This window comes from Rattus norvegicus, chromosome 8 (genome assembly GCF_036323735.1).
Source record: "Rattus norvegicus strain BN/NHsdMcwi chromosome 8, GRCr8, whole genome shotgun sequence".
Taxonomy (NCBI): Eukaryota; Metazoa; Chordata; class Mammalia; order Rodentia; family Muridae; genus Rattus; species Rattus norvegicus.
This window is the reverse complement of record NC_086026.1, coordinates 12,781,949-12,851,519: the sequence shown is the minus strand read 5'-3', so window position 1 is coordinate 12,851,519 and position 69,571 is coordinate 12,781,949. Positions and strand designations below refer to the sequence as shown.

General features: G+C 40.8%; 1 protein-coding gene and 1 pseudogene across 1 annotated transcript; one reads left to right on the top strand and one right to left on the bottom strand.

Annotated features, from left to right (window-relative positions):
• The first annotated feature begins 36,529 nt into the window (after positions 1-36,529).
• Positions 36,530-55,451, top strand: Dars1-ps1 (aspartyl-tRNA synthetase 1, pseudogene 1; annotated as a pseudogene).
• Positions 55,452-58,411: 2,960 nt separating this feature from the next.
• Positions 58,412-68,691, bottom strand: Mmp13 (matrix metallopeptidase 13). Its single transcript, NM_133530.1, has 10 exons — positions 68,559-68,691; positions 68,231-68,472; positions 67,173-67,321; positions 66,875-67,000; positions 64,762-64,923; positions 63,391-63,508; positions 62,465-62,598; positions 61,152-61,311; positions 60,534-60,637; positions 58,412-59,685 (listed from the first exon to the last, which is right to left on the bottom strand). Exons 1-10 carry the CDS (start codon positions 68,679-68,681, stop codon positions 59,585-59,587), a joined length of 1,419 nt encoding a protein of 472 aa, NP_598214.1. The 5' UTR covers positions 68,682-68,691; the 3' UTR covers positions 58,412-59,584.
• Between the last annotated feature and the right edge of the window lie 880 nt (positions 68,692-69,571).

Here is a 69,571-nt window from a genome sequence, read left to right as displayed (position 1 = left end):
CTGCCTAAAAGATAATTAGTTCCCAGTTAAAAGGCTGGGTGGGCGTGAAGAAAGAGCTTTTGGTCTTCTTTGGGTCAGTGTTATAAACATATGAGGTCTACCTTTATGGAGGATGGAAGAATAAAAATATCCATTTATTGATGTCAAAGATGCATGATATTAATAGAGGAGATAAAAAGAGAGATAACCTGAGGAAATAATAAAGCAGCAAGCAGGCAGCTGTGAAATGATGTCAAAAAAGCAAGCCAAGATCTCTGACATCTACCAAATACCAATCTTCAGTGGTGTGAACTTGAGACTACATTGTTTTAAGAGTCCTTTTTTTTTGAAAACACACTAAGGTTAGAAACTTGCTCAACAGTTCTACAGAGGATGAAAAGAAATAACTCTGGTACTCAGAATGTTGTGACAGAGGGAGCATAAATAAGTAAGTGTGGGCTACATAAAAATTAGGGCTACTTAACACATGTCAGTGAGAAGAAAGGAGGGAAGGCAATGGAGGAAAAAGAAGGTAAAGAAAAAAAGAAAAATTTGCTTTCTTGTTGCTTAAAGAATAGTTCAAAGGCAAGAGAACGCTAATCACAATTGAGGTCTAGGTAAGTGAGTCATGGTATGCAAAAAATAACTGACTTCTGTGGAACCAGCTACTTCCTAATGTGGGTAATCCTCTCCCAGCACATCCCCTCGGCGCAGGTCTCCTGGGTGGGGCCCAAAGGGGGTATGACCTTAATAGTTTGTCGTGAGGATCAGCACATGATCATCTGGACAATAAAAGAACTTACACCATCCCTCCCCCATTTCCTCTATTTTGTCCCTGCTATCTTCTTGGTCTCTAGGGACGTGCATTCTAGGAACAGGAATGACTCACTTCCTGGAGATCTCTTTGAAGCAACTTGTCTCTACACTGCTTGTGTCCAGCACTGACTTGAAAAACCAAGCAGTTTCAGTCCTCAGGGAAGGAGTGGAGTAGGACACAGTCTTCATCCTCTCATAAGAAGACAAGAAGGTGGAGATCCATATGAGTTCCACCCTGGTCAGCAAGGTCAGGGTGGTGGAGCATTTTGTGCACTTGAGTGGTCAAGGCAAAAGAGCGCACAGACTACTTTGATCCTCATGTGAATAGCACCATTGTTTGAAATGTGTTGGTTTTCTTTGCATTTCAACCTTCTGAATGTATTAGAATAAAATAAATAGCCAGATGCTCTCTATGTGTGGCCACTCTTTGCCTTTTGAGGGATGGCATACATTTGCCATGACTTAGAGTGTTTCTCATCCCATCAACACTCAGCTTGACCATCAACTGTGGTCACAGTTTCCACACTAAAAGTTCTAAGTCTTTTTCTTGTGTTCTCTTCCTGGTAGGTATGTGTGTATATGTGTGCTTTCTGGTAATTGAACAGAGAGCCCCATGCATGTACCCCACACTAAGCCTCTGTGTGCCATCTTATATTTCTCAGTGGTATTAGATTAGATTTTTCTGTACATTTTTAAATTAAAAAAAACTTTGATAGGCACTGATGGTATGTATTTAGTATAAGATTTAAATTCTTGTAATCAGAAGATCAATATAATCGGTATATCCATTGTCTTTAACATCTGTTATTTCTTTGTAATGAAACATTTAAACTTTTATTTATTGACTATTTAAAATGTACAATTAATTGATGCTCTTAGTTGCAGCTGCTCTCTTGTGCTGGAGAACAGTAGAATTTATTCATACTACTTGGGTGCACTATGGTGCCCAATGTCCATTCTTTATCCCCTCCCCTACCATATACACAACAAAAATAAAACAAGCTAAAATATAACAAGATAAAACAAAAATACATAGTAAAATTGGGAAGAATAGAAGGAAAAGAGTTCAAGAGAAGGTACAGGAATCAAAGACCTACTCAGGAATCGTATAAAAACACTAAACTGGAAGTTATAATATATGCATGTAGACTTGTGCTAGCCCTGTGCATGATGCCTCAGTCTCTCTGAGTTCATATGAACTTCGATCATGTTGATTTAGAGGGCTTCACTTTCTTGGTGTCCTCCACAGGGCTTTTCTTTGACAGTAGTATTATGGAGCATTTACTAGAGAAGACTGCTCAGACACCAGTTTCAGCCAATAGAAAGTCTTTAGTAGTAGGCCAGTGACCACAGTAGGTATTTGGGATTCTAGTGTAGCCTTGTTCCTTTCTCAGGATGAGCTTTTAAGCACACACACAAAAAAACCTGTCTGGGTTGACATAGTTCAGTTAACAAGAACAGTTAGCCAAAAGCAGACCCGCAGAAGCTAAAAAGCAAGGTTATTAGATTTAGAGACTTTCCCAGAACTATGGACTTTGGTGGATCAAATCATTGTTTTGCTTTTCGCAGCTCACGCTGTCTGTGTGCTGGTTTACAGCCTGAATGGCACTTCCATTATGCAATGGGTTGTGCTTAGTGGGGCCTACTAAGGTCTGGGGCTCTGCTACAGGTAAAAGTTGCCTTTACCCTAGGCTCCTGAGCTATTCAGTCTCAGTTTCTTGGTCACCAAAGCAATGTTCAGTGAACCTTAAATCAGATCAGGTATTGATTGGTTATCCACACAATCTTTGGGACACAACTGACCTGGCATTTCTTGTAAAGAGGGCACCATTGTACATCAAATGGTCTGTGGCTAGGTTGATGTTTACATTTTTTTGTAGCATGCAGAGAACCATTCTGTACCAGACTCTAGAATACAGAGCTGAAGGATCCATGTAGGCATCCTCCTGACTTCTCAATGTTCAGTGAATTGTATATGTATTGTTTTTAGCAATGAGGCGTTGCCATCAGTCTATAGAGAACAATCATAGTCTTGACAACAGTCTAGGTTATTTGGTGATTTCCATAGGACCCCTTTGGTCAACAACTCAATTAGATGTAACCCAATCCTGGTATGGAAACTTCATTTGGTGACAATAGATGTCAGACAGGGGCTCTGTCTCCCCTATTATTTGGCAACTTCATTTAAATCTCCATACATTTATTTATTTTTAGACAGCTTTGACTATTTTAGGTACCCCTCAAATGGCCCCTAATTTTAGCTGTCTCTCCTCATATTCCATGCCTCATTTACTCCCCTGACTCTTCTAGATTGATCCTCTCATTCCAGCCCTCCTTCATCCTAACTATTTTATTTCCCTTTTCTAAGGAGATCTATCTGTACCACCTAATCTCTTATTCTACTACTAATCTCTATGTGGTCCTATGGATTGTAGTGTGATTATCATTGGCTTAGCAACTGTTTGTGTTATTGTTTTATTTATTTACATTCCAAATGTCCTCCTTCCTGGTTCCCCCTTGACCTCCCAGAGCTGGAGCCACCAACCAAAGAGCATACATGGACTGATCATACATATTCTTTTTTAAAAAATTAAATCGGATATTTTTTATTTACATTTCAGATGGTTTTCCCTTTTCTGGTGTCCTGGCCATAAGCCCCCATCCCATCCCTTTCCTCTTCTTCATGTTCCCCCTCCCCAACCACCTCCCTCTTCCCACCTTTCCCCCTGACACTTCCCTACACTGGGGGGGTTCCAGCCTTGGCAGGATCAAGGGCTTCTCCTCTGCATCTGGTTTTTAATTACTAAGATGAAATACCATGACCAGAAGGAAAATTGAGAAGAAAGTACATTTTGTTTATACTTTCATAGAACTGTTCATCACTGAAAGAAGTCAGGGCAGGGACTTCAACAGGGCAGGAATATGGAGGCAGGAGCTGATGCAAAGGCCATGGATGGGTCCTGCTTACTGACCTCCTCATCATGTCTTGCTCAGCTGTTTTCTTATAGAACCTAAAACCAGCAGCTCAGGGATAACTCCACCCTCAATGGTTGAGCCCTCCCCCATTAATCACTAATTAAGAAAATTCCCTACAGGTTTGCCTATAGCCTAATCATTCATATTTGTGTGTGTGTGTATACATACATACATACATACATACATACATACATACATACATACATACATACCAAAGAACATATCTTATATACAGGTTTTTGGGATAGCCCCCATTTCAGTTGTTTGGGACACAAAAACAAAGCTGCATATCTGCTACATATGTGCGGGGAGGCCTATGTCCAACCGATATACGTTCTTTGGTTGGTGGTTCAGTTTCTGAGAGCTTCAAGGGTCCGGGTTAGTTCATTCTCTTAGTCTTCCTGTGGAATCCCTTTAGGCACTACAATTCTTCCTCCAATTCTTCCATAAGAGTCCCCAAGCTCCATCCACTGTTTGGCTGTGGGTGTCTGTATCTATCTGAGTCAGGTGCTGGGTGGAGCCTCTCAGGGTACAGTCATGCTAGACTCTTATCTGCAAGCATAACAGAACATCATTAATAGTGTTAGGGATTGTTGCTTGCCCATGGGATGTGTCTCAAGTTAGGAAGTTATTGGTTGGCCATTCCCTCAATCTCTGCTCCATCTCAGTTCCTGTGCTTCTTATAGACAGGATAAATTTGGGGTTGAAAGTTTTGTGGGTGGGTTGGTGTCCCTATCACTACATTGGGGTTCCTACCTGGCCACATCCCCAATGCTGTGAGTTACAGCTAAGGACATTGATTCTTGGGTGCCTCCTATGTCCCAAGTCTCTCTCCTCCTGGAGATGCCCCCTACATGTTCACCCCATCAGCTGCAGATTTCCATTCATTCTCATGGCCATCCTGTCTTCCTTCTTGTCCCTTACCACACATGATCCTGACTCCCCATTCCTCTTTCCATCCCCTCTCCCAATCTACAGCACAATCTTATGGAAGCATTTTTTCTTTAGGCTACTGATGTGTCTGAATGAGTTTCATGAGGTCCCATTTATTAATTGTTGATTTTAGTGCCTGGACAAACAGCGCTCTTTTCAGAAAGGCTTTTCCTGTGCCAATAAGTTTGATGCTACTCCCTACTTTCTCTTCTATCAGGTTCAACATTTCTAGTTTTATTTTGAGGTCTTTGATCCATTTAGTATTGAGTTTTGTCCTGGGTGACAAGTGTGGATCTATTTAGATTCTTCTACATGCAAACATCCAGTTTGAACAGCAACATTTGTTGAAGATGCTGCCTTTTTTTTCAATGTATATTTCTGGCTTCTTTATTAAAAAGAAATCAAGTGTCCCATAGGTATGTGGATTTATGTTTGGGTCTTCAAATAGATTACACTGACAAATTGTGTCTTTATTTTGTGCCAATACCATGCTGTTTTATTACTGTAGTTCTGTAATATAACTTGAAATAGAGGATAATGATACATTCTGAAGTTCCTTTATTATTCAGGATTGTTTTGGCTATCTCGTTTTGTGTGTGTGTGTGTGTGTGTGTGTGTGTGTGTGTGTGTGTGTGTCCATATGAAGCTGAAAATTGTCCTTTTCAGATCTATGAAAACTTGTGTCGAAATTTTTTGTGGGGATCGCACTGAATTTGCAGATTGTTTTTATTAGGATCACCTTTGTATCAGTCAAGGTTCTCGAGAGTAACAGAATTTATAGACTGAATCAATTACTTTATAGAAAAGAAGGAGATTTATTAGAATGATTTAGAGGCCACAGTCCGGTTAATCCAACAATGGCAACTTATGTATGGAAGGTCCAGTCTACAAGGCTGGATATTTTAGCTGATTTTCAGTAAACTTCAGAATTCCGAACAAGTATGCTCTGAAGCCAGTAAATGAATGGATGAACCAGTGAGAGGAAGCAGAGGAAGCAGACAAAAAGAGATAGCTTCTCTTTTCCATGTCCTTCATAAAGGCTTTCAGCAGAAAGTGTGGCCCAGATTAGAGGTGTTTCTTCCCACATCAGATGGCTTAGATTATAGGTGATTTCCCACTTCAAAGATCAGGATGATTTAGTCATAAGGGAAATGTAAATTAAAACAACCCTGAGATTCTACCTCACACCAATCAGAATGGCTAAAACCAAAACCTCTGGCAACAGCAGATGCTGGCGAGGATGTGGAGAAAGAAGAATACTGCTCCACTGTTGGTGGGATTGCAAACTGGTACAACCATTCTGGAAATCAGACTGAAGGTTACTCAGAAAATTGGACAATGCACTACCTGAGGACCCAGCTATATCTCTCTTGGGCATATACCCAAAAGATTCTCCAACAGATAACAAAGACACATGCTCTACTATGTTCATAGCAGCCTTATTTATAATAGCCAGAAGCTGGGAAGAACCCGGACGCCCTTCAACAGAGGAATGGATACAGAAAATGTGGTATGTCTACACAATGGAATACTACTCAGCTATCAAAAACAATGACTTTATGAAATTCATAGGCAAATGGATGGAACTGGAAAATATCATCCTGAGTGAGGTAACCCAATCACAGAAAAACACACATGGTATGCACTCATTGATAAGTGGCTATTAGCCCAAATGCTCAAATTACCCTAGATGCACAGAACATGTGAAACTCAAGAAGGATGACCAAAATGCGAATGCTTCACTTCTTCTTTAAAAGGGGAACAAGAATAAACTTAGGAGGGGATGGGGAGGCAAAGTTTAGAACAGAGGCAGAAGGAACACCCATTCAGAGCCTGCCCCACATGTGGCCCATACATATACAGCCACCAAACTAGATAACATGGGTGAAGCAAAGAAATGCAGGCCGACAGGAACCGGATGTAGATCTCTCCTGAGAGACACAGCCAGAATACAGCAAATACATAGGCGAATGCCAGCAACAAACCACTGAACTGAGAACAGGACCTCCCTTGAAGGAATCAGGAAAAGAGCTTGAAGGGGCTTGAGACCCCATATGAATAACAGTACCAACCAACCAGAGCTTCCAGGGACTAAGCCACTACCCAAAGACTATACATGGACTGACCCTGGGCTCCAACCTCATAGGTAGCAATGAATAGCCTAGTAAGGGCACCAGTGGAAGGGGAAGCCCTTCGTCCTGCCAAGACTGAACCCCCAGTGAATGTGATTGTTGGGGGGAGGGCGGCAATGGGAGGAGGATAAGGAGGGGAACACCCATATAGAAGGGGAGGGGGAGGAGTTAGGAGGGTGTTTGCATGGAAACCGGGAAAGGTAATAACAGTTGAAATGTCAATAAGAAATACCCAATTTAATAAAGATGGAGAAAAAAATATTTGCAATATGAAAAAAAATCAGGATGAGAAGTGGCAAATCTATTTACTTCAAATGATTCAGTTAAGCAAAAATCCTTTTTCAGTGTACTCAGTCATTATTGGATTTTAGCTAATTCAGGATATATTCCTGTTGACAACCAAGAATAGCAATCAGAGCCATTATTTACTGTATTAATCTATAGATCCATGAGCATGGGAAATAATTCAATTTTCTGAGGCCCTTTTCAATTTCTTTATTCAATGCTTCTAAAGCTTGTATCATACAAGTTTTTTACTTGTTTTAATTTAGCTACCTCAAAATATTTTATATTATTGGAAGTAATTGTAAAAGGTGTTGCTTCCCTAATTTCTTTTCAACCCATTGGCATTTGTATATAAGAAGGCTTTTGATTATTTGTTAATTTTGTACCTTGATACTTTGCTGAAACTATTATCAGCTGGAAAAGTTTCCCAGTGGAATTTTTAGTGTCATTTATCATAGAATTATCAGATCATCTGCAAATCAAGATTCTTTGACTTCTTTTTTTCCAACTTGAATCCTGGTGATTTCATTTAGTTGTCTTATTGCTTTAGCTAAGACTTCAGGCACTATATTGAATAAGTATGGGAAGAAGAATGGACAATCTTGTCTTGTTCATGATTTTAGTGGATTGTTTTGTGTTTCTCTCCATTTAAGTTGATGTAGGTTATGGAATTGTTGTAAACTGTCTTTATGATATTGAGGTATGTTACTTGTATCTCTCTAGTTCTTTTTTTTTAATTGTGAAGGGTTGTTGGATTTTGCAAAGGCTTTTCTACATCTAATGAGGTGATCATGTGGGTTTTGTCTTTCAGTTTGTTTACATGGTGGGTTACATTTACTGATTTATGTATGTTGAACCATTGCTGCATCTCTGGGTTGAAGCCTGATTGATCATGGTGAATGATCTTTTTGATGTGTTTTTGTATTCATTTTTCAAGGATTTTGTTGAGAATTTTTGCATCTATGATACTAAGGGAAATTGGTTTGTCATTTTCTCTCTTTGTTGGGTCTTTATATGATTAGCTATTATGGTAAATGTGGCCTCTTTTTTTAATTGTTTTTATTATTCTTTTTTTTATTAACTTGAGTATTTCTTATTTACATTTTGAGTGTTATTCCCTTTCCCAGTTTCCGGGCCAACATCCCCCTCCCCCCTCCCCTTCCTTATGGGTGTTCCCCTCCCCATCCTCCCTCCATTGCCGCCCTCCCCCCAAAAATCACGTTCACTCAGGGTTCAGTCTTAGCAGGACCAAGGGCTTCCCCTTCCACTGGTGATCTTACTTTACTTAAAAAAGAATTAGATACTGTTCTTTGTATTTTGCAGAATAATTTGAGGCATATTACCATTAACTCTTCTTTAAAATTCTGGCAGAATTCTCTATTAAATTGTCTGGAAGTACAATTTTTCTTTCTTCTTTTCTTTTTTTTTTTCTTTTTATTCTTTTTTGGGGGGGAGACTTTAGATGACTGCTTCTATTTTACTACTTTTTAATTGCTTTTTAAATTAAACATTGGTAAGTGATATGTATTGAGAAAATGTCCACTTAATTTACACTTTACATTTTGGTGGAGTATAGGTTTTTACTGTATGTTGCTGATTCCTGGGATTTCCTCAGTATTTGTTAATAAGTCTCCCTTTTCATTTCTAATTTTGCTCATTTGGATATTCTCTTTCTTTTAGTTAATTTGCCTAAGGGTTTGTCAATCTTATTCATTCTTCTCAAAGAACCAGCTCTTTGTTTTATTGATTCGTTGTATTCTTTGTTTGCTTGTTTTCATTTTATTGATTTCAGCCCATGAGTTTGATTATTTCTTGCCATCTATTCCTTTTGGGTGTCATTTTAATTTTTTTCTAGAGCTTTTAGTTGTCCTGTTAAGTTGCTAGTATGACTTCTCTCCAGTTTTTTTTATAGTTATATAGACACTTAATGCTATGAACTTGTCTCTTAGAACTGCCTTTATTGTATGCCATAAGTTTGAGTATATTGTGTATTAATTTTTGTAGAATTCTACAAAGTCTTTAATTTCTGTTCTGATTCATTATTCATTCAATAGAAAGTTATTCGGTTTCTGTGATTTTGTATGCTTTCTGTTGTTTCTGTTATTGTTGATATTGTTTTAATCTTGGGTGACTTGATGTTCAAAGGGATGTTCCAGGGTAGAGAGGAAACTACATAGACCAGCATATGACAAAAAAGAAAAAACCCATGAGTGAAGCAATTGCATCCAGGATATTAATTAAGCATAGTTCTTTGTAATGTATTTATATTTAGGTGGTTTTTCTTTTCTCATAAATTAGTCATTTAAAAAAAACCACAAAGGAAATACAAGATCCATCTTGTTTCCAGTTGTGTTTGTTGTCAAGCTGATATTAGCTTCTTTATCAAGTAATCTAGACAGAACCCTTTTCCTAAATTTATTGGGACAATGTCTAGGAAATCCCACCTCAAAGCCAACAGTAATAGCATTTAAAGAACTAACAAAAACCTAAAGGTTTTGATGAGCCACACAGTTTCCTGAGTGGTGAACGCAGTGCGTCAGATCCAGCTGCAGTCAGTGTGGGCATAGTGCTTCCTTCTTCCTTCCTTGTCACCCCTTGGGTTAAATATGAGGGAATGTGGACGAAATCACTCATGGTACGATAATTTGAATGGAGACCAGGATGTGGCTCCGTTGATGGAGCACTTACCTAGCATGCAAGAAGCCTGGGTTCGATCCCCAGTACCAATACACCAGGTGTGGTAGAGCACGCCTGCGGTCAGCACAGGAGGAAGAGGTGGAGCTAGGAGGATCCCCAAGGGTTGCTGGCCAGTTAGTCTCAATGCATCTATGAACTCTAGATTCAGCAAGATAAGGTATAGAGCAACTGAGGACACATCCAATGTTTACAAAAAAATAGTCTGCAACCTTTGGAACACACACACACACATATGCATACACACATACAAATATACACATACGACACAGATGCATACATACACATGCATACAATCAGACACATGTGCACGTGCATGTACATACACCCCCCCACACACACACAGAGTTAGAGAATAGGTCTATTAAATGATCATTTCAGTGACTGAAATCAAAGTCATCTCTGCACAGGACTAAGCCCTTGGAGATGTGAGACGATTGTAGGGAAGATGGAAAAAGGAGTGAACATAAGGAGAGGGCCCAAGCTCTGCAAACACCTAACAATCTCATCTGCAGTAAGTGTTGCTTCACATCAGAGATGCTGCTGATGCTCTTCAGAGTGAGCAATTTCTCTCCTCATGTGATTCAGTGCAGAGAAAGGGGGAAAAGCACAGGGTGAAGGGTCAATTTGGAAATTGCTGGACCTCAGATTCCGACTCTCACTTTCTTTTTAAACTTTGAATATTTTTAAGATTTATTTTCTAACTTAATATTTTTATTGGCTATTTGGGAGTTTCACATAATGCACCCAGATCACCCTTTCTTCCCAGTCCTCCCTGATTTACCCCCCCCCAAAGAAGATTTTTAAAAAGTCCAATTTATGTTGCTCATATAGTCACTGGAGCAGTACAGACAATGGTTATTCATATGGCCTTTGGTGGTAACACAGGCCACAGATACTGCAGCAGGGACCACAGACATCAAACATGGCTGTAGGCAACTGTACAGGTCATGCACATTAACATGGCCACTGGAAGCAGCTCAGGCCTCAGACATAAACATGGGTCAGCCTTTCTCCACCAGTACACACTATTCCTTTCCTTCCCTCCATTCTTCCCACCCCTTCATCACAAATCCATTTATCTATCTATCTATCTATCTATCTATCTATCTATCTATCTATCTATCATCTATCTATCTATCTATCTATCTATCTATCTATCTATCTATCTATCTATCTATCTATCTTTCTGCTACCATAAATCATTGGTCTAGCTCAAAGTCCCCACCCCCACCTTCCTTCTCCTTCCCCTGTGTAATTTCCAGCTCCTGCTTTGCAGGCCTTCTCTTTGCCCTCTTGGTGGCTCCTCTTGTCCTGTTGGTGGCATCTCCAAAACATAGGTGTTTCTGAGTCGCAGTCATACTGCAAACTTGAGAAATCAACAATAATAGCTGTCCAGCAAGGTGACTGTACAGTTTGTTTAAGGTCATGCACCTGGCTCTACCCCTGTCAAGGGTCACATAGTCACTTTCTTATTGTAGCCAGGGCCACAGGGTCTGTCTCCCATGGGATCACCACCCAGGACTGTCCTTCATGACAGACTGCTAATAAAGGTTGAAACTTTTCAATGCCACAAAAGGAAAATGAGGCTGTGCCTTTCTCTTTCTGCAGCTCAGTGGTTGTCTGGGGATTCCATTAAGACCATCCCATCCAGAGAGGCCACATGGGGAGCCACTGAGATGTGAACTACACAGAGAGTGCAAAGAGAGGTCAGGTCAATTCAGGAACCTGGTATTCTAAAAGCAAAACAAACAAAATAAACAAAACAAAACTCTACCCTCAGCTACCAGTTACATACCAGAGATCAGGAACTGTATTTTCCTTGTCTGCTGTGGATCCTTTAATCCTCATCTGTAAACTTATCTAGACCAAAATCCAAACCTGCTATCAAGCCAAGTATTCAAACAGTGAACTTGGTAGTTTTCACTCACATTTCTCACCTCAGTGGTTTGACCCAGTTTTAACCATAACCCAAATCTTGATTCCACTGAAGCCTGGAACTACACACTCAATAAGCATGAACTTAAAGCCGTGAATGAAAAACCCAATAGTAACATTTTAGTCTTAGAAACTTGGACAGCAGTCTTACCAATGGTGGCATTCCAGCCTTCTGAGAGCACCAACTCTGAGGAAAGTCTCCAGGGCATATTCCCAGAGCCTTCTCAAACTTGACTCCACTTTGATGATCATGATTCCACACCCAGGAACAGGATTCCAACTACTTTAAACTCTGCTTCCACAGGGCGTGTTTTTAGCCCTGGGGCCAAAGTCTTAATTCTTTACCAAATAATCAGCATTAATGATCATGGTATCAAAGGGAGGATCTTAAACAACCTTCTTCCTTTCTCAAGGTAAGAGATTGGGAGCTGAGAGTAGACACCATCACTAACAAGTGTGGAATTGGTCACAGAGATTAAACCGTCCTCCAGGTATCCATAATGCAGTAATCCACTTAAGGTTGTAGCCAAGGCCACACACCACCTGTGGAATAACTATATTTAATCCCTGTGATTTCAAAATAATGGATGAAGGCCCAGAGGGTTTTGTATTTTCTTTTCCTTTTTAAAAAATGTATTTAATTGGATATTTTAATTTATATTTTAAATGTTATTCCCTTTCCTGATTTCCCCTCCAGAAACCCACTATCCCATCACTTCTCCCCCTGCTTCTATGAGAGTGCTCCCACAACCACCTACCCACTCCCTCCCACCTCTGCCCTGACATTCCCCTATACTGGAGCATCGAGCCTTGACAGGACCAAGTCCTCCCCTCCCATTGATGCCCAACAAGGCCATCCTCTGCTACATATGCAGATGGAGCCATAAGTCCATCCCTGTGTTCTTTTGGGATGGTGGTTTAGTCCCTGGGAGGTCTAGAAGGTTTGGTTGGTTGATATTGTTCTTCTTATGAGGTTGCAAACCCCTTCAGCTACTTCGGTCCTTTTTCTAACTTCTCCACTGGGGACACCATTCTCAGTTCAATTGTTAGCTGCGAGCTTCCGCCTCTATTTGTCAAGCTCTGGCAAAGACTCTCAGGAGACAGCTATATCAGGATTCTGACAGCCAGCACTTCTTGGCATCTGCAATAGTGTCTGGGTTTGGTGTCAGTAAATGGGATGTGTCCCCAGGTGGAGCAGTCTCTGAATGGCCTTTCCTTCAGTCTCTGCTCTAAACTTTCTCTCCATATTTCATCCTGTATTTTGTTCCCCCATCTAAGAAGTTCTGAAGCATGCACATTTTGTTCGTCCTTTTCTTGAGCTTCAGGTGGTTTGTGAATTGTATCTTGAGTAATCCAAGCTTTTGGACTATTATCTGCTTATCAGTGAGTACATACCATGTAGGTTCTTTTGTGACTGGGCCATCTCACTCAGGATGATATTTTGTAGTTCCATCCATTTGCGTATGAATTTCATAAAGTCGTTGTTTTGGATAGCTGAGTAGTACTCCATTGTGTAGATGTAACACATTTTCTGCAGTCATTCCCCTGTTGAAAGACATCTGGGTTCTTTCCAGCTTCCAACTATTATAAATAAGGCTGCTATGAACATAGTGGAGCATGTATCCTTGTTATATGTTGGAGCATCTTTTGGGTGTGTGCCCAGCAGTGGTATAGCTCAGTCCCCAGGTAGTACTATGTCCAATTTTCTGAAAAGCTGCCAGACTGATTTCCAGAGTGGTTGTACCAGCTTACAATCCCACCAAAAATGGAGGAGTGTTCCTCTTTCTCCACATCCTTACCAGCATCTGTTGTCATTTGAGTTTTTGATCTTAGCCATTCTGACTGGTATGAGGTGGAATCTCAGGGTTGTTTTGATTTGCATTTCCCTGATGACTAAGGATATGGAACATTTCTTTAGATGCTTCTCAGCCATTCAATATTCCTCAGTTAAGAATTCGTTGTTTATCTTGTACCCAATTTTTAATAGGATTATTTGATTCTCTGTAGTCTAACTTCTTGAGTTCTTTGTATATATTTGATATTAGCCCTCTATCAGATGTAGGATGGCTAAAGATCTTTTCCCAATCTGTTGGTTGCTGCTTTGTCCTAATGATAGTGCCCTTTGCCTTACAGAAGCTTTGCAATTTTATGAGGTCCTATTTGTCGATTGTTGATATTAGAGCATAAGTCATTGGTTTTCTGTTCAGGAAATTTTCCCCTGTGCTCATAGGTTCAAGGAACTTCCTCATTTTCTCTTCTATTAGTTTCAATGTATCTGGTTTATGTGGGCATCTTTGATCTACTTGGACTTGAGCTTTGTACAAGGCAATGGTAACAATGGATTGATTTGCATTCTTCTACATGCTGATTGCCAGTTGAAGGAGCACCATTTGTTGAAAATGCTGTCTCTATTCCATTGGATGGCTTTAGCTCCTTTGTCAAAGATCAAGTGACCATAGGTAAGTGGGTTCATTTCTGGGTCTTCAATTCTAGTCCATTGATCAACCTCCTTGTTTCCATACCAGTACCCTACAGTTTTTGCCACTATTGCACTGTAGTATAGCTGGAGTTTAGGGATGGTGATTCCTCCAGAAGTTCTTTTATTGCTGGGAATAGTTTATACTATTCTAGGTTTCTTTGTTGTTCCAAATGAATTTGTAAATTGCTCTTTCTACCTCTGTGAAGAATTGACTTTGGATTTTGATGAGGATTGCAGTGAATCTGGAGATCGCTTTTCGTCTAATGGCCACTTTTTACTATATTAATCCTGCCAATCCATGAGCATGGGAAGTCTTTCCATCTTCTGAGATCTTCAATTTCTTTCTTCAGAGTCTTGAAGTTCTTGTCATACAGAGGTTAGAGTGACACCAAGGTTTTTTAATACTATTTGTGACTATTGTGAAAGGTATCATTTCCCTAATTTCTTTATCAGCCTGTTTATCCTTTGAATAGAGGAAAGTTACTGATTTGTTTGAGTTAATTTTATAACCAGCCACTTTGCTGGTTGTTTATCAGCTGTAAGACTTCTCTGTTGGAACTTTTTAGGTAATTTAGTAAGTATATTATCATATCATCTGCAAATAGCGATATTTTGACTTCTTCTTTTTGAATTTGTATCCCTTTGACCACTTTTTCTTGTCTAATTGATCTGGCTAGGATTTCAAGTACTATATTGAATATGTAGGGAGTCAGCAGCCTTGTCTAGTCCCTGATTTTAATGGGATTGCTTCAAGTTTCTCTCCATTTATTTTGATGTTGGCTACTGGTTTTCTGTACATTGCTTTTACTATGTTTAGGTATGAGCCTTGAATTCCTGATCTTTCCAAGACTTTTACCAAGAAAGGGTATTGAATTTTGACAAATTATTTTCTCAGCATTTAATGAAAGGGTCATGTGGTTTTTCTCTTTGAATTTGTATATAGAGTGGATTACCTTGATAGATTTCCATATATTGAACAATCCCTAAATCCCTGGGATGAAGCCTGCTTGATCATGATGAATGATGGTTGTGAAATGTTCTTGGATTCAGTTTGCAAGAATCCTTTTGAGTATTCCAGCATCAATATTTGTAAGGGAAATTGGTCTGAAGTTCTCTTTCTTTGTGGGGTCTTTGTGTGGCTTAGGTATAAGTGTAATTGTGGTTTCATAGAACAAATTGGGTAGTGCTCCTTCTGTTCCTATTTTGTGAAATAGTTTGGACAGTATTGCTATTAGGTCTTCTATGAAGGTTTGAGAGAATTCTGCAGAAACCAGACAGGTTTACTGTCTGGTCCTATTCTTTTGTTGGATGGAAGACTTTTAACAACTGCTTCTATTACTTTAGAAGTTATGGGACTGTTTAGATGGTTTATCTGATCCTGATTTAACTTTGGAACCTGATATCTGTCTAAAAAATGTCCATTTCATCCCAATTTTCCAGTTTTGTTGATTATAGATTTTGTATTAGGATCTGCTGACTTTTGGGATTTTCTCTATTTCTGTTGTTATGTTTCCCTTTTCATTTCTGATTTTGTTAATTTGGATACTGTATCTGTGCCCTCTGGTTACTCTGGCTAAGAGTTTATCTATCTTGTTCTTTTTCTCAAGGAACCAGCTCCTGGTTTTGGTGATTCTTTGTATAGTTCTTTTTTTTTCCTACTTGGTTGATTTCAGGTGAGTTTATTTCCTTCTGTCTACTTCTTTTGGGTGTATTTGCTTCTTTTTGTTCTAGACCTTTAAGGTGTGCCATCAAGCTGCTAGTGTATGCTCTCTCCAGTTTCTTTTTGAAGACACTCATAGCTCTGAGTTTTCCTCTTAGCACTGCTTTCATTGTGTCCCATAAGTTTGGGTATGTTGTGCCTTCCTTTTCACTAAATTCTAAAAAGTATTTAACTTCTTTTTTCATTTCTTCCTTGACCAAGTTATCACTGAGTGGAGCATTGTACAGCTTCCATGTACATGTGAGCTTTCTGTTGTTTTTGTTGTTATTGAAGGCCAGTCTTAGTCCATGATGATCTGATAGAATACATGGGATTATTCAGTCTTCTTGTATCTGTTGAGGCCTGTTTAGTGCTGTATTATATGGACAATTTTGAAGAAGGTACTATGAGGTGCTGTGAATAAGGTGGTTTTTTGTTTTAGGATGAAAGGTTTTATAGATATTTATTAAATCCATTTTGTTCATAACTGCTGTTAGTTTCACTGTGTCTCTGTCTAGTTTCTGTTTCCATTGTCTGTCCATTGATGAGATCACCCACTATTATTGTGTGAGGTACTGTGTATGCTTTGAGCTTTAGAAAAGTTTCTTTTATGAATGTGAGTGCCAATGCATTTGGAGCATAGATATTCACAATTGAGAGTTCACCTTGGTGGATTTTTCCTTTGACAACTATAAAGTGTCCTTCCCTATCTTTTTTGATAACTTTTGGTTGAAAGTCAATTTTATTGGATATTAGAATGGCTACTCCAGCTTGTTTCTTGGGACCAATTGCTTGGAAAAAATTTTCCCAGCCTTTTACTGTGAGGTAGTGTCTGTTTTTGTCACTGAGGTATGTTTCTTGTATGCAGCAAAATTCTGGGTCCTGGTTACATATACAGTCTGTTAGTCTATGTCTTTTTATTAGGGAATTGAGTCCATTGATACTAAGAGATATTAAGGAATACTTATTTTTGTTTCCTGTTATTTATGTTGTTAGAGGTTGAATTGTGTTTGTGTGGCTATCTTTTTTTGGGTTAGTTGAAAGATTACTTTCTTGCCTTTTCTAGGGTGTAGTTTTCCCCTTGTGTTGGAGTTTTTCATCTATTATCCTTTGTAGAGCTGGATTTGTGGAAAGATAGTATGTAAATTTGGTTTGTTATGGAATGTCTTGGTTTTTCCATCTATGGTAATTGAGTTTTGCTGGATATAGTAGCCTGCGCTGGTATTTGTGTTCTCTTAGTGTCCATATGATATTTGTCCAGGATCTTCTAGTTTTCATATTCTCTGTTGAGAAATCTGGTGTAATTCTGATAGGTCTGCCTTTATATGTTACCTGATCTTTTCCCCCTTATTGCTTTTAATATTCTTTTCTTATTTAGTGCATTTGGTGTTTTGACTATTATGTAATAGAGGAATTTCTTTTCTGGTCCAATCTATTTGGACCTCTGTAGGGTTCTTGAATGTTCATGGGCATCTCTTTCTTTAGGTTAGGGAAGTTTTCTATAATTTTGTTAAGATATTTACTGGCCCTTTAAGTTGGGAGTCTTCATTCTCTTCTATACCTATTATCCTTAGGTTTGATCTCATTATGTCTTGAATTTCCTGGATATTTTGGTTAGGAGCTTTTTTGCTTTTTGCATTTTCTTTGACTATTGTGTCAATGTTTTCTATGGAATCTTCTGCCCCTGAGTTTCTTTCTTCGGTCTCTTGTATTCTGTTGGTGATGTTTGCATCTATGACTCCTGATCTCTTTTCTAGGTTTTCTATCTTCAGGGTTGTCTCCCTTTGTGCTATCTTTATTGTTTCTATTTCCATTTTTAGATCCTGGATGGTTTTGTTCAATTCCTTCACCTGTTTGGTTGTATTTTCCTGTAATTCTTTAAGGGATTTTTGTGTTTCCTCTTTATGGCTTCTACCTGTTTACCTGTTTTGTCCTGTATTTCTTGAAGGGAGTTATTTATGTCCTTCTTAAAGTCCTCTAACATCATCATGAGATGTGATTTTAAATCAGTATCTTGCTTCTCTGGTTTGTTGGGGTATCCAGTATTTGCTTTGGTGGGAAAACTGGTTTCTGGAAGTGATAAGTTTCTGTTGCTTACATTCTTGTGCTTGCCTCTCACCATCTTGTTATCTCTGGTGTTAGCTGGTCTTGCTATCTCTGACAGTGGCTTGACCCTCCTGTAAGTCTATGTGTCACCACTCCTGGGAGACCAGCTCTCTCCCAGTGGGATTTGGGTACCCAGAGCTGTGACACAACATCAGCTCTGGGCACAGACAGAAACCTGGAGGATACTGTCACAGACTGCTCCTCAGTTTCCCTGTCCCGAGAGCTCCAGGTGGGTCCCTTAGAGCAGAAGTGGTGGTCTCACCTGTGCTCTCAGGTGTGTCATCATTCCTGGGAGACCAGCTCTCTCCCAGCAGGTTCCAGGCACAGAGATCTGTGGTATAGGGTGAGCTCCAGGTGCAAATGGAAACCAGAAGCCAGTTTGGTATTTTCACTACTACATTATCAGTGTTCATTCAGTCAGTTATATAATTGGAAAAATGAGACCTCATGCTTCTTCAGCCATTCATTATGTGCATGCTCATGCTCTGTAGGCACAGGGAGAGATGGGTCCTGAAAAGGACTGCACCATGTCCATGTAGGTATCAGCAAGATTCAAGTCTCCTCACACCTCACATTCTCAATGAGTACCTCTATCCCTTCCTTTGGGAATTCTCTGATTGATTAGATAATCTTCCTTATGGCTTGGAAGCCCTTGGGTCTTTCTCCTTGGCTATATATATATATGTTAGTAAATACACTCTTTGAAATTATTCTAAATAAAACAATTCCTATAGAAAAACTATTTGCCCAAACCAACCTACAACTATAATCCATGGACAAATATAATGGTAAACAATAATATGTGCTTCATTGGTCATTTTCCATGTATTCATAAGCTGCCATAGCCAGAGCCAATATTCATTATTAGCAAGGACCAGCAGTTCTGCAGTTAGTTAGATGGTCTTCACAAAAACCAGAAGGCCTTTAGATGCCAATACCCAATACTATTTCCAATGTAGGAGATAGTCTTCTTTTTCCACAACCAAGACAAGGGGGAAAGAACAAAGAGATGTTTTTGTCTTATATTCTCAAACATTTCTTCTTATGGGTGTTAATATAGAATTCCATATACTCAAAACACAGATGAGATAAAAAGTATCTTGAATAAGTTGCAGTGAAGTGGTCCTTAGTTGTATGAACAGATGGAGTATTTATTTAATCACTGCAGCTACATAGTTGAAGGAAAAGCTTTGGTGGGTGCTTCTGAGGGTGCCTCTCATTTAGTTGAATCCTCACCCCATATGACTACCACCCTCAGGATTATTATGTGACAGCTACTGTTTTCTGAGAATTAAGTATCTGTCATGGCGGCTCCCTTAAGGGACATCACATTTATTATTTAGGGTTTTACACAGCTTTAGAGATAAAAAGGCCAGATTCAAATCCCAGTTCTTCCACAGACTTTTGCATGACCTTGGGCAATTTCTCCACCTTTTTACATTGGCTTCCTCTTACATAAGATAGCAACAGGTATAGAAGTATTGTGGCAGTGAGCTAACAGTGCCAATTCAGGCAGCTCCACTAACAAACAAATATAAACATTTGTTACTAGTATTTTCAAGCAGCATTCCAAAAAGTTCCATAGCCTCTGCACTTAAAAGTCTCACAGAAACAGTGTAAGTGAAGCTGAGTTTTACATTTTACAGATGCTTCCTTGTCTGTACTATAGTTTAGGCTGGGCTTCTTCTCTGAAGTCACCCAAAAGCCTCTGTAACAGCTGGGAGTGGTGGTGGTGGTGGTGGTGGTGGTGGTGGTGGAGGTGGTGGTGGTGTGGCTGGAGCTCAGCACACATAAAGCCCCAACTTCAATCCTTAGTACCTTCAAAAGAAACTAAACCAAAGGAGCAAAATCAAGCCTCCTAAGGGCCAAGGTTCCAGTGCCTGAGGCTTTGAATTTCCCTCTGATGGCTCCATAACACTCCAAATTTTGAGAAAACACACAGAAAAGTTTTGATAGGCTGGTGTGTTAATTTCTTGTTGTTGTAACAAAACAACAGAGACCACAAATTTACTAAAGGAGAGGTTTAGTCAGCTCTGGTTCTCAAGGTTGAGAGGTCCAAGAGGGTAGAGCATGCATTTACTTGCCTTCTGAACCTTCTTCCTTGCTGTGTCATGACAAGGTGGCAAGCATTACATGCAGAACAAGTGAGCCAGGGAACACTCACTTAGAACAAAGCATTCTTAGTATAACTCATTAATCCACTAATGGATTAGTCCTTCCCAAGGGCAGATACAGTCCCCTCCCAAAGCTTTACCTCTTAAATGCCTACTACATAGAACTCTCTAGAATTGGCATCCAATACATAGTATTTAGAAGACATGTCCACACTCTGGCAGGAAAGTAATAAAAGAAGAAGAGAATGAGGTCAGGAAATCTAGGTCAGTCTGGCTGAACTATGAACCAATAAGCCTTTCACTAAGAGAAGTAAAACTCTTCGGGTAGAATTGGTTGGATCGCTTCCTGGTTGCTGCCGCCGCAGAGAGCCCGTGGGCAGCACCCCAAGAGCAAACTTGAGCCTCGGGACCACAGGTAAGACCAACTTGTCTGCTGCAAGAGAGCTGCCTGGTGAGATCGGGACACACGGAGGCAGAGTTCATCTAGGACCGGGCACTTCCTGTGTTTGCCGGAGGTCCCAAACCCGCGGATCCCAGCCGGCAGCAGCTCTCTGCTCCCAGACCCCTTGGGAAAGAGGCCTCACCGCCTGGTCAGGTGGGCACTCCTGAGGCTGCAGAGCAGAAGACACCACCAACACTGCCCACCCCTGCCCACATCCCTGGCCCGAGAGGAAACTGTATAAGGCCTCTGGGCTCCCGTGGGGGAGGGCCCAGGAGCGGCAGGACCCCTGCCTGAGACACCGCCAAAACTCGAAGGAAACAGACCGGATAAACAGTTCTCTGCACCCAAATCCCGTGGGAGGGAGAGCTAAACCTTCAGAGAGGCAGACAAGCCTGGGAAACCAGAAGAGACTGCTCTCTGCGCACACATCTCGGACGCCAGAGGAAAACAACAAAGGCCATCTGGAACCCTGGTGCACTGAAGCCCCCGGAAGGGGCGGCACAGGTCTTCCTGGTTGCTGCCACTGCAGAGAGCCCGTGGGTAGCACCCCACGAGCGAACTTGAGCCTCGGGACCACAGGTAAGACCAACTTTTCCCCTGCAAGAAACCTGCCTGGTGAACTCAAGACACAGGCCCACAGGAACAGCTGAAGACCTGTAGAGAGGAAAAACTACACGCCCTAAAACAGAACACTCTGTCCCCATAACTGACTAAAAGAGAGGAAAATAGGTCTACAGCACTCCTGACACACAGGGTTATAGGACAGTCTAGCCACTGTCAGAAATAGCAGAACAAAGTAACACTAGAGATAATCTGATGGCGAGAGGCAAGCGCATGAACACAAGCAACAGAAACCAAGACTACATGGCATCATCGGAGCCCAATTCTCCCACCAAAACAAACATGGAATATCCAAACACACAAGAAAAGCAAGATCTAGTTTCAAAATCATACTTGATCATGATGCTGGAGGACTTCAAGAAAGATGTGAAGAACTCCCTTAGGGAAACACAGGAAAACATTAATAAACAAGTAGAAGCCTACAGAGAGGAATCGCAAAAATCCCTGAAAGAATTCCAGGAAAACACAATCAAACAGTTGAAGGAATTAAAAATGGAAATAGAAGCAATCAAGAAAGAACACATGGAAACAACCCTGGATATAGAAAACCAAAAGAAGAGACAAGGAGCTGTAGATACAAGCTTCATCAACAGAATACAAGAGATGGAAAAGAGAATCTCAGGAGCAGAAGATTCCATAGAAATCATTGACTCAACTGTCAAAGATAATGTAAAGCAGAAAAAGCTACTGGTCCAAAACATACAGGAAATCCAGACTCAATGAGAAGATCAAACCTAAGGATAATAGGTATAGAAGAGAGTGAAGACTCCCAGCTCAAAGGACCAGTAAATATCTTCAACAAAATCATAGAAGAAAACGTCCCTAACCTAAAGAAAGAGATACCCATAGGCATACAAGAAGCCTACAGAATTCCAAATAGATTGGACCAGAAAAGAAACACATCCCGTCACATAATAGTCAAAACACCAAACGCACAAAATAAAGAAAGAATATTAAAAGCAGTAAGGGAAAAAGGTCAAGTAACATATAAAGGCAGACCTATCAGAATCACACCAGACTTCTCGCCAGAAACTATGAAGGCCAGAAGATCCTGGACTGATGTCATACAGACCCTAAGAGAACACAAATGCCAACCCAGGTTACTGTATCCTGCAAAACTCTCAATTAACATAGATGGAGAAACCAAGATATTCCATGACAAAACCAAATTTACACAATATCTTTCTACAAATCCAGCACTACAAAGGATAGTAAATGGTAAAGCCCAACATAAGGAGACGAGCTATACCCTAGAAGAAGCAAGAAACTAATCGTCTTGGCAACAAAACAAAGAGAATGAAAGCACACAAACATAACCTCACATCCAAATATGAATATAACAGGAAGCAATAATCACTATTCCTTAATATCTCTCAACATCAATGGCCTCAACTCCCCAATAAAAAGACATAGATTAACAAACTGGATACGCAACGAGGACCCTGCATTCTGCTGCCTACAGGAAACACACCTCAGAGACAAAGACAGACATTACCTCAGAGTGAAAGGCTGGAAAACAATTTTCCAAGCAAATGGTCAGAAGAAGCAAGCTGGAGTAGCCATTCTAATATCAAATAAAATCAATTTTCAACTAAAATTCATCAAAAAAGATAAGGAAGGACACTTCATATTCATCAAAGGAAAAATCCATCAAGATGAACTCTCAATCCTAAATATCTATGCCCCAAATACAAGGGCACCTACATATGTAAGAGAAACCTTACTAAAGCTCAAAACACACATTGCACCTCACACAATAATAGTGGGAGATTTCAACACCCCACTCTCATCAATGGACAGATCATGGAAACAGAAATTAAACAGAGATGTAGACAGACTAAGAGAAGTCATGAGTCAAATGGACTTAACGGATATTTATAGAACATTCTATCCTAAAGCAAAAGGATATACCTTCTTCTCAGCTCCTCACGGTACTTTCTCCAAAATTGACCATATAATTGGTCAAAAAACGGGCCTCAACAGGTACAGAAAGATAGAAATAATCCCATGCGTGCTATCGGACCACCACGGCCTAAAACTGGTCTTCAATAAGAATCAAGGAAGAATGCCCACATATACTTGGAAATTGAACAATGCTCTACTCAATGATAACCTGGTCAAGGAAGAAATAAAGAAAAAAATTAAAAACTTTTTAGAATTTAATGAAAATGAAGGTACAACATACCCAAACTTATGGGACACAATGAAAGCTGTGCTAAGAGGAAAACTCATAGCACTGAGTGCCTGCAGAAAGAAACAGGAAAGAGCATATGTCAGCAGCTTGACAGCACACCTAAAAGCTCTCGAACAAAAAGAAGCAAATACACCCAGGAGGAGTAGAAGGCAGGAAATAATCAAACTCAGAGCTGAAATCAACCAAGTAGAAACAAAAAGGACCATAGAAAGAATCAACAGAAACAAAAGTTGGTTCTTTGAGAAAATCAACAAGATAGATAAACCCTTAGCCAGACTAACGAGAGGAAACAGAGAGTGCGTCCAAATTAACAAAATCAGAAATGAAAAGGGAGACATAACAACAGATTCAGAGGAAATTCAAAAAATCATCAGATCTTACTATAAAAACCTATATTCAACAAAACTTGAAAATCTTCAGGAAATGGACAATTTCCTAGACAGATACCAGGTACCGAAGTTAAATCAGGAACAGATAAACCAGTTAAACAACCCCATAACTCCTAAGGAAATAGAAGCAGTCATTAAAGGTCTCCCAACCAAAAAGAGCCCAGGTCCAGACGGTTTAGTGCAGAATTCTATCAAACCTTCATAGAAGACCTCATACCAATATTATCCAAACTATTCCACAAAATTGAAACATATGGATCACTACCGAATACCTTCTACGAAGCCACAATTACTCTTATACCTAGACCACACAAAGACACAACAAAGAAAGAGAACTTCAGACCAATTTCCCTTATGAATATCGACGCAAAAATACTCAACAAAATTCTGGCAAACCAAATCCAAGAGCACATCAAAACAATCATCCACCGTGACCAAGTAGGCTTCATCCCAGGCATGCAGGGATGGTATAATATACGGAAAACCATCAACGTGATCCATTATATAAACAAACTGAAAGAACAAAACCACATGATCATTTCATTAGACGCTGAGAAAGCATTTGACAAAATTCAACACCCCTTCATGATAAAAGTCCTGGAAAGAATAGGAATTCAAGGCCCATACCTGAACATAGTAAAAGCCATATACAGCAAACCAGTTGCTAACATTAAACTAAATGGAGAGAAACTTGAAGCAATCCCACTAAAATCAGGGACTAGACAAGGCTGCCCACTCTCTCCCTACTTATTCAATATAGTTCTTGAAGTTCTAGCCAGAGCAATCAGACAACAAAAGGAGGTCAAGGGGATACAGATCAGAAAAGAAGAAGTCAAAATATCACTATTTGGGGCTGGGGATTTAGCTCAGTGGTAGAGCGCTTACCTAGGAAGTGCAAGGCCCTGGGTTCGGTCCCCAGCTCCGAAAAAAAAAGAACCAAAAAAAAAAAATCACTATTTGCAGATGATATGATAGTATATGTAAGTGATCCCAAAAGTTCCACCAGAGGACTACTAAAGCTGATAGACAACTTCAGCAAAGTGGCTGGGTATAAAATTAACTCAAATAAATCAGTTGCCTTCCTCTATACAAAAGAGAAACAAGCCGAGAAAGAAATTAGGGAAACGACACCCTTCATAATAGACCCAAATAATATAAAGTACCTCGGTGTGACTTTAACAAAGCAAGTAAAAGATCTGTACAATAAGAACTTCAAGACACTGAAGAAGGAAATTGAAGAAGAGCTCAGAAGATGGAAAGATCTCCCATGCTCATGGATTGGCAGGATTAATATAGTAAAAATGGCCATTTTACCAAAAGCAATCTTCAGATTCAATGCAATCCCCATCAAAATACCAATCCAATTCTTCAAAGAGTTAGACAGAACAATTTGCAAATTCATCTGGAATGACAAAAAACCCAGGATAGCTAAAGCTATCCTCAACAATAAAAGGACTTCAGGGGGAATCACTATCCCTGAACTCAAGCAGTATTACAGAGCAATAGTGATAAAAACTGCATGGTATTGGTACAGAGACAGACAGATAGACCAATGGAATAGAATTGAAGACCCAGAAATGAACCCACACACCTATGGTCACTTGATTTTTGACAAAGGAGCCAAAACCATCCAATGGAAAAAAGATAGCATTTTCAGCAAATGGTGCTGGTTCAACTGGAGGGCAACATGTAGAAGAATGCAGATCGATCCATGCTTATCACCCTGTACAAAGCTTAAGTCCAAGTGGATCAAGGACCTCCACATCAAACCAGACACACTCAAACTAATAGAAGAAAAACTAGGGAAGCATCTGGAACACATGGGCACTGGAAAAAATTTTCTAAACAAAACACCAATGGCTTACGCTCTAAGATCAAGAATCGACAAATGGGATGTCATAAAACTGCAAAGCTTCTGTAAGGCAAAGGACACTGTGGTTAGGACAAAACGGCAACCAACAGATTGGGAAAATATCTTTACCAATCCTACAACAGATAGAGGCCTTATATCCAAAATATACAAAGAACTCAAGAAGTTAGACCGCAGGGAAACAAATAACCCTATTAAAAATGGGGTTCAGAGCTAAACAAAGAATTCACAGCTGAGGAATGCCAAATGGCTGAGAAACACCTAAAGAAATGTTCAACATCTTTAGTCATATAGGAAATGCAAATCAAAACAACCCTGAGATTTCACCTCACACCAGTGAGAATGGCTATGATCAAAAACTCAGGGGACAGCAGATCCTGGCGAGGATGTGGAGAAAGAGGAACACTCCTCCATTGTTGGTGGGATTGCAAACTGGTACAACCATTCTGGAAATCAGTCTGGAGGATCCTCAGAAAATTGGACATTGAACTGCCTGAGGATCCTGCTATACCTCTCTTGGGCATATACCCAAAAGATGCCCCAACATATAAAAAAGACACGTGCTCCACTATGTTCATTGCAGCCTTATTTATAATAGCCAGAAAATGGAAAGAACCCAGATGCCCTTCAACAGAGGAATGGATACAGAAAATGTGGTACATCTACACAATGGAATATTACTCAGCTATCAAAAACAACGGCTTTATGAAATTCGTAGGCAAATGGTTGGAACTGGAAAACATCATCCTGAGTGAGCTAACCCAATCACAGAAAGACATACATGGTATGCACTCATTGATAAGTGGCTATTAGCCCAAATGCTTGAATTACCCTAGATGCCTAGAACAAATGAAACTCAAGACGGATGATCAAAACGTGAATGCTTCACTCCTTCTTTAAAAGGGGAACAAGAATACCCTTGGCAGGGAAGAGAGAGGCAAAGATTAAAACAGAGACTGAAGGAACACCCATTCAGAGCCTGCCCCACATGTGGCCCATACATATACAGCCACCCAATTAGACAAGATGGATGAAGCAAAGAAGTGCAGACCAACAGGAGCCGGATGTAGATCGCTCCTGAGAGACACAGCCAGAATACAGCAAATATAGAGGCGAATGCCAGCAGCAAACCACTGAACTGAGAATAGGACCCCCGTTGAAGGAATCAGAGAAAGAACTGGAAGAGCTTGAAGGGGCTTGAGACCCCATATGTACAACAATGCTAAGCAACCAGAGCTTCCAGGGACTAAGCCACTACCTAAAGACTATACATGGACTGACCCTGGACTCTGACCTCATAGGTAGCAATGAATATCCTAGTAAGAGCACCAGTGGAAGGAGAAGCCCTGGGTCCTGCTAAGACTGAACCCCCAGTGAACTAGACTGGTGGGGGGAGGGCGGCAATGGGGGGAGGGTCGGGAGGGGAACACCCATAAGGAAGGGGAGGGGGGAGGGGGATGTTTGCCCGGATACCGGGAAAGGGAATAACACTCAAAATGTATATAAGAAATACTCAAGTTAATAAAAAAAAAAGTATTGGTTGGATCAAGTAAATTGCTTTGTTTCAGCCTGTACTGTGCTGTGTTCTGGTGTCCATTCTACAAAGGGGAAATAAGTATTGAGACAAAGTACTGGCATACAACCTCATTGAAAGAACACCCAAAGGCCAAGTTAGGCAGCTTGCCTCCAATTTTTCCCATACTCTCATTATCTCAGCATCCTCCCACCCTATCCCTGTTCTACCACATATCAAGAAGATTTTAAGAAGCACAAGCCACACCTACCAGAGGACCTGAGAGGGACAAAAAGAAAGGAGCAAAACACCCATCCAAAAAAAGACAAACTCAGAAATCAGCGTCTAGACCTATAATCATCCCAAATCTAGATGCCTACAGGTCAATCAACAACAACCAAGGTAAGGTGTCAACACTAGGACCCAGATATCCTACTGCAGCAAACCCTTGAATATTCCAACACAAAGACAGAAGCAAAAGGTACTATGAGGAAAACTCCATCTCAAGGAGATTAACTATATACATGAAAACAAGGCAATAAATTACCACACACCAACAACAAAATAATAGGAATTAACAATCATTGGTAATTTTGGTCATTGATATTTTTCAGTATCAATGGACTCAATTCCATAATAAAAGACAAAGACTTACAGAATGGACATGAAAACAGGATCTTTCTGCTGCATGCAAGAAACACACCTCAACATAAAAGATGGACATTACATTAGACTAAAAGATTGGAAAAAGATTTTATATGTAAATGAACCAAAGAACAACTTGGTGTTGCCATTCTACTGTTTAACAAAATAGACTTTAAACCAAGTTAATCAAAAGAACCAGGAAAGAACACTTTATACTAATCAAAGCAAAAAGTCCACCAAGATGTTTTTTTCAATTCTTAACATCTATGCTGCCAACATGGAAACATTACTAAATTTTATATCACACATCAACCCTCACACATTTATAATGGGAGGGTTAAACATCCTCAAATTCACAGATGGACAGGTTATCCAAACAAAAATTAGACAGAAAAATGCCAGATCTAAAAAGCATTATGAATCAAATGAATCTAACATAATCTACAGAACATATCATCCAAACACAAAAGAATAAACATTTTCAGCATACATCATGGAACCTTCTCCACAACTGATCAAATAATAGGTCACAAAACAAGTCTCAACAAATATAAGAAAGTTGAAATCGCCCCCCTGCATCCTATCAGACCACCACAATTAAAGCTGGATTTTTAACAACAACAATAACAACAACAGCAGCAGCAGCAGCAACAACAACAAAAACAAAAACAACAGAATGCCTACAAACTTATGGAACCGAACTCAATAACCACTGGGCCAGAGAAGAAATAAAGAAAGAAATTAAAGACTTCCTAAAATGCATGAAAATGAAGGCACAACATACTCAAACTTATGGGACACAATGAAAGCAATGCTATGATAAAATTTTATAACACTTAGTGTCTTCGTAAAGAAATTATGGAGATCTTATACTATGACTTAACGGCACACTTGAAAGGTTTAGATGCAAATACACCCAAAAGGAGACAGCAAGAAATAATGAAACTTAGAGCTGAAATCAATGAATTGGAAATAAAGAGAACAATACAAAAATTCAACATAACCAAGAGCTGGATTTATGAGAAAATCAGCAAGATAGATAAATTCTTAGCCAAAATAACTAAAAGACAGAATGGACAAACAAATTAACAACATCAGAAATGAAAAGGGGATATGACAGACACCAAGGAAATCCAAAGACTCATTGTGTCTTACTTCAAAAAACGTGTACTCCACAATATTGGAAAATCTAAACAAAATTTCTTGATGGATATCACTTACCAAAGTTATACCAAGATCAAGTAAACAATTTAAATAGGCCTGTAAATTCTAATGAAATGGAAGTAGTCATTAAAAGTCTCCCAACCAAAAACAGCCCTGGACCAGATGGTCTTAGTGTGGAATTCTTCAAGAGTTTCAAAGAAGAGCTAATGTAAATACTCCATAAGATAAAAACAGAAGGAATACTGCCAAATACCCTGATACCTAAATCACACAAAGGCTCAACAAAGAAAGAGAATTTGAGAACAATCTCTCTTATGAACACTGATGCAAAAATATTAAAAAAATACTTGTAAAACAAATCAAAGAACCCATCAAAAGCATCATTCACCATGATCAAGTAGGCTTCATACCAGAGGTTATCCAACATACAAGAATCCATCAATGTAACCCACCATATAAACAAATGGAAAGAAAAAAAGATCATCTCATTAGATGCTGAAGAAGACTTTGACAAAATCTGACACCACTTCAGGGTAAAAATTTTAGAGATCTGGGATGCAAGGCGCATACCTAAACACAATAAAGGCTATATACACCAAACCAATAGCCAACATCAAATTAAATGGAGAGAAACATAAAGCAATTCCCCTAAAATCAGGGACAAAACAGGTTAGTCCATTCTCTTCCTATCCATTCAGTATAGTTCTTGAAGTTCTAATTAGAGCAAGAAGACAACTAAAGGAGATCAAAGGGATATAAATCAGAAAGAAAGAAGTCTAGGCACTATTTGTGGATATGATATGATATGATATGATATGATATTGTACATAAGTAACCCCCAAAACTTTACCAGGGAACCCTCTACAGCTGATAAACACCTTCAGCAAAGTGGCCTGATACAAAATTAACTCAAAAAAACCCAAAGCTCTCCTATATATAAATAATAAACTAGCTGAGAAAGAAATAAGGGAAACAACACCTTTTACAATAGCCACACATAATATAAAATATCTTGGTAAAACTCTAACCAAGAAAGTAAAAGACCTATATGAAAAGAACTTCAAGTTCTTGAAGAAAGAAGTTGAAGAAGATATCAGAATATGGAAAGATTTCTCATGCTCATGGATTGGTAGGATTAACATAGTGAAAATGGCCATCTTACTGAAAGCAGTCTAAAGAGTCAATGTAATTCTCATCAAAATTCCAACACAATCTTCACAGATCTTGAAAGAACAATACTCAACTTCATATGGAAAACCAAAAAAACCCAGGATGCGGTACCCAAATCCCATAGGGGAGAGAGCTGAACTCTCAGAAGTGCAGACAATCCTGAGAGCTCAGGGGAGACCTCCACTTCTGCTCACATTCCTGGCCCAAGAGGAACCTACTGGGTGCCCTCTGGATACAGGAACCTAGGAATCGTCAGGAGCAGGATCCTTCTGGTTTCTGCCTTTGCCCAGAACAGAACAAGTCCCATAGCTCTCTGTATCCAAATCCTGTGGGGGAAATAGCTGGACTCTCAGAAGTGTGAACATTCCTGGGAGCTCAGAGGAGACAACTACTTCTGTTCACATTCCTGACCCAAGAGGATCCTGCCTAGAGCCCTTTGTGCCCTCTGGGCAAAGGAACCTAGGAGCAATCAGGGACAGGACGCTTCTGGTTCCTGCCTGAGCTGAGAGCTGAAAGCCAGCCACCAGGAGCGACTACACTCCTGAGAGCAGAGGTAGACCAACTTTTCTGCTCCAAGTGACCTGCCTGGTAGACTCAGGACACAGAAAGGCAGAAGTCCTCTGGGACAGGGCACTTATGATTTCTGGCTGTGCCTGGAACTGATCTGAACCAATCCAACAGCTCCCTGCACCCAAATCCCATGGGGGAGAGAGCTGAACACCCAGAAGTTAGGAAAATCCTGAGACCATAGGACCGACTGTCACTTCTTCCCACTTCTGCCAACCCCTAGTCCAAGAGGAAACTGCATAGTGCCTCTGGACACAGGAATATAGGAGCAGTCAGCAGCAGGTCTAGGTCTCCACCTGGAACTGAATTGAACCAACCAGTCATGCAGCTCTCTACAGTCTAATCTCATGGGAGAGAGATCTGGACCCTGAGAAGTGCAGACAGTCCTGAGTACTCAGAGGACACTACCCTCTGCCCACATTCGTGACCCAAGAGGAAATCACCTACTGCCAACTGTGCCCCCTGGGCACAGGGACCTAGAAGCAGTCAGGGGCAGGGCCCTTCCGGTTCCTGCCTGCAACAAGAGCTGAAAGCCAGCTGCCAGGAGCGACTACACACCTGAGGGCAGAAGACTCTATTCCCAGAACCAGCTGAAAGAAAACAGGAAAACAGGTCTACAGGAGTGCTGACACTCAGGCCTAAAGGAGGGTCAAGTCACTGTCAGAAACAGGAAGATAAACTAACACTGGAGAGAACCTGAGTGTGAGACGCAAGCACAGGAACCTAAGCAACAGAAACCAAGACTATTTGGCATCATCAGAGCCCAGTTCTGCCAACAAAGCAAATACTGGATATCCAAACACACCGGAAAAGCAAGATTTAGATTTCAAATCACATTTTATGATGATGATGGAGAACTTTAAGAAAGACATAAATAACTGCCTTAAAGAAATGCAGGAAAACATAAGTAAACAAGTAGAAGCCCTTAAAAAGGAAACACAAAAATCCCTTAAAGAATTACAGAAAAACACAACCAAACACATGAAGAATTTGAACAAAATTGTCCAGGATTTAACAGTGGAAATAGAAATAATAAAGAAAGCACAAAGGGAGACAATCCTGGGAGTAGAAAACCTAGGGAAGAGGTCAGGGGTCATAGATTCAAGCATCACCAAAGAATACAAGAGATAGAAGAGAGAATCTCAGGGGCAGAAGATTCCATATAAAACATTGACACAACCATCAAAGATAATGTAAATTGCAAAAAGCTTCTTGCTGAAAACATACAGGAAATCCAGGACACAATGAGAAGATCAAACCTAAGGATAATAGGTATAGAAAAGAGTGAAGACTCCCAACTTAAAGGGCCAGTAAATATCTTCAACAAAATTATAGACGAAAACTTTCCTAACCTAAAGAAAGATATGCCCATAAACATACAAGAAGCACTACCAAATTCCTTCTATTAAGCCACAATTTCTTTTATATTGAAACCAAACAAAGACCCAACGAAGAAAGAGAACTTCAGACCAATTTCCCTTCTGAATATCGATGCAAAAATACTCAATAAAATTCCTGCAAACAGAATCCAAGAAGACATCAAGACGATCACCTATCATGATCGAGTAGGCTTCATCCCAGGGATTCAGGGATGGTTCAATATACAGAAATCCATCAAGATAATCCATTATATAAACAAACTGAAAGGTAAAAACACCAGGATCATCTCTTTAGATGCTGAGAAAGCATTTAACAAAATTCAACACCCCTTCATGATAAAAGTCCTGGAAAGATCAGGAATTCAAGGCCCATCCCTAAACATAGTAAAAGCAATATACAGCAAACCAGCAGCTAACATCAAACTAAATGTAGAGAAACTTGAAGCAATCCCACTAAAATCATGTACTAGACAAGGCTGCCCACTCTCTTCCTACTTATTCAATATAGTTCTTGAAGTCCTAGCCAGAGCAATCAGACAATGAAAGGGGTCAAAGGGATACTAATTCAAAAAGAAGTCAAAATATCACTATTTGCAGATGATATGATAGTATATTTAAGTGATCCCAAAAGTTCCACCAGAGAACTACTAAAGCTGATAAACAACTTCAGCAAAGTGGCTGGGTATAAAATTAACTCAAATAAATCAGTTGCCTTCCTCTATACAAAAGAGAAACAAGCCGAGAAAGAAATTAGGGAAACGACACCCTTCATAATAGACCCAAATAATATAAAGTACCTCGGTGTGACTTTAACCAAGCAAGTAAAAGATCTGTACAATAAGAACTTCAAGACACTGAGGAAAGAAATTGAAGAAGACATCAGACGATGGAAAGATCTCCCATGCTCATGGATTGACAGGATTAATATAGTAAAAATGGCGATTTTACCAAAGGCGATCTACAGATTCAATGCAATCCCCATGAAAATACCAATCCAATTCTTCAAAGAGTTAGACAGAACAATTTGCAAATTCATCTGGAATAACAAAAAACCCAGGATAGCTAAAACTATCCTCAACAATAAAAGGACTTCAGGGGGAATCATTATCCCTGAACTCAAGCAGTATTACAGAGCAATAGTGGTAAAAACTGCATGGTATTGGAATACCTAAGAAAAAAATCACAGATCATAGGAAGCCTAAGAAGAAAGAAGACCAAAATGTGGATGCTTCATTTATTCCTAGAAGGGAGAACAAAATGCTCATAGGATGAAATACAGGGGCAAAGAGTGGAGCAGAGACTGAAGGAAAGGTCATCCAGAGACTGCATTACTTGGGGATCCATTCCATATGTAGCCACCGAACCCAGTCACTATTACTGATGCCAAGAAGTGCTTGCTGACAGGCACCAGATATGGTTGTCTCCTGAGAGGCTCTGCCAGAGTCCTTCTGATACAGATGAGGATGACTGCAGCTAACCATTGGACTGAACAAGGGGACCCCAATGGAGGAGTCAGAAAAAAGACTGAAGGAGCCAAGAGGTCTGCAACATCATAGGAAGAACAACAGTATCAACCAAGTAAAACCCACCAGAGCTCCCAGGGACTAAACCACCAACCAATGAGTGCACATGGAGGGACCCATGTCTCCAGCCACATATGTGGCAGAGGATGGCATTGTCCTGCATCAAAGGAAAGAAAAGCCCTTAATCCTGTGAAGGCTCATTTCCCCAATTTAAGGGAATGCCAAGGCATTGAGGTTGGAGTGGGTGGGTGGGAATTGGAGTATCCTCATAGAAGCAGGTGGAGGGGGTGTGGGAGAGGGCAGAAAGGGGATACCATTTGAAATGTAAATATATAAAATATCCAAGAAAAATAAAGTTATTTTAAAAAAAAGAACGCAGGCATGTTCTAGCTCCCGCACGCAGCAGAATTTGGTACCTTTGGCCATGTGGCTCTGGCTTTAGGGAAAAGAATAGAAAGGACTACTGGGAAATTGATGCTTGTTAGCTAGAGCTTAGAAATTAGTGGTGATTAAAAAAAGAGCAACATCACTGAGGTGAAATCTTCTGGGAAGTTTTTTTGAGAACACAAGCCGTGTTCCAGAGATAACCAAGTACCTTGTACTACAGCTGATTTGGTAATGTGTAAAAATTACCCAAGCGGTACTGGTTTTGAAGGCATGAAGATGTCATGGAGAGCAGCTGAGGCTGGGCACTGTGAGAGGCCATGGAAGGCCATGGTGAAGGTGCAGCCTCAGTTTCAGTTGATGGCCCAGGACCGAAGGGGTCATGCAAAAAAGTTGAGGCTTCGCACCGTGAGAGGCTATTGGTGAAGCCTAGTTTTAGAGGAAAACTCCAGCAAATTGGAGATGCCAGTACAGCGCCATGATCACCAAGAACAGCAGCAGCAGTGGAACCTAAAGTGCTACAGAGGGCAGAGCTGGAGAAGTGACCCCTTTGAGGAGCCCAGAAGACCATGTATGGATCCCAGACATTGGAAAAGTTGCCTTGGCGACTCCAGGATGTTAGAGATGCCAGAGCCATGGGACACCTGAGGAGCAAAGCTGCTAACAGGGAGTGGGACCAACCCAAGAGAATGAAGCTTGTCACTGTTGAATGCCAGGTCCACCAACAGCGGCCAGCAGGGACGAAAGAAGCTGGAGACCTGACGAGGGGCTTTTCTGCCTTGCTTTGGTCTAGCGTTTCCTCATGATGTTTGGAACGGTAATGAATGTCCTCTGGTGGTGGAAGTATGTGATCTGCTTTTTGACGTTGATTTTATAGAGACTTTGACCTTTGGATTTTTAACATTGTTGAGACTACTCTAGACTATGAAGCCTTTAGAAATTGGATAAATGTATTTTTCATTATGCTGTGGCTAGGTATGATTGCCATAGACTCATGTGTGTCAACAAGCCCACGGGAGCCAGGGAGTGGAATGTAGTCTGAATATGCTTGACCCACAGGGAGTGGTACTGTTAGAAGGTGTGGCCTTGTTGGAGGAAGTGTGTCACTGTGGGAGTGGGCTTTGAAGCACTGCCAGATGTGGAAGTCAGTTTTCACCTGGCTGTAGTCAGATCAAGGTGCAGAACTCACAGCTCCTCCCATGCCATGCCTTCCTGGATGCTGCTATGCTCCTGTCTTGATGATAATGGACTGACCCTCTGAACCTGTGAGGCAGCCCCAATTAAATGTTGTCCTTTGTAAGAGTTGCCTTGGTCATGGTGTCTGTTCACAGCAGTACAAATCCTAACTAAGACAACCCCCCCTCCCTTTATCTGGGGAGAAAGGGAGGACAGGGGGATAGAAGGAAGGGAGATTAAGGTTAAAAAAAAAAAAGAAAATCAACAAGATAGATAACCCCTTGTGAAAACTAACTAAAAGGCAGAGAAAAAATATCCAAATTAACAAAATCAGCAGTGGCCCTCTAGGTGTGTTCTTCATGGTGCGTCTGCAACAGAAGCCCCTGTGAGTACAAATATGTTTTGGAGAGATAGGAAATAGGAGAGAGAGAGAGAGAGAGAGAGAGAGAGAGAGAGAGAGAGAGAGAGAGAGAGAGAGAGAGAGAACATAGGAGAGAGGGGGAGAAGCACAATGGTTTGAGCACTATAAAGAGAGGCAGAACTGGAGATGAGAGGATGGAGAGGAATAACCTGACGTTGATAGCCTGGTCTGCCACCTGAGGTCATGGTGAAATCCCAGCCTATGTTGCCCCTGAAGGCCTTGTCTGGGTCTGTGCCCACACAGCAGCAGTGGTACGCTTTTATGCCTGTAGTTCATATTACCACCAAAGGCCATATCCCTGGCCTGGGCTGCCATCAGGGACCATGTTGATATCCAAGGGCTGTAGAGAACTGGCCCTGCAGCACTCAGAAGAACAGGCCCTGCATCTCATCTGGGTTGGACAACAGACCTGGTATTGATGGTGAGGGCAGAGGTGAGCCAGCTGACTCTGCCCCTTGCAAACTGAGGCATAGAGTGAGCTAGCTGGGTCAGCATTAGAAAATTTGCCCTGGTGGTATAGGTGTGACAGAGCTGGAGGGCTGAGCAACTCAGCTACCACTCAAGCCCAGGTCAAGGAGTCTGAGGTGGCCCACTCCAATATCTGTCACATTTGTAAACTGCTGGAGCACATGAGGAAGCCAGTCCTACAGTTCCAAAGCTGCACAATCTCCATGACCCAGAGCAACAACAGGACATCTGAGAGGAACCCTGGTGAGGATCCAGTGTTGATGGTGGAGAAGAAGCTAGAGGCCTCAAACCAGACTCATTGCAATGAATATTTGCAAATAAAGAAGTAGATACAAGGAGTCTGGGGGCTTGAAACAAGGACTGGGAGGGCCAAGCTGCGGGAGGGAGATGCCTTGTCCTACAGGGAAGCCTATGAGGGAAGGCGGTATCCACTCCCTCAATCTAGTGTCCTGATGCCCAGCGCCAACGCCAGCCGTAAGGGTCAGGCGAAGCCGCGGGAGATGGTGGATGCAGCAGAAGATTATGCTAAAGAGAGATATAGGATATCCTCTATGATACAATCACAAGAAAAACCAGATAGAGTGTTGGTTCGCGTTTAGGACCTGACAGTACCAAAAGCTGAGGAGGTTGTTTGGGTCCGTGCAAGAGTCCATACAAGCAGAGCAAATGGCAAGCGGTGCTTCTTAGTCCTGAGGCAGCAGCAGTTTAATGTCCAGGCTCTTGCGGCTGTGGGAGACCATGCAAGAAAGCAGATGATGACATTTTCTGCCAACATCAACAAAGAAAGTATTGTTGACATAGAAGGCATTGTGAGAAAAGTAAATCAGAATATTGGAAGCTGTACATAGCAGGATGTTGAGTTGCACGTCCCGAAGATTTACGTGATTAGCTTGGCTGAACCTCACCTGCCTTGCAGCTGGATGATAGCATTTAGCCTGAAGTGGAAGGAGAAGAGGACGGAAGAGCATTAACCAAGATACAAGATTAGACAACAGAGTCATTGACCTTAGGACATCAACTAGTCAGGCCAACTTCCGTCTCCAGTCCGGCATCTGCCGTCTCTTCCGAGAAACATTAATTAACAAAGGTTTTGTGGAAATCCAAACTCCTAAAATTATTTCAGCTGCCAGTGAAGGAGGAGCCAATGTTTTTACTGTGTCCTATTTTAAAAATAATGCCTACCTCGCTCAGTCTCCACAACTATATAAGCAGATGTGCATTTGTGCTGATTTTGAGAAGGTTTTCTGCATTGGGCCAGTTTTCAGAGTTGAAGACTCCAATACCCATAGATATCTGACTGAATTCATTTGTTTGAATATTGAAATGGCCTTTAATTATCATTACCATAAAATTGTAGAAGAGATTGCTGACACTTTGGTGCAAATATTCAAAGAACTCCAAGAAAGGTTTCAGACTGAAATTCAAACTGTAAGTAAACAGTTCCCATGTGAGCCATTCAAATTTTTGGAGCTAACTTTAAGACTGGAGGATTGTGAGGCTTTGCTCTGCTTAGAGAAGCTGCAGTTGAAATGGATGATGTGGAAGATCTCAGTACACCACATGAAAAACTGTTGGCTGCCCCACATGTGGCCCATACATATATAGCCACCAAACTAGATAAGATGAATGAAACAAAGAAGTACAGGCTGACAGGAACCGGATGTAGATCTCTCCTGAGAGACACAGCCAGAATACAGCAAATACATAGGCAAATGCCAGCAGCAAACCACTGAACTGAGAACAGGACCCCCATTGAAGGTGTCTTAGAAAGGACCGAAAGAGCTTGAAGGGGCTCAAGACCCCATATGAACAACAATGCCAACCAACCAGAGCTTCCAGGACTAAGCCACTACCCAAAGACTATACATGGACTGACCCTGGGCTCCAACCTCATAAGTAGTAATGAATAGACTAGTAAGGGTACCATTAGTAAGGGGAAGCCCTTGGTCTTGCCAAGACTGAACCCCCAGTGAACGTGATTGTTAGGGGGAGGGAGGTAATGGGAGGAGGATGGGGAGGGGAACACCCATTTAGAAGGGGAGGGGGAAGGGTTAGGGGGATGTTGGCCTGGAAACTGGGAAAGGTAATAACAAATGAAGTATAAATAAGAAATACCCAATTTAATAAAGTTGGAGAAAAAAAAAGTGTGGCTTTAAGGCGTGAGTCGCTTCCGGTCACGAGGGAACATTGACGTCTGACATACAATCCTATAAACAGCATTGTCACCCTTTCCAACCGAATGCCTCCACCAGCATGTAAGCTTTTATTTTCTCCACTTCAATTCCATGGTGTAAAGCTCTCTCTGTAAGCAACTGAGGATGATGTATTCTTTGTGCTCTAGACAATATTTCTTCTCCTCTCATGAACATATCATAAGAGTTGGATTTCTTGGGTCAGGCATGCTATAGAAAGGTCTTACAGTCAATAGATATTTATCAAGAACATAAAAGTCTGTATCATACTTTTCCTTCACCAAACGACCCAACAGTTTTTCTTTTGCTTTTCTTCTTTATCTTTTTTTCATCTTTATTAAATTGGGGGTATTTCTTATTTGCATATCAAATGTTATTCCCTTTCCCAGTATCCAGGCCAACATCCCCTAACCCCTCCACCTCCCCTTCTAGATGGGTGTTCCCCTACCCATCCTCCCTCCATTACCGCCCTCCCCCCAACAATCACGTTCATTGGGGGTTCAGTCTTGGCAGGACCCCTTCCACTGGTGCTCTTACTAGTCTATTCATTGCTACGTATGCAGTTGGAGTCCAGGGTCAGTCCATGTATAGTCTTTGGGTAGTGGCTTAGTCCCTGGAAGCTCTGGTTGGTTGGCATTGTTGTTCATATGGGGTTTCAAGCCCCTTCAAGCTCTTTTAGTCCTTTCTAAGATTCCTTCAACAGGGATCCCGTTCTCAGTTCACTGGTTTAATTATGGCATTCGCCTATGTATTTGCTGTATTCTGGCTGTGTCTCTCAGGAGAGATCTACATCCGGTTCCTGTCAGCCTGCATTTCTTTGCTTCATCCATCTTGTCTAATTGGGTGGCTGTATATGTATGGGCCACATGTGGGGCAGGCTCTGAAAGGGTGTTCCTTCTTCCTCTGTTCTAAACTTTGCCTCCCTATTCCCTCCCAAGGGTATTCTTGTTCCCCTTTTAAAGAAGAAGTGAAGCATTTGCATTTTGGTCATCCTTCTTGAGTTTCACCTGTTCTGTGCATCTAGGGTAATTTGAGCATTTGGGCTAATAGCCACTTATCAATGAGTGCATACCATGTGTGTTTTTCTGTGATTGGGTTACCTCACTCAGGATGACATTTTCCAGTTCCATCCATTTGCCTATGAATTTCATAAAGTCATTGTTTTTGATAGCTGAGTAGTATTCCATTGTGTAGACGTACCATATTTTCTGTATCCATTCCTCTGTTGAAGGGCATCAGGGTTCTTTACACCTTCTGGCTATTATAAATAAGGCTGCTATGAACATAGTGGAGCATGTGTCTTTGTTACATGTTGGAGCATCTTTTGGGTATATACCCAAGAGAGGTATAGCTGGGTCCTCAGGTAGTTCAATGTCCAATTTTCTGAGGAACCGCCAGAATGATTTCCAGAATGGCTGTACCAGTCTGCAATCCCACCAAAAATGGAGGAGTGTTCCTCTTTCTTCACATCCTTGCCAGCATCTATTGTCACCTGAGTTTTTTATCTTAGCCATTCTTACTGGTATGAGGTGAAATCTCAGGGTTGTTTTGATTTGCATTTCCCTTATGACTAAAGATGTTGAACATTTCATTAGGTGCTTCTCAGCCATTCGGCATTCCTCAGCTGTGAATTCTTTGTTTAGCTCTGAACCCCATTTTTTAATAGGGTTATTTTTCTCCCTGCCGTCTAACTTCATGAGTTCTTTGTATATTTTGGATATAAGCCCTCTATCATTTGTGAGATTGGTAAAGATCTTTTCCCAATCTGTTGGTTGCCGTTTTGTCCTAACAACAGTGTCCTTTGCCTTACAATAGCTTTGCAGTTTTATGAGATCCCATTTGTTGATTCTTGATCTTAGAGCATAAGCCATTGGTGTTTTGTTCAGGAAATTTTTTCCAGTGCCCATGTGTTCGAGATGCTTCCCCACTTTTTCTTCTATTAGTTCAAGTGTATCTGGTTTGATTTGGAGGTCCTTGATCCACTTGAACTTAAGCTTTGTACAGGGTGATAAGCATGGATCGATCTGCACTCTTCTACATAAAGCCACACTTTTTATTCTCTCTAGTAACCTGCTATTGATTAGGCTATACCTGAGGTACTTAAGATATGCAGTAGAATTAAGTATTACTAAAAGTGCCACAATTATTTTTTAAGTAGCTCAGTAAAAATTAATTTAAGTCAAAATGTTTTAGAACTTCAGATATGCTTTAAATAGGAAATACTTGAACATTTTAATGAGAATTTCTATGGTTGAAATTCATAGTCTATCACTATAGGAAATGTTAAGGAAAATTTAAACAGTTTAGGATTATATAATTTTTTTCCTTTCTATATTGTGGTGACCACCATACAAATATCATAAATTTTCAATATTTGAACTTTTAACTCTTGACATTGAGAAAAATGGAGAAATTACCAAGATTTTAACATTTATAAAACTGGTATGTCTTAAAAGTTACTTTCAGAAATCATGTGAAGTATCTGAAAACACTGGCTAGAAACAGTAATACTGAAACCTTGTTATTAATTCTGAGCCTGAAATTCAATAAAACTTAAAGCTAAAAAAAAAGAAAGATGTATATACAAAAGGGCATACTGTGTGACATACTGGGACCCTTTACTGCTTCCATGATGAGATCGTTTTAAAAAAATTTTTAGTATTTATTTTCTTTACAGGGGTTGCAAAAGCAGAGGGGTGGATACAAAGGGATGGGAAGATGAGTGGGTTGCAGTACATGATTGTAGGGAGCCATATTGGATTTGGCCCTAGCCGCTTTTTGACTGCATGGCTCAAAGTGGCTTAGGTGACTCTGGGCTGTTTGGCCACCGATATTCACCCCTAAGATGACTGCCATAAGTCTTACGATTGTTGGACAGAGGCCTCTCCCATGAATTTACGGCACAGGAAGATAACATTCAAGGGATGCCTTAGCTCGAGCAGATACCAGTTATCTCTTCAGTCAACACCTGGTGTCTCCACTACCTGACCTCATCACCTGACCTCTTTGCCTCCAGCTATCACTGCCTATATCCTCATCTCCCCCTCCTCTGTGTTTCACAAAGGACACTCCCCCTACCTGAAAGCCTTAAAAGCTGTAACGTTCACCCCAATAAACGAGACCTGGACAACAGAATCTTGCTTGGTCTCCTTCTTTTCACCCCCATTTGGCCCACAGGTAGAAAGCCTCTTCGGGACCCTGAATAACTGGGTCCCCGCTGGTGGGGACACCTGATGTGAGATTCACAAAGAATATATAAAGAGTTTTTATACAGGGCTATAAGAATGAATCAATTTGCATTCTTCTACATGTGGCCTGCCAGTTGAACAAGCACCATTTGTTGAAAATGCTATCTTTTTTCCACTGAATGGTTTTAGCTCATTTTTCAATGATCAAATGACCATAGGTATGTGGGTCTATTTCTGGGTCTTTAATTTTATTCCATTGATCTACCTGCCTGTCTCTGTACCAATACTGTACAGGTTTTTATCATGATTGCTCTGTAATACAGCTTGAAGTCAGGGATGGTGATTCCCCAGAAGTTCTTTATTTGTAGAGAATAGTTTTCACTATACTGGGATTTTTGTTATTCCAAATGAATTTGCAAATTGCACTTTCTAACTCTATGAAGAATTGAGTTGGAATTTTGATGAGGATTGTACTGAATCTGTAGATTCCTTTTGGTAGGATGGCCATTTTTACTATATTAATCCTGCCAACGCATGAGCATGGGAGATCTTTTCTTTTCTTTTTTTTTTATTTCTCAGCCTGTTTATCCTTTTAGTAGAGGATAAAACCAGATACACTCAAACTAATAGAAGAAAAAGTGAGGAAGAGCCTCAAACACATGGGCACTAAGAAAAATTTCCTGAACAGAACACCAAAAAGGCTTATGTCCTAAGATGAAGAATTGACAAGTGGGACTTCATAAAATTGCAAAGCTTCTTTAAGGCAAAGGACATTGTCATTAGGACAAAATGGCAACAAACAGATTGGGAAAAGATCTTTACCAATCCTACGTCTGATAGAGGGTTAATACCCAATATATACAAAGAACTCAAGAAGTTAGACTCCAGAGAGCCAAATAACCCTATTAAAAATGGGATACAGTGCTGAACAAAGAATTTACAACTGAGGAATATTAAATGGCTGAGAAGTACCTAAAGAAATGTTTCACATCCTTAGTCATCAGGGAAATGCAAACCAAAACAACCCTGAGAATCTACCTCACACCAGTCAGAATGGCTAATATCAAAAACTCAGGTGACAACAGATTCTGGTGAAGATGTGGAGAAAGAAGAACCCTCCTCCATTGTTGGTGGGATTGCCAATTGATACAACCATTTTGGAAATCAGTCTGGCAGTTCCTCAGAAAACTGGACATAGTACCACCTGAGGACCCAGCTATACCACTCCTGGGTATATACCCAGAAGATGCTCCAACATATAACAAAGACACATGCTCCACTGTGTTCATAGCAGCCTTATTTATAATAGCTAGAAGCTGGAAAGAACCCAGATGTCCTTTAACAGATGAATGGATACAGAAAATGTGGTACATTTACACAATGGAGTACTACTCAGCTATTAAAAACAATGTCTTCGGGGGTTGGGGATTTAGCTCAGCGGTAGAGCGCTTGCCTAGCAAGCGCAAGGCCCTGGGTTCGGTCCCCAGCTCCGAAAAAAAGAAAAGAAAAGAAAAAAAAACAATGACTTCATGAAATTCATAGGCAAATGGATGGAAGTAGAAAACATCTTCCTGAGTGAGGTAAGGCAATCACAAAAACAAACAAACAAAAAACCAAAAAAAAAAAAAATACCCCAACGAAACAAATAAACAAAAAAACCCACACATGGTATGCACTCACTGATAAGTGGCTATTAGCCCAAAATCTCGGATACAATCCACAGAAAAGAGGGACGTCCAAAGTGAGGATGTTTCAGTCCTTCTTAAAAGGGGGAACAAAAATATTCACAGGAGGAAATACAGAGACAAAGTTTGGAGCAGAGACTGAAGGAAAGGTCATCCAGAGACTGTCCCATCTGGGGATCCAGCTCATATACATACAACCACCAAATTCAGACAATATTACTGCTGCCAAGAAGTGCATGTTGACAGGAGTCTGATATAGCTGTCTCCTGAGAGTCTCTGCTAAAGCTTGACAAATACAGAGTCAGATGCTCACAGCCAATCATTAACCTGAGAATGGGGTCCCCAATGGAGAAGTTAGAGAAAGGATTGAGGGAGCTGAAGGAGTTTGCAACCCCATAAGAACAATAATACCAACCAACCAGACCTCTCAGGGACAAAACCACCATCCATAGAGTACACATGGACAGACCCATGACTCGATGCATATGTAACAGAGAATGGCCTTGGTGGGCATCAATGGGAGGAGAAACCCTTGGTCCTGCCAAGGTTCGATGCCCCAGTATAAGAGAATGTCGGGTCTTCCTGGTGGCTGCCGCTGCAGAGAGCCCGTGGGGAGCACCCCACGAGCGAACCTGAGCCTCGGGACCACAGGTAAGACCAAATTTTCTGCTGCAAGAAAGCTGCCTGGTGAGCTTGGGACACAGGAAAGCAGAATTTCTCTAGGACCGGGCACGTTCTGTGTTTACCGGAAGTCCCACACCCTCGGATCCCGGCCCGCAGCAGCTCTCTGCTCCCAGACCCGGTGAGAGAGAGACCCAACCGCCTGGTCAGGTGGGCACTCCTGAGGCTGCAGAGCGGAAGAGACCACCAACTCTGCTCACCCCTGCCCACATCCCTGGCCCAAGAGGAAACTGTATAAGGCCTCTGGGCTCCCGTGGGGGAGGGCCCAGGAGCGGCAGGACCCCTGTCCCTGAGACACCGTCGGAACCTGAAAGAAACAGACCGGATAAACAGTTCTCTGCACCCAAATCCCGTGGGAGGGAGAGCTAAACCTTCAGAGAGGCAGACAAGCCTGGGAAACCAGAAGTGACTGCTCCCTGCACACACATCTCGGACGCCAGAGGAAAAAGCCAAAGACCATCTGGAACCCTGGTGCACTGAAGCTCCCGGAAGGGGCGGCACAGGTCTTCCTGGTTGCTGCCGCTGCAGAGAGCCCGTGGGCAGCACCCCACGAGCGAACCTGAGCCTCGGGACCACAGGTAAGACCAAATTTTCTGCTGCAAGAAAGCTGCCTGGTGAGCTTGGGACACAGGAAAGCAGAATTTCTCTAGGACCGGGCACGTTCTGTGTTTACCGGAAGTCCCACACCCGCGGATCCCGGCCCGCAGCAGCTCTCTGCTCCCAGACCCGGTGAGAGAGAGACCCAACCGCCTGGTCAGGTGGGCACTCCTGAGGCTGCAGAGCGGAAGAGACCACCAACTCTGCTCACCCCTGCCCACATCCCTGGCCCAAGAGGAAACTGTATAAGGCCTCTGGCTCCCGTGGGGAAGGGCCCAGGAGCGGCAGGACCCCTGTGCCTGAGACACCGCCGGAACCTGAAAGAAACAGACCGGATAAACAGTTCTCTGCACCCAAATCCCCTGGGAGGGAGAGCTAAACCTTCAGAGAGGCAGACAAGCCTGGGAAACCAGAAGTGACTGCTCCCTGCACACACATCTCGGACGCCAGAGGAAAAAGCCAAAGACCATCTGGAACCCTGGTGCACTGAAGCTCCCGGAAGGGGCGGCACAGGTCTTCCTGGTTGCTGCCGCTGCAGAGAGCCCGTGGGCAGCACCCCACGAGCGAACCTGAGCCTCGGGACCACAGGTAAGACCAAATTTTCTGCTGCAAGAAAGCTGCCTGGTGAACTCAAGACACAGGCCCACAGGAACAGCTGAAGACCTGTAGAGAGGAAAAACTACACGCCAGAAAGCAGAACACTCTGTCCCCATAACTGACTGAAAGAGAGGAAAACAGGTCTACAGCACTCCTGTCACACAGGCTTATAGGACAGTCTAGCCACTGTCAGAAATAGCAGAACAAAGTAACACTAGAGATAATCTGATGGCGAGAGGCAAGCGCAGGAACCCAAGCAACAGAAACCAAGACTACATGCCATCATCGGAGCCCAATTCTCCCACCAAAACAAACATGGAATATCCAAACACACCAGAAAAGCAAGATCTAGTTACAAAATCATATTTGATCATGATGCTGGAGGACTTCAAGAAAGACATCAACACACTTAGGGAAGCACAGGAAAACATTAATAAACAAGTAAAAGCCTACAGAGAGGAATCGCAAAAATCCCTGAAAGAATTCCAGGAAAACACAATCAAACAGTTGAAGGAATTAAAAATGGAAATAGAAGCAATCAAGAAAGAACACCTGGAAACAACCCTGGATATAGAAAACCAAAAGAAGAGACAAGGAGCTGTAGATACAAGCCTCACCAACAGAATTCAAGAGATGGAAGAGAGAATCTCAGGAGCAGAAGATTCCATAGAAATCATTGACTCAACTGTCAAAGATAATGTAAAGCGGAAAAAGCTACTGGTCCAAAACATACAGGAAATCCAGGACTCAATGAGAAGATCAAACCTAAGGATAATAGGTATAGAAGAGAGTGAAGACTCCCAGCTCAAAGGACCAGTAAATATCTTCAACAAAATCATAGAAGAAAACTTCCCTAACCTAAAAAAAGAGATACCCATAGGCATACAAGAAGCCTACAGAACTCCAAATAGATTGGACCAGAAAAGAAACACCTCCCGTCACATAATTGTCAAAACACCAAACGCACAAAATAAAGAAAGAATATTAAAAGCAGTAAGGGAAAAAGGTCAAGTAACATATAAAGGGAGACCTATCAGAATCACACCAGACTTCTCGCCAGAAACTATGAAGGCCAGAAGATCCTGGACTGATGTCATACAGACCCTAAGAGAACACAAATGCCAGCCCAGGTTACTGTATCCAGCAAAACTCTCAATTAACATTGATGGAGAAACCAAGATATTCCATGACAAAACCAAATTTACACAATATCTTTCTACAAATCCAGCACTACAAAGGATAATAAATGGTAAAGCCCAACATAAGGAGGCAAGCTATACCCTAGAAGAAGCAAGAAACTAATCGTCTTGGCAACAAAACAAAGAGAATGAAAGCACACAAACATAACCTCACATCCAAATATGAATATAAAGGGAAGCAATAATCACTATTCCTTAATATCTCTCAATATCAATGGCCTCAACTCCCCAATAAAAAGACATAGATTAACAAACTGGATACGCAATGAGGACCCTGCATTCTGCTGCCTACAGGAAACACACCTCAGAGACAAAGACAGACACTACCTCAGAGTGAAAGGCTGGAAAACAACTTTCCAAGCAAATGGTCAGAAGAAGCAAGCTGGAGTAGCCATTCTAATATCAAATAAAATCAATTTCCAACTAAAAGTCATCAAAAAAGATAAGGAAGGACACTTCATATTCATCAAAGGAAAAATCCACCAAGATGAACTCTCAATCCTAAATATCTATGCCCCAAATACAAGGGCACCTACATACGTAAAAGAAACCTTACTAAAGCTCAAAACACACATTGCACCTCACACAATAATAGTGGGAGATTTCAACACCCCACTCTCATCAATGGACAGATCATGGAAACAGAAATTAAACAGTGATGTCGACAGACTAAGAGAAGTCATGAGCCAAATGGACTTAACGGATATTTATAGAACATTCTATCCTAAAGCAAAAGGATATACCTTCTTCTCAGCTCCTCATGGTACTTTCTCCAAAATTGACCATATAATTGGTCAAAAAACGGGCCTCAACAGGTACAGAAAGATAGAGATAATCCCATGCATGCTATCGGACCACCACGGCCTAAAACTGGTCTTCAATAACAATAAGGGAAGAATGCCCACATATACGTGGAAATTGAACAATGCTCTACTCAATGATAACCTGGTCAAGGAAGAAATAAAGAAAGAAATTAAAAACTTTTTAGAATTTAATGAAAATGAAGATACAACATACCCAAACTTATGGGACACAATGAAAGCTGTGCTAAGAGGAAAACTCATAGCGCTGAGTGCCTGCAGAAAGAAACAGGAAAGAGCATATGTCAGCAGCTTGACAGCACACCTAAAAGCTCTAGAACAAAAAGAAGCAAATACACCCAGGAGGAGTAGAAGGCAGGAAATAATCAAACTCAGAGCTGAAATCAACCAAGTAGAAACAAAAAGGACCATAGAAAGAATCAACAGAACCAAAAGTTGGTTCTTTGAGAAAATCAACAAGATAGATAAACCCTTAGCCAGACTAACGAGAGGACACAGAGAGTGCGTCCAAATTAACAAAATTAGAAATGAAAAGGGAGACATAACTACAGATTCAGAGGAAATTCAAAAAATCATCAGATCTTACTATAAAAACCTATATTCAACAAAATTTGAAAATCTTCAGGAAATGGACAATTTCCTAGACAGATACCAGGTATCGAAGTTAAATCAGGAACAGATAAACCAGTTAAACAACCCCATAACTCCTAAGGAAATAGAAGCAGTCATTAAAGGTCTTCCAACCAAAAAGAGCCCAGGTCCAGACGGGTTTAGTGCAGAATTCTATCAAACCTTCATAGAAGACCTCATACCAATATTATCCAAACTATTCCACAAAATTGAAACAGATGGAGCACTACCGAATTCCTTCTATGAAGCCACAATTACTCTTATACCTAAACCACACAAAGACACAACAAAGAAAGAGAACTTCAGACCAATTTCCCTTATGAATATCGACGCAAAAATACTCAATAAAATTCTGGCAAACCGAATTCAAGAGCACATCAAAACAATCATCCACCATGATCAAGTAGGCTTCATCCCAGGCATGCAGGGATGGTTTAATATACGGAAAACCATCAACGTGATCCATCATATAAACAAACTGAAAGAACAAAACCACATGATCATTTCATTAGATGCTGAGAAAGCATTTGACAAAATTCAACACCCCTTCATGATAAAAGTCCTGGAAAGAATAGGAATTCAAGGCCCATACCTAAACATAGTAAAAGCCATATACAGCAAACCAGTTGCTAACATTAAACTAAATGGAGAGAAACTTGAAGCAATCCCACTAAAATCAGGGACTAGACAAGGCTGCCCACTCTCTCCCTACTTATTCAATATAGTTCTTGAAGTTCTAGCCAGAGCAATCAGACAACAAAAGGAGATCAAGGGGATACAGATCGGAAAAGAAGAAGTCAAAATATCACTATTTGCAGATGACATGATAGTATATTTAAGTGATCCCAAAAGTTCCACCAGAGAACTACTAAAGCTGATAAACAACTTCAGCAAAGTGGCTGGGTATAAAATTAACTCAAATAAATCAGTTGCCTTCCTCTATACAAAAGAGAAACAAGCCGAGAAAGAAATTAGGGAAACGACACCCTTCATAATAGACCCAAATAATATAAAGTACCTCGGTGTGACTTTAACCAAGCAAGTAAAAGATCTGTACAATAAGAACTTCAAGACACTGAGGAAAGAAATTGAAGAAGACCTCAGAAGATGGAAAGATCTCCCATGCTCATGGATTGGCAGGATTAATATAGTAAAAATGGCCATTTTACCAAAAGCAATCTACAGATTCAATGCAATCCCCATCAAAATACCAATCCAATTCTTCAAAGAGTTAGACAGAACAATTTGCAAATTCATCTGGAATAACAAAAAAACCAGGATAGCTAAAGCTATCCTCAACAATAAAAGGACTTCAGGGGGAATCACTATCCCTGAACTCAAGCAGTATTACAGAGCAATAGTGATAAAAACTGCATGGTATTGGTACAGAGACAGACAGATAGACCAATGGAATAGAATTGAAGACCCAGAAATGAACCCACACACCTATGGTCACTTGATTTTTGACAAAGGAGCCAAAACCATCCAATGGAAAAAAGATAGCATTTTCAGCAAATGGTGCTGGTTCAACTGGAGGGCAACATGTAGAAGAATGCAGATCGATCCATGCTTATCACCCTGTACAAAGCTTAAGTCCAAGTGGATCAAGGACCTCCACATCAAACCAGACACACTCAAACTAATAGAAGAAAAACTAGGGAAGCATCTGGAACACATGGGCACTGGAAAAAATTTCCTGAACAAAACACCAATGGCTTATGCTCTAAGATCAAGAATCGACAAATGGGATCTCATAAAACTGCAAAGCTTCTGTAAGGCAAAGGACACGGTGGTTAGGACAAAACGGCAACCAACAGATTGGGAAAAGATCTTTACCAATCCTACAACAGATAGAGGCCTTATATCCAAAATATACAAAGAACTCAAGAAGTTAGACCGCAGGGAAACAAATAACCCTATTAAAAATGGGGTTCCGAGCTAAACAAAGAATTCACAGCTGAGGAATGCCAAATGGCTGAGAAACACCTAAAGAAATGTTCAACATCTTTAGTCATAAGGGAAATGCAAATCAAAACAACCCTGAGATTTCACCTCACACCAGTGAGAATGGCTAAGATCAAAAACTCAGGTGACAGCAGATGCTGGCGAGGATGTGGAGAAAGAGGAACACTCCTCCATTGTTGGTGGGATTGCAGACTGGTAAAACCATTCTGGAAATCAGTCTGGAGGTTCCTCAGAAAATTGGACATTGAACTGCCTGAGGATCCAGCTATACCTCTCTTGGGCATATAGCCAAAAGATGCCTCAACATATAAAAGAGACACGTGCTCCACTATGTTAATCGCAGCCTTATTTATAATAGCCAGAAAATGGAAAGAACCGAGATGCCCTTCCACAGAGGAATGGATACAGAAAATGTGGTACATCTACACAATGGAATATTACTCAGCTATCAAAAACAACGAGTCTATGAAATTCGTAGGCAAATGGTTGGAACTGGAAAATATCATCCTGAGTGAGCTAACCCAATCACAGAAAGACATACATGGTATGCACTCATTGATAAGTGGCTATTAGCCCAAATGCTTGAATTACCCTAGATCCCTAGAACAAACGAAACTCAAGACGGATGATCAAAATGTGAATGCTTCACTCCTTCTTTAATTGAGGAAAAAGAATACCCTTGGCTGGGAAGGGAGAGGCAAAGATTAAAACAGAGACTGAAGGAACACCCATTCAGAGCCTGCCCCACAGGTGGCCCATACATATACAGCCACCCAATTGGACAAGATGGATGAAGCAAAGAAGTGCAGACCGACAGGAGCCGGATGTAGATCGCTCCTGAGAGACACAGCCAGAATACAGCAAATACAGAGGCGAATGCCAGCAGCAAACCACTGAGCTGAGAATAGGTCCCCCGTTGAAGGAATCAGAGAAAGAACTGGAAGAGCTTGAAGGGGCTCGAGACCCCAAAAGTACAACAATGCCAAGCAACCAGAGCTTCCAGGGACTAAGCCACTACCTAAAGACTATACATGGACTGACCCTGGACTCTGACCCCATAGGTAGCAATGAATATCCTAGTAAGAGCACCAGTGGAAGGGGAAGCCCTGGGTCCTGCTAAGACTGAACCCCCAGTGAACTAGACTATGGGGGGAGGGCGGCAATGGGGGGAGGGTTGGGCGGGGAACACCCATAAGGAAGGGGAGGGGGGAGGGGGATTTTGCCCGGAAACCGGGAAAGGGAATAACACTTGAAATGTATATAAGAAATACTCAAGTTAATAAAAAAAAAAAAAAAAAAAAAGAGAATGTCAAGGCGGCAAGGCAGGAAGAGGTGGGTGTGTGGGTAGGGGAACACTGTCACATAAGCAGGGGAAGTGGGGGATGGGAAAAGAGATAACATTTGAAATGTAAATAAAAATTACCCAATAAAAAAGAAATAAAATACAGTTTTTTTTTAAAAAAAGAAGATAAAGTGGAGAATACCCTTGAACATATTGGCACAGGAGACAACTTCCTGAACACTGATAGCATTAGCACTAAGAAAAACAATCAGTTGGACTTCATGAAATTGAAAAGCTTTTGCAAGTCAATAGGACAACCTGCAGAATGGGAAAGATTTTCACTAACTCCACATTTGACAGAGGACTGGTATACAAGATAGATAAAGAACTCAAAAAACTAGACATCAGCAAACCAAATTACTCAATTATAAATAGTTTATAGATATGAACAGAGAATTGTGGTATGCATCTTGCGGGCCAGCTCTAGTTCCATGTTATCTACTGCTTCCCTGTCTCTGTGTCCAGATGTGGCTTTGCACTTGGCTGGAAGAATGAAGCAGAGTTCAGAACACGTGAGGTTTTACAGGATCCTGGAAGTGAGTGCTGGGGGGGTGGGGTGAGAGTGTGGGGAAGAAGTCCTTCTCCAAGAATCTTAGTGTTGCAATTCTGTTAAGCAAAGGCCTTCTTCAACAATCTTCAATGAAACAGCTCTCTGAGATGATCTTATCTTGTATGTATCCCTTTATTCTGGGTGGGTTTGAATGTATATACTTTATTTGGGGAGAACCAGGGGTATATATGGACCTTGGTGAGTAGGAAGGCATTTTCAGGGTAAGCAAAAATCATTCCATAGAGTTTTAAAGCTCTGTGGATGCCTCATTTGCCTGGGGAGGCATTCCAGGAATCTCACTCAGGTGCTTGCTGGACAAGTTCTTATCTGCAGAAAGGAAGCTGAACCTGTAATCTCACAGAGGCTACGTGACATTTTGCAAGCAGAATGTATAGGTGTTTTGGGATCCTCAGAAAAGATCAAAGAAAGAAGTCCCTCATTTCTGCTGAACTAAGAAGGCTATCTGGACAATGATAGACTTTGACCGTAATTAGCAGAGCCCATTCTCAATAGAAACATCTCAAATGGCTGAGAAACACTTAAATATTCAACAACCTTAGCAGCTTTTATATATAACAATCAGAAACTGGGAACAACCTAGATGCCTCTCAACTGAAGAATTGATAATGAAAATGTGGTATGTTTACACAATAGTATATTACTCAGCTAAAAACAATGACATTATGAAATTTTAAGACAATGGATGGAACTAGGAAAAAAAATCCTGAGTGATTAACCCAGATCCAAACATGATGTGTACTCACATATAAATGCAGATTGACTCTTTAGTAAAATCATGATGCAATCTACAGGTCCAGAGAGGCTAAGTAACAAAGAGGACTCAAGAGATAGGCAGGGAATGCATGGATATTCCTGGGACGGGGAAATAGAATACATTTTGCAAGTGGACAGGGACATGTAGGAATAGGAACAGCATGTATGTACTGGAATTTGACCTATTCAGCTTCTACATAGAAAATAAATATTGTTTCTTAAAGAATCTATTTTGGCTGGGCAAAATAGTGCACATCTTTAATCTGAGCACTTGAAACACAGAGACAGTGATCTCTAAATTCAAAGCTAGCGTAGTCTACAGACAGAGTAGCCTGCTCTACTAAATGAGAACATGTCCAAAACAAACACACAAATGAGCAAAAGCATATAATTTTGAGGGATAAATTTGATGATTTAGGCCAAGGAAGACATTATGAGAAAGTTACCAAGTTGGCTACATACAGGCTATAAGCTCAGGAAACTGACTCTTCAGAGGTCATTGATAGGTGCAATTGCTAACCAAGTAAGCATTTGTAAATCAAAGGTATACATTTCAGAACGCCAGGCCCTCCACATCAGGAAGACTAAGTCATGTGGGGAAAAACCTTGTTGACATTGAATGTCCTCTTCCTATCCCAAATTTCTCATTTCCTTTCTTTCTTTGGAAAACAAGGTTTATTATCATGACTGGTCACTTGGTTCTTCTGTCCCCTTGTTGCAAGAGCCATCTGGTCTGGTCTTACTGTGTAACCCACTGGTTAGATCAAATACAAGTCAGTCATGACTTACAAGTCCCAGCTGTAAAGGCACTCATGCCACTGGCTTTGGTGGCGTTGTATGACACGCCATCCTGACTTTTATGTAAGTGACAGAGGTGAGTACAGACTAAGAAACCTAGGGGGAAAACTGTTATTCAACTCATAAAAGCTTCTGAACCTCATAGGATGTCAGTACCATAAAGTCAGGAGTACTTGGTCAACGGTTGGGCCAAGTTCTTCAGAATTTTTCAAAAGGCCTTTCTGGTGCCCCCTGGTGGTGCTGTGAATCCAGCAGCCATGGGATGGATCCTTAAAGGGAAGCTATTTTCTTCCTGTGAACAGGCTTCTTTCTCTGTGTTCTGATGCCCATGTGTGTGTGAAAGTGTATGGAGGCCTAAGGTTCATATGAAGTGTCTTCTTCAGTCACTTCCCACTGTATTCATTGAGGCAGGAGCTCTCAGTTGTATGTGGAGCTCTTTGTTTCACTTAGGTGCCCTGGGGATCTCCTACCTTTCCTTTCCAAATTAGAATTACAGGAGGCTGCCACACCCACCCAACATCTACATGAGAATCCACACTTTGATATTCTCTTGCACAGCAAGTGATTTGTCCACTGAGCATCTCCTCAGCCCATTGATACTATTTTTAACTCAATATGAAAGCTCTCCTAGAATAACCTTGGCTTTCAACCTGACTGGATTGATAAACAACTAAAATGGCAATAAAGTATAATTCTGAGGATATCTTTGATGTTATTTCTGGAACATTAGGACAAATATCAAGGGTACTGCATGTAAAGATCTGTCCTGAAGGTAAGCATCACCCTGGGACAAGCTGGGAGTCTGGGGGAGCAGAAATGAAAGCAGAAATTGCTCATGTGGACACCCACACTCAATTTTTTTGACGGTGGTGGAACTGCAGTGACCCTTCCTGAGGAACTGTGAGACTCAGCAGACTGGAGGGGGACTTCACCTGAGAAGGACATCCTCAGTGTTCCCACACAGGTAAGTTCTATGTCGCAAAGGAATGGCTGACGATTACCTACTAACTGTCACACAACCCAAATCAGGGTGTCCATTTACTGACTCAATTACCAAGGACAAGATACCACATGCTGCTGTGTTGAATGGACTAATATTGGTTTCTTCTTATAAAAGGGAAAGCGAGAGGTAAAGGGATCCCACTCATCTATATCTGGCATTGTGATTTACTTGAAAGATAGGAGAAAGAATTCCCAATTAGCCAAAATCATCTTTTAAACACTCCTTTAATGCACTTTTGGGCTTCCAGAGACCAATTTGCAGCTGACTCCAGTCTGTTTATCCTGAATCTTTACTCATTTGGACATTACTGCCTCAGGTACTTTGTTCATGCTGTGCCTTCTTTATCCACTTCCTGGGCCACTCAATGCCTCCATGTGTGCCATGGTTGCCTGAGGCTTGTCACAGTCACAGTGCACTCTATCTCATCAGTGTGAGTCACTTCAAAGAGAAGAGGAATCCAAGAAAGTAGCAAGGTTTTACCCTCATTTCCCCCTGCGCTTCTATGTAAGTTTCTGGTGACAGGCACTCCGTTGTGCTTTGTTACAATAGCAACCCTTAGGAACCTGGCATCTCGGTGAGCTGTCAGAAGTGAAGAGCATACTGATGGCAAAACTAGGGGAGAGATGAACAGTGTTTTCCAGCTACCCAGTCATCATTGCTCTCCTAAAGGGAGACTACTGAATTCAGTTTTATCTCAGTTTTATCTTGGTAGCAGTAGAAACACTAGGAACGAATCAAATTTCTTTCCTTAGTGAATAGTGTTTAACAGATACTTATTAAATATTTAGAAATGTGTGAATCTTGGAAAGTGAAAGGGCCTAAACTTTCTAAATCTATAGAATTCCTGAGCTAGTGGGATGATTCTGTGAGTAGAAGAGCTTTCTGTGCAAGCTTGATGAGTTCAGTCCCTGGAACCTACAATTGAAGGAGAGACTTGGCTCCCAAAAGTTATCCCCTGATCACCACAGGTGTACCATAAGGTACACACACACACACACACACACACACACACACACACACACACACACCCCTAAGATGATTTATTTTCTGGAGTCCTTTGCCTGTCTCTAACTCTTCTCCATGTCCTCCACATTCCTCCAGTTTACTCGAGCTGTCAATTCGCTCCTTTACAGATGAGGAAAGCAAGGTCCACACAGATTTAATGACACAAAGGCACATGAAAATCTCAAGTCAGAGTATGTGTGGACATTGAGCATCCTGACTCCAGCCTATCCCTTATTAGCAGGTACTCTCATAGGGAGGATGCTAAGCAATGTTCAGGAGCTGTCTGGGGGAAGCTGGACCCAAAGGAAGGGCTCATCAGTGCCAGACTTGTAGCTGAAGTTGAATAACCCACTCTAATCCCCCAGCAGCAACATTGTGAGTTTCTTGCTATCCACCCCAGTGCTCTGGGTTCTCAAATGAAAGACACGAAAATACAGCCTCAAATTTAATATGCCCTAAGCAGCTGAATGGAGGGGCTACCCCCAAACCTCCATGCTGCTAACACACTCTCTCCTCCAATATTCCTGAATTATTATTTACTAAAACCTATATTCCATCCTGCTTACCATAGTGTAGGGAGCCGTATTGGATTTGGGCCTGGCCGCTTTGTAACTGTGTGGCCACAGTTAAGATTACCACCATAAAGTCATGAGACTGTTGGACAAAAGCCTCTCCCATGTATTTACAGCACAGGAAGAAAAGACCAAGTAGTAAACACCCGGCGTCTCCACTGCATGACCTCTGCTGAGCCCGGCTGATGCACGTGGAACCCACACACCTGGACCACACCTGGGTGGTGGTCAATTTACTTCTGCCTTTTGCTTCCTCAGCCTTTATCCTTGAGATTTAGGCTGGTCTTCTCGGATTTCTCCCTAATTGATTCAGGTCTCGGAAGTCACGAGCCAGGTAGTCATGAGCCGGGGTTTCCCACTGTGCTTCCCAGATATTATTTTATACCTGGAGGAGACTGTCCTCCTCTCCTCCTCCTCTCTCTCTCTCTCTCTCTCTCTCTCTCTCTCTCTCTCTCTCTCTCTCTCTCTTCCTCTCCTGGCTTGACACGATAACCTGTGTGTGTGTGTGTGTGTGTGTGTGTGTGTGTGTGTGTGTGTGTGTGGTGTGTCTTTAATCCCACAGGCTTTCGCCCGATTCTCGGTACCGTGTCGGTGCAGGCGCCGACACCCTCGTCTGCAATCCTTATGGTCATGACCCCTAACCCATATGTTGGCTGTCTCTATGTCCTGTACTTCTCAGGCCCGATCTTTTTTCTTCCCCAGCATGGTGGTTCTCCATCTTCCTCAGTCCCCTCGCCTGTGAATCCTAAAGTCCCACCTCCGTCTCCCTGTCCAACTATTGGCTGCCAGCAACTTTATCTGCTAATCAGAACAAGCTGGGGGCAGGAACTCTAAACATCTTACATGAGGAATTCTTGTGCAGTTTTGGGAACTTACGAGAGCAAGCATTAATTCAAATCTACAAAATTTCCCTTTTCATCCATTAAAAAGGATTTCATCCTTTTCTCTCCGGCAGACAATGAACATTTATATAAAATATAAGTTATGATATACACTAATAACATCCAGTTCATCAATTTTTGTCAATGTAGGCATATTACTGTAACCTCTATCCTAACTTAAAGAGTTCTACAGTCCTATGTTTGAATTATGCTTTGATTTTAACCTGCATTACCATTTGAAAAACCATCCTTTCAAATCTAGATAATCTACCTTAGTGCTAAACAACTTAAGTTTGATTATGAGACTATAACTAGTCTTCAACCCTGTCAAAGATCTGAGAATGAATTAAATATTACCTGAATATATAGGAAGCATAAAAACATAGCTTCCAAAATTTGACCAATTTACAGAGAAGCTGACTACCTGGACAAACCCCCCATTCCTCAAAACGTTGGAGCACCTATGTTCAGCCTTCTGTCCCAGAACCATCTGACAAACCTTAAGTAAAGTAGGAACTATGAAGTATCAGCTTACTCTGTCTTGGCAGAGCTGAGCTGTCAACTATACTGCATTGTATGTCCTTTCCTGGACAGTATCTTTCGTCTGTAGATGAGTTAGGGCAATTCTTGCCACAACTGGAGGAATTTCATATGGAGGTTATGATGTTCAATATCTTACTTGAACCACGAAGAAGGTACTGTCAGGAGCAGACATGTCTCTTAGTCAAAATTTCAATTAATAATGAAATGACTTTAAATGTCATATTCTATGAATTTCTGATGCTTTCAAAGACTGTTAAATCTTGACTACTCTTAGCTATTTCTGTTTGAATACTATTGAAAGTACTTTATTATAATGAAATCAGAATACAATATAACGATGAGTTTAATATCTACCCCTTAACTTGCATTACTTTGCACGGAGCCATATTGGATTTGGGCCTAGCCGCTTTTTGACTGCATGGTTCAAAGTGACTCTGGGCTGTTTGGCCACAGAGACTCACCCCGAAGATGACTGCCATAAATCTTAAGATTGTTGGACAAAGCCTCTCCCATGAATTTACAGCACAGGAGTATAACATTCAAGGGATGCCTCAGCTCGAGCAGATACCAGTTATCTCCTCAGTCAACACCCAGTGTCTCCACCACCTGACCTCATCGCCTGACTTCTTTGCCTCCAGCTATCACTGCCTATACCCTCATCTCCCCCTCCTTCATGTTTCACAAACGTCACTCCCCCTACCTGAAAGCTTTAAAAGCTGCAATGTTCATCCCAATAAATGAGACCTTGACAACAGAACTTTTGCTTGGTCTCCTTCTTCTCTTCACCCCCATTTTGGCCCACAGGTAGAAAGCCTCTTCGGGACCCTGAATAACTGGGTCCCCGCTGGCGGGGACATTACTTAATCATCCTAAACAGTTTATAATAGCAGCTATTAGAAGGACTGGGTCTGAGCCTTGTATGTAATAATTCAGGAGTATTGAAGGGGAGGCGTTAGCAATGTGGAAGTTTAGCAGTGGCCTAGCAATTGAGCTGATAAAGGCATATTAAATATAAGGATGGGTGTATGTGTCTTTTATTTGAGAATCCAGAGCATTGTGGTGGCTAACAAGGAACCCATACAGCTGCTGTAGGGCAATTAACCAGATTAACCTATACAGTAACACATATCCACCAAACTCTGGCAGAATTTATATCAACATTGCCTGGTAATTCTAATATTTAAATTTAGAAGGAAGGAAAGAGGGAGAGAAGGAGCACAGAGACTACATTTCATAAGAAATTTAGATAATTTTTTGTTTTAAGAAAATTTGAAATTATGACAAAAAAATCAAATACACCAAATAGCAATATCTGCTGAAAACACTTGTTTTTATTAGAAACAACATAAGCACAGTGTAACACATTATTAAAAAACACACTTCTTTTTCCTTGTCCCAGTTTAATAAACACCATCTCTTGACAAAATAGTTGTTCACACATCAGTAAGCACCAAGTGTCAGTCACTAAGGAAAGCAGGGAAGGGGCTAATGAACATGGAGGAGCATGAAAGGGTGGTCTCAAAAGGGTGACTGTCCAGTTCGCACAGTCTTTATTCTTGCTGTCTGTGTCTTAACAGATCTACTTACTATGTCTGCCTTAGCTCCTGTCACACAAGTCACTAGAAAAGAATCTATGGGTCATTAAAATAAGTGGGTAGGTAAACAGGGTTGAAACACTTGTTTTATTTGCAAATAGTCAAATAATTTATGAAAAACTATGCTATTGCTTAGGTACCTTATAACAATTTTGATTTTCCACATTGTGGCCTTTTAAACACCTAAAATATTTAATAAAAAGAGAATTTCTCCATCTCTGTGTCCTCTATCAGTGTGCACAGTCTCGAGTAATGACCCAACATAAAAATTAAGCCAAATGTAAAGCCAGCCACACTGTCCTCAGAACAGTGGTTATCCCCTTCCTTTAGTGCCTGACATCTTCTTAGTGTTTGTGAGAAAATAGGTTTAAATCTGAATATTCACAGTGAAAAGCTGAAATCTTGCCTTGGAAAGCTATCTGTTAATGTGTGTTTTACAGGAATTTCCCTTTATCTGTGTTCATCTATGATTCTCCATAGATGAACTCCCCACAGTTTTCATGCTTGTAAGTTTATGCTTTTTTGTAAAGACAATTCAGTTATATAAATATAATTTATTTTATGCCTGTTAGGTTTTTTAATAAATATATTAATAATTATGATCACTCTTCAGCAGATAAACCACATGTTTGCTGTGGGTTATTATCAATTTGTTTCTCCATAGCACCCAAGAATCAGGTGATCCTTGGGGCTCTCAATTTCAGTACTTTACAATTCTTCAATGTGGTTCCAGCCACGCATAGTCATGTAGATACTGCATGCTCAAAGATAACTTACTGAAGCTTGTTCACAGAACTAAGCTCTCCCCTGATATCTCCACTCCCCACAGTATACACCTAAGAGTAACCCAAATACTCTTTGGGAGATAAATAACAATTTTGAAAGATGTTTAACACCACAATAAGGAATTTGTTGGCATGACTCTCACAATGCGATTACTCCAGATACTGTATTCAAACTGTATGGGCCCATTGAAAAAGTAGATATAGCCTAGGAAGAGAGAGAACAAAAGAAAAATCTCAAACCTTAAAAATGTTAGGATTTACTCCAGCTAAGATTAGAGATCTAATCTGTGATGGTCCTTTGCTAAATATACAGTTTGTTACTGTTGTGTCTGGCATTCACCAGTGCTCCACTAGGGCCTCCCTCACACATGCTAGGCTGTTTCTTCATTAAATTTATACCTCTCAATCTTTATTTGTTAAAAGGCTACCAGAGTTTTAATGCATTACTTGTAGTTTAAAGGATATATGACAATAAAAAAAATCAAGAAAAAGAACCCAGCAATCTTATGAGGAGGGGACATGAGAGGGGTTGAAGGAGGACAAAAAAAGCAGGGGGAATTATGTAATTATACTTTAATTAGAGGTATTTTTAAAATATATATTCTCACAGATTGCATAAATTATGCACTAGAATTAATTGTCTTGCTACAAGTTCTAGTTTTGAACATTGATATTCAGAGATCATTCCCATTGTCACAATTGAAGCAAAAATAACTGTACAGCTATGATGATTATGGATCTTTATAAATTGCTCCTCACTCCAGCCCTAACTTGAATTTTGACATAACCCCTTGCCTCTTGGCCCCTTTACTATAATTTAAGGCCATCTTTAGGTTCAACATCTGTTGTTCACACACTTGGCAGTAATTAAATAAAATTCTCATTGATTCTAATCAGGTTATTTTGTTTGCTATCTAAGTAAACACACAGAAACAATTAATACCTTAGTGACCATGCATATTAAGTCACTGAATTCTGTATTAAAATTCTTTATATGTGAAAAACTTCTGAGGGGCCCAGAAGCCCTTTTGCAAAACCAGTGCAACTACTTACCATTTTTCTCATAGACAGCATCTACTTTGTCGCCAATTCCAGGGAATTCTTCTTCTATGAGGCGGGGATAGTCTTTGTCCATAGTCTGGTTAGCATCATCATAACTATTTAATAAGGAAAAGAAAATTGTATTTATCAAACATACAGGAGAGGGGATAACAAGAATAAGAAGTTGGGGAAATGGTTAGAAGGAACAAAATTGCCAAAGTTGAAAGATGACTTTGCCTTATAAAGAGAGGGAAGAATGATTAGTGGGAGAAAATAAATGTTATGGATGATGTATATGTGCGTGAGATGTGTGTGTGCATAAGATGTGTTTTCGGGAGCTCATGTGGCAGTCTCTGGAGGAGCTGACATAGAACAGGAATGGTGTACATCCAAAATAAAACATGAGGGTATGGGAGGGGAGCAGAAGGCAGGCGGGAATGGATAAACAAAAGACAATGTCACATACAGAATAAGTGAAACCCAGGGCTTTGTGTGCTAACTTCAAACTATAAACATATCAATAAAACCTCCCCTGTGACTGGAAACAAAGTAGGAGAAATAGTTGAGAGCAGCGGGAGCTGCAGGTGCCGATTCATCCCCATACACATGGTTGGGAGAGGGATGCCTCACCTCCACACGTGGTTCCCTGAGAAGAAGAGGGTCTTCCCCGTGTCCTCAAAGTGAACCGCAGCACTGAGCCTTTTCACCTCTTTTGGAAATCCCAGGTCAGATATTTTTCTGGGATAACCCTCCATAATGTCATACCCATTCAGGGCCCAGAATTTTCTCCCTAGAATCAGTGAAAGAGAGGTTTGCATTATCAAGGAGCATATGTCAAGGCCTGGGCACGTAAGCATTTACTGAAATGGAAAACTACGTAAGAAGTAATTTACTCAATGTGTCTGAAATAAAGAAAAAGAAGCATCCTTCCAACAAAGATAGGATTTAAGGCCAGGAGTTCCTGTTTATCAATATAGCCAGCCAAACATCACAACCAGTTTGTCAATTTATTGAAACTAAACGAAAAATTCATTAAAATTTCTAAATAAAGACTAACTAGGATCAGTGAATTAGATTCAAAATTCAACTTTTATATCAGTTAAAAAAATTTACTCTTTTTTCTTTGGAAAGCAACTTCATTCAAATATAAGAGTCGAACAATAGCAATGCCATTAGCAGAATGTTATGTGAGACATTGTGGTCATTAACCCAGAGTAGCATTTTATCCCCTACTCACACCCATGATTATAGAGTAGGGGTTGGAGAGATGGCTTGTGTTTGCTGTGGAAATGCGATTCTGAGCACACAGGTCAGAAGCCAGGCACTTAACGCTCCAGCTCTTAGGGTCAGGTATATGAACAAAAGAACCCTAAGAAATCATGGGATAGTCAGCCTAGCTGGAGAATAAAAGAAAGAGACAGAAAATAAAAGTATATCTAGTATATAGTTCTGCCTCAAATGTGTGTAAATGTGATGAAGGACTAGAAAAGTAGATCAAGAAATGAGCTTATTAATAGAAAGGAGAATCTTGTTAATTTTTTCCTCACATTTTCAAAATGCAAACTGTGTTTCTGTGGCATGCTATTTTTTTTAAGAATGATTAAAAGAAAAACCAGAAATGAATGTGACAGAGCAAAGAATAGGCATGATAACAATGACCTTTCCCCCTTTCCTTTGTATTGCTGAGGATTAAATCCAGGGGCTCAATGTGCGAGACACTGAGTCATGCTTCCATCCCATGATATAGACCATCTACATACCAAACTAAGAACATTTGGTAGAACGGGTACAGGTGCTTTATGGCTTTTCTGTGTTATACTGTTTTTTTTAATTTAGATATTATTTTGGTAATGGTCATGTTACTAAGTTTCTGGCACTGTCAAGTTTATCCCCCAATTACATCACATTGACCATTTGGAAAGCCTCCCTAATGGCAGCCTTACCTCTAAAGATGAACATGAGGTCTCGGGATGGATGCTCGTATGCAGCATCCACATGGTTGGGAAGTTCTGGCCAAAAGGACTTGGTCAAAAACAGTTCAGGCTCAACCTGCTGAGGGTGCAGACGCCAGAAGAATCTAAAGCAAATGGGAAAACAGTTTGTCGAATTCAGTGAGGTAATTCTATCCTGCTGATGACCGATGTTCACATCAATGCAGATAAGGTGCTACAACTATGCCTGGCACCCACAAAAGGGAAAAGAATAAGTTGTAGCATCCGTAGCAGCAGTCTTCTCATTTGAAATGTCACCGAGCCTTAGGTTGGCTCGAAGCTTTGGGCCGAAACCATGCTTTATTCAACTTTGTAAATATTTAGAGTGGCAAGCAACTTTGACATTCACTATTGGGTTCTAAGAATGGATCTTCCATGATCTCAAGAACCATGCAAACTGAGGCAAGAACAAACACCTTAGAGCAGGTACTCAGAGTCATCACAGTGGTACTGGAGGTGCAATCAGGACACACAGGGAAACATGTGTGTGAAGAGTTCAGCACACAAGCAAGGTGCCACAAATTCGAGGTTAATGTTTCACTTTTCATTACCTATAGTTTCTATCATAAATCACTCCCTCTTTGAAAATTTCAGCATAGGCATTTGAATCAGTCCCTCCATCTCGAAAGCTATTGGTAAATTTTCTAATGCAGCAATTGCTTTCAATAGTTTTCATGGTTTCCAATCATATTAGATTTCTATTTTTCCTTTATCCTAAGATTTTTCTGCCAGTTATTTGATCCAAAATATGTAAGTAAAATATCCTTGGGTCTACTGTTTCTGTGTTACCCTTGGGAAGTTTTACAGGTGCTTTGGTCCTTTGCAGACAGAATTTTAGCAGATTTTATGCAGTTTTGAAAAAGGAATCTTAAGAATACCTGTCTTTAAAGATCATGGTTTCTCCTCGGAGACTAGTAATGGCATCAAGGGATAGGGCTGGGTCACACTTCTCTGGTGTTTTGGGGTGCTTAGGGTTGGGGTCTTCATCTCCTGGACCTGCAGTGACAAAGCAGATGTGAGAACTTTCCAAGTGTCCTGAGCCACAGATGGGTCTGCTCCTTCAGGGAAGAGCAGGACAGGGCTCCTTCCAGGAAGGGCAGTAGTTCTTAAGTTCATATTCTAATATCCAGCAGGCCTGTTTCTTTTCTGCAGGATGCCACAGGCTAGCAGGGTGCTACCCTTCTGTTTTCACTGCTGCGGACCTCTTCAGAGTTCTTCTGAACTATAAATGAACATTCTTTGAAGCTGATGATAAAAATCAAAGGTAAACAAACCCTGAAACCATTTCTGCCACACAGTCACAGCCTACTGTGTGCCTTCAAGAAGCATGCTTCTCTAAGTCCAGTTCTCCAGGTGCATCACCACACGGATCCTTCATCTCGGCTCCTTCTGACTGTTTCAACAACTGTAGATGTCAGCTGATTTTGTTTTACCAGTTTGCCACACTGCAGCTCATCTCAGTAACAAAGTGGCTGTTTATAACTTTTCCACAGCTCACATGTGTTGAGCAGTAATCCCATACTGCTTTCCCCTTACATAGTTCTGTCTACAACACCTTGGTCAAAATCCGGTGGAATTAAGAATTACAAAATGAACTTGAGATGTTCCTTTGCCACCATTACATTTTGCCTTTAGCCACAGCAGATATAAAAATCTGCTTAAATCCAGAGGTGGAACAGTGGACTAGGGTAGTGTGAACAAGTTTTCTGAGCTAATTCTACAGGAGCATTTGTACTGCTGGCTGTCAGCAGTGGCTGCAGTTCTATTTATGACACAGAGCCCAGAAATAAATGTTTGGATTGATGTTTAAATGTTTTGTAAATATTATTGGGAAAATGGAAGAAAACAGAGGAAATTCCTCATTGCAGATGTTGATTAAAAACCACCAAAGACCCACAAGAGGTCCCTCTGGCAGCAAACTGCAATGGTGGAACAATGTCAGAATTTATAAGAGTTGTTTATATCCTCATCTTCATCATTGGCTCTGCTGCTGTGCTCTCCTTAAACTCAAGTTCAGTGGCTTCATAAGTTAAATTGGAATAAGAGTGCAAATACAAGGAAGTGTGGTCTGCAAATAGAACTGTTTTCTACCTAGACAAGCAGTTTGATTCAGAAAGACGGATTCTCACTCATGGTTTGAAGACATGATGAACGGATTAGATAAATGGATTAGCGTAGAAAGAACGAGCACATCTGTTACGCCAATGCATCTGTGTTCATTAGTTTACAGCTAGCAGAGTAAGCATTACCATAGAGAGACTGGATTCCTTGAACGTCATCATCTGGGAGCATGAAATGGCTTTTGCCAGTGTAGGTATAGATGGGAAACATCAGGGCTCCAGGGTCCTTGGAGTGGTCCAGACCGAGGGAGTGGCCAAGCTCATGGGCAGCAACAATAAATAAGTTGTAGCCTGTGAGAAAAACAAGAAACAGTGAGAAAGAAAGACCCTCCAGTGGGGCGAGAATGAAGGAAACTCAAATCTCTCCGTATCTTCCTAACTCACCATCTTACTCACTCTTTACTTAGTGTTCAGTGGCTTAAAGGAAGAGTCGAAGTGCTGAATCAAAGTAGTAGTCCTCACTTATAGGCGCTATAGCTCCCTGCATGAAGAATCAATTACCTACAGCAGTGTCAATAGATTGCTCCCAGATAATTAGTAAAGAAAACAGTAGAAGTTCTGATTTTTCTGTCTTCTCTAGCCAGGTTAAGGGAGAGGACAGAAATGATTCAGAATCGGTTGTATGGGGGTCACATAAGGTCCCACATAGCTCTAGGCTTAGCTTAGAACATTATTCAGAGGAGTAATGAACATGCCACTATATTTCCATTTTTCCTCTAATAACTTTTTCTACCAACTTTTAGACTGTATGAGAGCATGGTGAATGGAAAATTCTTGGAGTATATCTTAGTAGTAGAACACTTGCCTATATTCACAAAGGCCCAATCTCCAGCACCACAGAAAGGGAAAACTCAAGACAGATAGGAGAAAGTCAGTGTTTTATTTGCTCATTTAATATACTTTGTTATCAGAGCAAGTATGTAAAAAAATGGACTGACTTGCATGTTATAGGGCAATCAAGGGTCACATGATGGGGATGAATAATTATTGCAGCGAATAGTAATTAGTCACTTAACCATTCTTAACCTTCACCTGAAAATTTAACTCAGATTTTTTCCCTGTACATATTTTCAATTATTTCAACTAAACATTTGGAACCTGTGATTCACATAAGAGTGTGAATCTGGGATTTACTGTGACTTTCCTTAACAATACTGACTGCTCTTCTCAGGAAACCTACTTCCCTCTGAGATACTAAAAGAATGAATATGGAAATCATCTCCTTCCCCTCCAGAGATAGATTAAAAATATTGGAGAGATGGTATTCATTACAAATGGGCCAATTTTACTCTCACATGAGCAGGAACCCATTCATTCATTGTTTACTTACTTACTCTATTAATTTTTTTGAGAGAGTCTCCCAGTACAACTCAGGCTGGACCCAAATTTGTTATCTCTCTTCAGCCCCTGAGTACTGGGAATACAGCTGTAAATCACCATGGCTTCCATTTTATTTAAGTAAATAATAAAAACCAACTTCTATGAAGATTGTTCTTAGTTGCTCCAACTCAGAATCTCTCTTGCTTCAAAGTTAAACCTACTTTGGATAATCTGAGGCTTTTTTGGGTAAGTCAACATGTCAGGTATTTTGAGCTTCTAAAGAGAAGTCGCTGAGAGTGGTAGCCCCAGAGTCACAGGTCTAACTTCTGAATGGATTTACTGAACACTTCGTTTCACTTTACTCTTATACATACAATGCTGCTTGCACTCATCTATTTAGAGTAAGACATCTCCTGGCTTTCGCAAAGCAGTGTTTATAAGTGAGTGCTGTAGGAAAGTCTGAGACAAGTAATATGCCCAATGAGGAATAGAAGTTTAGCTAAACCTATGCCATTAATATATCAACCAAGAAAAATATCTATTTCAGTTAACATCCAACATGGACCACAGAACCATCCATGATAGTGTTTAGACATATGTTTATAAAAAACTATACTTCTTTAACCAGCAAAACTGTAATCCAAAGAAAGAGACAGAACCATGCGTAACAGAGAAGACATTTGCCCCCACTCCAAAGACAATAGAGAATATCCTTGAAGACATGACAAGAAACGTCATATAATTTATTCATATTTAATGATTTGTTTAAGAAAAGCTTGGTGGGGAGCCCATTAGTGCAAAATATTCTTTTTGTTATTTTAGAAATCATAATCAAATGCTAAACACAATTTACTTGTGTGCTTTCTGTGTCAGTGAGACTGCGTTCAGTAACACGTGAGCTAATTCTCTCAAGGAAGATTACCTTTGGAGCTGCTTGTCCAGGTTTCATCATCATCAAAATGGGCGTCCCCGCCAAGGTTTGGTCCAGGAGGAAAAGCGTGTGCCAGAAGACCAGAAGGCCCATCAAATGGGTAGAAGTCACCATGTTCTACGCAGAGAGCAAGAGTTAGAATTCCATTATATATACTGTTCCTGGCTTGACAAGGGCATGGCAGTTTTGTCAAATGCTTCAAAACTGATAAATGACTGGTGAAAGGAATAAAAAAAAACAAGGAAGGATTAATATATGAGCATGTGTCAAAATGACTCCACATTCTTACCTTTAGTTCCAAAAGATATCATGATATCAGCAGTGCCATCATGGATCCTGGTAAAATTCAGAGGTGTCACATCAGACCAGACCTTGAAGGCTTTTCTGAAGGCCTTCTCCACTTCAGAATGGGATATATCAGGGGTGTAGTTCACAATTCTATTCAACAAATAAAGAGTCAGTTAAATTTTGAAAGGTTAAAATTATTTTTAAAACATACTTTCTCAGGGGCTGGAGAGATGGCTCAGTGGTTAAGAGTACTGGCTGCTCTTCCAGAGGTCCTGAGTTCATTTCCCACCAACCACATGGTGGCTCACAACCATCTATTGGGAGATCTGATCCCCGCTTCAGGCAGGTGAATGTATATGCAGCAGAGTACTCATACATTAAATAAATAAAAAACAAACAACAATAACATAAACAACAACATAAAACAAAAAACATACTTTCTTAGAATATGGCTTTTCAAGTCAAAAATGGTTGCTTTAAAGTTTCTATTAGATATAACAGAAGCTTTCAAAGAATTAAATTTAACAGTTCTGTCAAATACTTAAGTACTGCCAAATAAGTGAGTTCCATGGCACCTTAAATTTAAAATATACAATATAACCTTGTTTTCATGCTAAACTATAGACCTAGACAAGCTGGCACTACATGGTTTAAGGAAAGAGTGAAATCCTCCATCTTCAGGAACATCATCATAAATCTAGCATATTTTTTAGAATTTCCTTCCTAGCTTGTGGTTTCATTTCTACGAGAAATACCTTGAGACACTCACAAAAAATAATGTTGGGGTTAGCATTGAGATAATAGATCTTATAAAACTAATTTATTTGTTTAATGTTTAAAGTTGACTTATAGAACTCATTTAGAAATATTAAGTGTAATATAAACTTTTAATTTTGTAGAAAATACAATCATATATTAAATATAACTTACTTCTGTGTTTCTTAACTTTGTATTAAAGCTAATCCTGAACTGAACCTCCAATTAGCTACTCCAGGCCTACTTAATGTAAGATGTAAAAGAAAAGAGTAACGTGTGTGAGGGGTAGCACCTCTACTTTACCTGTAAGTTAAGTTTGTTTGGGACCATTTGAGTGTTCGAGGGAAAACATTGTATTCACCCACATCAGGCACTCCACATCTTGGTTTTCTCATGATGTCTAAGGTAGGATCATCAAGTTTGCCAGTCACATCTAAGCCAAAGAAAGACTGCATTTCTCGGAGTCTATCAACTGTAGAGGTCACTGTAGACTTCTTCAGGATTCCCGCAAGAGTCACAGGATGGTAGTATGATTTCAAGTAGTGCTAGAAAAAAGACCAGAACAACCAGCTTTTAAGAGAATGGAGATGTAAGAAATACACTACAATGCCATGCTTGGAGAATACTGTACCTCTGCAAACTCAAGATCTTCCTCAGACAAGTCATCATCATCATCATCACCATAGGGAAGGGGCAGGGACCAACAGTGAGTCCAACTCAACAAGAAGAAGGTGGCCAGAATAGCTGAATGCATGGTGCCCAGCAGTGCCTGGAGTCTCTCCTTCCCAGGGCAAGCATTCTCTATTTTATAGAGCAATAGTGATGAGTCACCACTTGGGGTGGGGGGTGTTCACTTCCTAGTGAGTCGAAGGTAAACATGCTTACGTGGTATTTTTTTTTTCGTACGTGTGGTTTGTGGCAGAACCTGAGGGAAATGGAAAATTAGGGCATCTCTAGTTTCAGTGGGGCATATCAAAACGCATCTGGCAAAATAAACAGCCTCAGCATTTTTATGGATATAGTGGGAAGAAGCGGTGGCTAGTATATTTTTCACTTCACTGGGCAAAAATGCTTTCTTCATTTGTAGGGAAAACAGCTACGCTGAGTTTTTCAGGTAATAATAATAGCAAAGTAATATATTTATCCCTGTAAGGAGGGAAAAGTTCTGTTCACAAAATGGTTATAGGCTGATGAGTTCTCAGCTACAGAAATGTTTAAGAACCAAGCTTGAATTCTTTGAGACAATGTAGATGATTGAGCCCTAAGCTGGGATTTTAATATCTGGCATAACCTGTAGATGGTTGTGGAGACCTATGTGAATTTCTTACATGTACTAGTACCTGGCTCTGTTGGAATGCAGCCACTTCAATGGTTAAGACTAGGGACTATGGACATAATTAGGACTATGTTTTGAGGCCTCACTCCCAGTCAAGTTTAAAAGGCACTATCTCATTTAATCCCTACAATAACCAAAGCAGATACTGTGCATAGGGGCAGTATCAGGGCCCAATGCCTAGGGCCTTACACTGTAGCCCAGGAAGCTTAGAACTCACTATGTATCCCAGGAGGACCTGGAACTCACCAAAACCACTGTGCCACACATCCTTCAGATTGATTTATTTGATCTACGTGGGTACTACTGTA

Coding starts and splice junctions, on each gene's coding strand:
- Mmp13 (NM_133530.1), bottom strand. CDS start 68,681: ATGCATTCAGCTATTCTGGCCACCTTCTTCTTGTTGAGTTGGACTCAC. Junction 68,473..68,558: donor AAGATCTTGAGTTTGCAGAG/GTACAGTATTCT, acceptor TCTTTTTTCTAG/CACTACTTGAAATCATACTA. Junction 61,312..62,464: donor CCTCATGTTCATCTTTAGAG/GTAAGGCTGCCA, acceptor CACTGATTCTAG/GGAGAAAATTCTGGGCCCTG.